Source organism: Myodes glareolus, chromosome 24 (assembly GCF_982192425.1).
Source record: "Myodes glareolus chromosome 24, mMyoGla1.1, whole genome shotgun sequence".
Lineage (NCBI taxonomy): Eukaryota > Metazoa > Chordata > Mammalia > Rodentia > Cricetidae > Myodes > Myodes glareolus.
Window position 1 is genome coordinate 41,276,580 of NC_142049.1, and position 60,948 is coordinate 41,337,527.

Genomic DNA, 60,948 nt, shown 5'->3' on the forward strand with positions numbered 1-60,948 from the left:
TCCACACCTTCTTTAACCATTCTTCTATTGAGGGGCACCTAGGCTGTTTCCAGGTTCTGGCTATTACAAATAGTGCAGCTATGAATATAGTTGAACAAATACTTTTGTAGTATTATAGGGCATCTCTTGGGTATATTCCCAGAGTGGAATTGCTGGGTCCTGAGGGAGGTTGACTCCCAGTTTCCTGAGAAACCACCACACTGATTTCCACAGTGGCTGCACAAGTTTGCATTCCCACCAACAATGGATGAGTGTTCCCCTCACTCCACATCCTCTCCAGCATAGGCTATCGTTGGTGTTTTTGACTTTAGCTATTGTGACAGGTGTAAGATGGTATCTCAAAGTGGTTTTGGTTTGCATTTCCCTGATCGCTAAGGAGGTTGAGCATGACCTTAAGTGTCTTCTGGCCGTTCGAAGTTCATCTGTTGTGAATTCTCTGTTCAGATCAGTACCCCATTTTTTAATTGGGTTATGTAGAGTTTTAGTGTCTAGTTTCTTGAGTTCTTTGTATAGTTTGGAAATCAGACCTTTGTCTGATGATCGGTTGGTAAAGATCTTCTCCCAGTCAGAAGGCAGCCTTTTTGTCTTACTGACAGTGTCCTTTGCTTTACAGAAGCTTCTCAGTTTCAGGAGGTCCCATTTATTCATTGTTTCTCGTATTGTCTGTGCTACTGGGGTCCTACTATGGAAGTGGCCTCCTGTGACTATATTTGGTAGACTATTTTCCACTTTCTCTTCTATCAGGTTCAAAGTGGACAGATTAATGTCGATGTCTTTAATCCATTTGGACTTGAGTTTTGTGCATGGTGATAGATATGGATCTACTTTCATTCTTCTACAGGTTGACATCCAGTTATGCCAGCACCATTTGCTGAAGATGCTTTCCTTCTTCCAGTGTATACCTTTAGCTCCCTTGTCGAAAATTAGGTGTTCTAACTTTAATCCATGGTGATCTGACAAGACACAGGTGGTTACTAATATTTTTTTGTATCTGTGGAAGTTTGCTTTGTTATCAAGTATGTGGTCAATTTTTGAGAAGGTTCCATGGGCTGCAGAGAAGAAGGTATATTCTTTCCTATATGGGTGGAATGTTCTATAGATATCTGTTAAGCCCATTTGATTCAATACCTCCAATAATTCTCTTATTTCTCTGTTGGGTTTCTATCTGATTGATCTGTCCATTGGTGAGAGAGGTGTGTTGAAGTCCTCTACTATTAGTGTGTGTGGTTTGATGACTGCCTTGAGTTCTAGAAGTGTTTCTTTTACATAAGTGGGTGCCTTTATATTAGGAGCATATATATTCAGGATTGAGACTTCTTCCTGATGAATTGTTCCTGTTATGAGTATGAAATGTCCATCTCTATCTCTTCTAATAGATTTTAGTTTGAAGTCAATTGTGTTAGATATTAGAATGGCCACACCTGCTTGTTTCTTAGGTCCGTTTGCTTGGAAAAGCTTTTTCCAGCCCTTTACTCTGAGTAGATGTCTGTCTTTGTGGTTGAGGTGTGTTTCTTGTAAACAGAATATTGGATCCTGTTTTCGTATCCAATCTCTAAGTCTGTGCCTTTTTATAGGTGAATTGAGTCCAATGATATTAAGTGATATTAATGACCAGTGGTTGTTGACTCCGGTTATTTTTATTGGGGGGGGTGTGTAGTGGAGTGTATGTTTTTCCCTTCTTTGAGTTTTGCTTGTGAAGGGTCGTTAGATGCCTGAGTTATTGTAAGCGGTGTTAGGAATGTTGGATTCCTTGGGTTGTGATTTGCCTTATAATACTTTCTGTAAGGCTGGATTTATAGCGACGTATTGTTTAAAATTGTTTTTATTCTGGAATATTTTGTTTTCTCCGCTGATAGTGAACGATAGCCTGGCTGGGTAAAGTAGTGTGGGCTTGCATCCATGGTCTCTTAGTTTCTGCAGTACCTCTATCCAGGACCTTCAGGCTTTCATGGTTTCCACAGAGAAGTCTGGTGTAAGTCTGATAGGTTTACCTTTATAAGTTACTGGATCTTTTTCCTTTTCAGCTCTTAATATTCTCTCTTTAATCTGAATGTTTTGTATTTTGATTATTATATGGTGAGGGGATTTTTTTTTTGATCCAGCCTATTCGGTGTTCTGTATGCTTCTTGAACCTTCATAGGGATATTGTTCTTTAGGTTGGGGAAGTTTTCTTCTATAATTTTGTTGAATATATTTTCTGGACCTTTGATCTGCAATTCTTCTCCTTCTTCTAACCCTGTTATTCTTAGATTTGGTTTTTTATTGTGTCCCACATTTCCTGAATGTTTTGTGATGAGAATTTGTTGGATTTGCCGTTTTCTTTGGTCAGAGCGTTTAATTTCTCTATGGTGTCCTCAGAGTCTGAGATTCTTTCTTCTATCTCTTGTATTCTGTTGGTTATGCTTGTTTCTGAAGTCTCTGTTCATTTTCCTAGATTTTCCATAGCCAGCCGGCCCTCGGCTTGTGATTTCTTCATTGACTCCATTTCAGTTTTCAAATCTTGAACTGTTTTCATTACCTGTTTGATTGCTTTTTCTTGGTTTCCCAGAATTTCATTTACAGATTTACTCATTTCTTCAAACTTTTTGGTATATTTCTCTTCCATTTCTTTACTCATTTCCTCAATCTTTTTGTTATACTTATCTTCCATTTCTTTTTTTATGAAAGTAAATTTCAATAAATTATAAAAGTTTCCATTTCCGCCCCTCTTTCCAACACCCTCCCACTCCCCCCACTCCCTCTCCTCCTCCCTCTTCATCCTTAGCGCAGTCAGGATTTCCTGCCCTGTGGGAAGTTCAAGTTCCTCCCCCCTCCCCCCAGGTCCAGGAAGGTGAGTATCCAAACAGACTGGATCCCAAAAATCCAGTATATGCAGAGGAAACAGGTCCCAGTATCATAGTCAATGGCTTTTCAGAAAGACTTCGGGCCAGCCACATTCAGAGAATCTGGCCAAATTCCGAGAATCTGGTTAGATCACGTCCTCGTTCAGTCCCAGTCCAACTGGCCTTGGTAAACTCTCATTAGATCCGTTCCCTTGTATCAGTGGGTGATAGCATCCCTCGCAGTCCTGATTTTGTTTTTCATGTTCTTCCTCCTTCTGCTCTTCATTTGGACCTTGGGGGGCTCAGTCCAGTGCTCCAATGTGGGTCTCCGTCTGTATCACCGTCCTTCGCCAGATGAAGGATCTATGGTGATAAGCAAAATATACATCAGTATGGTTATGGGCCACGGCCGATTCAGGCACCATCTCCTCTATCCAGAGAACAATCTGGGGGATCTCTCCTTGGACCTGGGATCCCATATATAATCAAGTCTCCTGTAAACCCTAAAATGACTCCCTTAGTTGAAATATATTCTTCCCTGATCCCATATTCATCCTTCCTCCCTCCCCCCCCATACCAGGCCACCGAGCTTCCACATTCCTTCCCTACTCCCTTCTCTCTAACCCTCTCCCCTTCCATCAACCCTCCCACCACCCCCATGCACCCGAGGTTACCTGGGACTCATGTCTATTTCCTACCTCCTGGCGGATAGCTAAATAATCTTCATCAGGTTCATCTTCTTATTTAGCTTCTCTAGGATCACGAATAATAGGCTCAAAGACCTTTAATTATGGCTAGAATCCACTTATGAGTGAATACATACCATGTTCCTCTTTTTGGGTCTGGCTTACCTCACTCAGTAAAGCGTTTTCTATTTCCATCCATTTGCATGCAAAATTCAAGATGTCATTGTTTTTTACCGCTGAGTAAAACTCTAATGTGTATATGTTCCACACCTTTTTTAACCATTCTTCTATTGAGGGGCACCTAGGTTGTTCCCATGTTCTGCCTATTACAAATAGTGCAGCTATGAACATAGTTGAACAAATACTTTTGTAGTATTATAGGGCATCTCTTGGGTATATTCCCAAGAGTGGAATTGCTGGGTCCTGAGGGAGGTTGACTCCCAGTTTCCTGAGAAACCGCCACACTGATTTCCACAGTGGCTGCACGAGTTTGCATTCCCAACAACAATGGATGAGTGCTTCCCTCATCCCACATCCTCTCCAGCATAGGCTGTCATTGGTGTTTTTAAATTTAGCTATTCTGACAGGTGTAAGATGGTATCTCAAAGTGGTTTTGATTTGCATTTCCCTGATCGCTAAGGAGGTTGAGCATGACCTTAAGTGTCTTCTGGCCATTCGAAGTTCATCTGTTGTGAATTCTCTGTTAAGTTTAGTACCCCATATTTTAATTGGGTTATGTAGAGTTTTAGTGTCTAGTTTCTTGAGTTCTTTGTATATTTTGGAGATCGGACCTTTGTCTGATGAGGGGTTGGTGAAGATCTTCTCCCAGTCAGAAGGCAGCCTTTTTGTCCTACTGACAGTGTCCTTTGCTTTACAGAAGCTTCTCAGTTTCAGGAGGTCCCATTTATTCATTGATTCTCTTATTGTCTGTGCTACTGGGGTCCTACTATGGAAGTGGCCTCCTGTGCCTATATCTTGTAGACTACTTCCCACTTTCTCTTCTATCAGGTTCAAAGTGGACAGATTAATGTTGATGTCTTTAATCCATTTGGACTTGAGTTTTGTGCAAGGTGATAGATATGGATCTACTTTCATTCTTCTACAGGTTGACATCCAGTTATGCCAGCACCATTTTTGAAAGATGCTTTCCTTCTTCCATTGAATACCTTTAGACCCCTTGTCAAAAATTAGGTGTTCATAGGTTTGTGGGCTAATATCCGGGTCTTCTATTCGATTCCATAGGTTGACTTCTCTGTTGTTATGCCAATACCATAACAGCTGTTTTCAATACTGTAGCTCTGTAAAGAGTTTGAAGTCAGGGATGGTAATGCCTCCAGAAGTTCCTTTATTGTATAAGATTGTTTTGGATATCCTGGGTTTTTTGTTTTGCCATATATACTTGATTATTGTTCTCTCAAGGTCTGTGAAGAAGTTTGATGGGATTTTGATGGGGATTGCACTGAATCTATAGATTACTTTTGGTAGAATTGTCATTTTTACTATTTGATTCTCCCAATCCAAGAGCAGGGAGGTCTTTCCATTTTCTGGTATCCTCCTCAATTTCTTTCTTCAAAGACTTAAAGTTCTTGTCAAATAGGTCTCTCACTTCCTTGGTTAGAGTAACCCCAAGATATGTTTTGCTATTTGTGGTTATCATGAAAGGTGATGTTTCTCTGATTTTCCTCCCTGCTTCTTTATCCTTTGTGTATAGGAGGACAACCGATTTTTTGGAGTTGATCTTGTATCTGGCCACATTATTAAAGGTGTTTATTAGCTGTAGGAGTTCTTTGGTAGAGTTTTTGGGGTCGCTTATGTACACTATCATATAGTCTGCAAATAACAAAAGTTTAACTTCATCCTTTCCAATTCGAATCCCCTTGATCTCCTTTTATTGTCTTATTGCTATTGCTAGAACTTCAAGCACTATATTGAAAAGGTATGGAGGGAGTGGACAGCCTTGTCATGTTCCTGATTTTAGTGGAAAGGCTTTGAGTTTCTATCCATTCAATTTGATGTTAGCTCTCGACTTGCTGTATATTGCTTTTATTATATTTAGGTATGATCCTTGTATCCCCAGTCTCTCCAACACCTTTATCATAAATGGGTGTTGAATTTTGTCAAATGCTTTTTCAGCATCCAATGAAATGATCTAATGGTTTTTTTTCTTTCAGTTTATTTATATGATGGATTACATTGATAGATTTGTGTATGTTGTACCAGCCCTGCATCTCTGGGATGAAGCCTACTTGATCATAATGGATAATTTTTCTAATGTGTTCTTTGATTCGGTTTGCCAGTATTTTGTTGAGAACTTTTGCGTCGATGTTCATGAGTGAGATCGGCCTATAATTCTCTTTCTTGGTTGTGTCTTTGTGTGGTTTTGGTATTAGGGTAACTGTAGCTTCATATAAGGAGTTTGGCAATGACTCTTCTGTTTCTATATTGTGGAGTACATTAAGGAGTATAGGTATTAGCTCTTCCTGGAAGTTCTGGTAGAATTCTGCATTGAAACCATCAGGTCCTGGGCTTTTTTTGGTAGGGAGATTTTTGATAACAGCTTCTAATTCTTTGCGACTAACAGGTCTATTTAGATTGTTCACCTGTTCTTGGTTAAACTTTGGTATATGGTACTTATCTAAAAAAAAAGTCCATTTCTTTTACATTTTCCAACTTTGTGTCATATAAACTTACGTAGTAAGATCTAATGATTCTCTGAATTTCCTCTGTGTCTGTGGTTGTGTCGCCCTTTTCATTTCTGATTCTATTAATTTGCATGTTCTCTCTCTACCGTTTGATTAGTTTGGCTAGGGGTTTGTCGATCTTGTTGATTTTCTCCAAGAACCAGCTTTTTGTTTCATTGATTATTTGGATTGTTTTCTGTGTTTCTATTTTGTTGATTTCAGCCCTCAGTTTGATTATTTCCAGTCTTCTACTCCTCCTGGGTAAATCAGCTTCTTTTTTTTTCTAGATCTTTCAAGTGTGCTGTTAAGTCTCCAATGTGTGCTTTCTCCGTTTTCTTTAATTGGGCACTTAGTGCTATGAACTTTCCTCTTAGCACTGCTTTCATAGTGTCCCATAGGTTTGAGTATGTTGTGTCTTTGTTTTCATTAAATTCAAGGAAGACTTTAATTTCTTTCTTTATTTTTTCCTTGACCCAGGGGTGATTTAGTAGTTGACTGTTCAACTTCTATGAGTTTGTTGGCTTCCTGGGGGTAGTATTGTTGTAGAATTCTAATTTTAATCCATGGTGATCTGACAAGACACAGGTGGTTACTAATATTTTTTTGTATCTGTGGAAGTTTGCTTTGTTTCCGAGTATGTGGTCAATTTTCGAGAAGGTTCCATGAGCTGCAGAGAAGAAGGTATATTCTTTCCTATTTGGGTGGAGTGTTCTTTAGATGTCTGTTAAGTCCATTTGATTCAATACCTCCAATAATTCTCTTATTTCTCTGTTAGGTTTCTGTCTGATAGACCTGTCCATTGGTGAGAGAGGAGTGTTGAAGTCTCCTACTATTAGTGCGTGTGGTTTGATGACTGCCTTGAGTTCTAGAAGAGTTTCTTTTACATATGTGGGTGCCTTTATATTAGGGGCATAGATATTCAAGATTAAGACTTCTTCCTGTAGAATTGTTCCTGTTATGAGTATGAAATGTCCATCTCCATCTCTTCTGATTGATTTTAGTTTGAAGTCGATTTTGTTAGATATTAGAATGGCCACACCCGCTTGTTTCTTAGGCCTATTTGCTTGGAAAACCTTTTCCCAACCCTTTACTCTGAGAAGGTGTCTGTCTTTGTGGTTGAGGTGTGTTTCTTGTAAACAGCAGAATGTTGGATCCTGTTTTCGTATCCAACCTCTAAGTCTGTGCCTCTTTATAGGTGAATTGAGTCCATTGATATTAAGTGATATTAATGACCAGTGGTTATTGACTCCGGTCATTTTTTGGGTAGTAGAGTGTATGTGTTTTCCTTCTTTGAGTTGTGCTTGCGAAGAGTCATTAGATGTTTGAGTTATTGTAGGTAGTGTTGGGAATGTTGGATTCCTTGGGTTGTGATTTTCCTTCTAATATTCTCTGTAAGGCTGGATTAGTAGCTGTGTATTGTTTAAATTTGTTTTTATCCTGGAATATTTTGTTTTCTCCGTTGATAGTGAACAATAGCTTGGCTGGGTATAGTAGTCTGGGCTTATATCCATGGTCTTTTAGTTTCTGCAGTACCTCTATCCAGGACCTTCTTGCTTTCATGGTTTCCATAGAGAAGTCTGGTGTAAGTCTGATAGGTTTACCTTTATAAGTTACTTGACCTTTTTCCTTTGCAGCTCTTAATATCCTTTCTTTAATCTGAATGCTTTGTGTTTTGATTATTATATGGCGAGGGGATGTTTCTTTCTGATCCAGTCTATTCGGTGTTTTGTGTGCTTCTTGAACCTTCATAGGAATATCGTTCTTTAGGTTGGGAAAGTTTTCTTCTATAATTTTGTTGAATATATTTTCTGGACCTTTGATCTGCAATTCTTCTCCTTCTTCTACTCCTATTATTCTTAGATTTGGTTTTTTTATTATGTCCCATATTTTCTGAATGTTTTGTGATGAGAATTTGTTGGATTTGCTGTTTTCTTTGGTCAGAGCGTTTATTTTTTCTGTAGTGTCTTCATAATCTGAGATTCGTTCTTCTATCTCTTGTATTCTATTGGTTATGCTTATTCCTGAAGTCTCTGTTTGTTTAACTAGATTTTCCATATCCAGCTGGCCCTCAGTTTGTGTTTTCTTCATTGCCTCCATTTCAATTTTCAATTCTTGATCTGATTCCATTACCTGTTTGATTGTTTTTTCTTGGTTTCCCAGGGTTTCATTTATTAATTTACTCATCTCTTCAAACTTTTTGTTATATTTCTCTTCCATTTCTTTACTCATTTCTTCCATCTTTTTGTTATATTTCTCTTCTATTTCTTTAAGTGAGTTATTCATACCCTGTTTAAGAGACTCGATTGTTTTCATAGTGACACTGTTTTCCACTTCTTCCAGAATAGGGTGTTCAAGTCCTTCTGTCGTAAGATCGCTGGGATCTGGTGTTTTTGTGTTGTTTTTCAGATTGTTGGAGGAATTCTTGCCTTGGCGCCTGCCCATCTCTTCCTTCAGATGCTCTCCAAAGGCTCTTCCCTCTGCTGGGTCTTCTGCTACTGGATTAGTGCCCCTTGCTATCCAGGAATCACTTTGCTTGCAGTCCTACCTTGCTGCAGGCAGGCTATTAAAACAAAGAAACTCCCTCCTGTTTGCACTCACTGCCCCATCCTTGCAGCACCCACACAGGCTGAGCTGAAGGATTTTAAGCCCCAAAAAAGGGAAAGAGGAAGGGTAGTGGTTCCAGGCAGAAAGGCGGCATGGGGTAGGAGGAGAGAGGGTTTAGCTGGAGGAAGCCACCCCTTTGGAGTAGCCAGGGAGATAAGGATGGTGGGAAGATTGTGTGTTCCCTTAGCAGACTTGTGTGGTGGTCAGGAACACACTTACCCCTCCATTGTATCTTCTGCTACTGGCGGGTATGGGCATTCTTTTACCCAAAGGCCAGTTCTGCCAAGAAGAAAGGCTCCAGGTGGAGTGTCTTTGGTACTCAACATTCTCTCGGGAATAGATTGGTGTAGCCAGGAGCGATTGTGTCTCACGACCACAGAACTCTGAGTTAGATTAAAGGCCATTTTCTACAGCTCTTTGATGAGGTTGAAGATTATCTATCTATACTGAATATAATCTCTATGTATCTAAAGAACCTGATTAGTCTAATTATAAATGACAAACTTAGATGACTATTGATCTATATAATTCTCAATACCTATCTAACTTAAAGACTAAGACAATAAACAACTGTGCAATAAATGAGGACAATATGACCTCCAAATATAAACAATGTACAAGTAGACATTACAATATGGTAAATATATATATATACATAAACAATATATAAGTATCTTAATCAGAGGTAGAAATGTACAATGCAGCATGGTAAGTATACATATATCAATACTATATATATATATATATATATATCAATACGTAAAAATGTTTTAAACAGAGGTAGAAGCATGCATGCAACCAATAGTCAACATAATTTAACTTTGTATTAATATACAAGAATCAATACCAATATATTTTTCTAAAAACAATAACTCATAAGTACAAATCTATTATCCCATCATCCAATTATCCCTCTTTTTTTCCAGAATGTTGTCCAAGATGTGCACAATTTCAGCTAACCAAGTTGGAACCGTCTTGTGCAGCTGGTACTCAAAACAGGTCTTGTAGTAGCACTATCAGTATCATGACATCATATCAACCAGGTGGAGTTGCTGTTATGGGGCCCCATCTTCTTCCTGGAAACTTCAAACTTTACTCCAGGAAAATCTCATTGTTCATTGTGGAAAACTTAAACATTAATCATATAAACATATTCATGGTGTAGGAGAATTGTCTGTATTCTGTCAATCATGTTTTAAATAAAATGCTGATTGGCCAGGCAGGAGGTGTAGGAGGGAAAACCAGACAGGAAGTGGAAATGATGCAAAAAGAGCAGGAGAATTTTGGGGAGGAGGAAGTTGATTCCTCCCACTCCTTCCCAGATCGCTGAAACAGCAGGATGTGATCTGCCCCACTGAAAAAGGTACTGAGCCACATGGCTAAAATAGATCAGAAAAATGGGTTAATCAAGATGTGAGAGTTAGCCAGTAAGAAGCTTGACCTAACGGGCCAATCAGCTTTATAACTTATAGAGATCTCCTGTGTGATTGATTTTTATTGGGGCTAAGCAGGCTGAGGGAACCGGGTGGGACAGAAAACACAAACAAGCAGGCCCCCTCATGTTGCATATACAGACATACATATATTCAATGAAAGACATGATAGATATATTTAATGAAAGGTATGATAGATATGAAGAAAAGCAAAGATGTTTTCTAAACTCATATTTTTTTCTGTCCCATATCATGGCTCTTGATATGAGATGGAAACTCCAGAAACTCTGGGTTTTTTCTTTTAACAACAGGCTTGGAATTAGAGAGGGACTGAGCCAGAGTCCAACTCCAAAACCAGCTCTATAAATTTAGAAATATGATATAGTATATTTTACTTACAGAACCTATTCAGTTTTCTTGATAGTTCCTATTGGGTAGTTATTTTTCCGTCTGTCAGTATTCAAACATCCAGGGTCCCTTGAATTTTTAGAGATGAGTGTTTTTCTGTGGAGATAAGAACAGAACCCTGCCCCCATTCTATATGTTTTTCTTACCACCTGTATGAATATCATTATTGTGGATGAGCTGTCATTTCTCCTTCCAAGAGGTTTCTCCTCTTCAAATCAAACCTTTATTAATTTTGATGGCATCCACAATTTTTCTTCTCCTGTGGAAACAAGAGCAAAACCCCTTCCCCAACATAGCACATCTCCTGGCTTCCATTGAGAAGTCAGCATATCTTTGAAATAAACAGGTTGGTTTAATTCAGATTTTTTTTTTTATTATCCAATGCCTCTCTACTGCTGTTTTTCCTTTCTCATTAGCATTAAGAAAATTCAAGGTTAATAAAGCGTTTTGCAATCTATTTCTGGGGGTATCTTTCATCTCTTTCTGTTCTGGGGGTATCTTTCATCTCTTTCTGTTTGTTCGGCATATCCTTTATAGTATGATTTGATCTTACTATAACTGCCTGACCTGTAAGATTATTTGGTATACCTATAATGTGTTTTATATTATAATAAGCAAAAAAGCGTTTCATTTTCTTAGATACATATGCTGGACCATTGTCTGTATTTGTGCAGGTATACCCATGATGGCCATAACTTCCAATAAATATGTGATTACTGAATCAGCCTTTTCTGAGCTCAGGGCAGTTGCCCATTGAAAACATGAATATGTGTCTATGGTGTGGTGTACATATTTTAATTTACCAAATTCCATAAAGTGGTACACATCCATCTGCCAAATTTCATTCCTTTGAGTACCCTTTGGGTTACTCCCTGCAGGCAACAGTGTTTGATTATAGAAAGAACAAGTAGGACATCTCTTTATAATGTCCTTAGCCTGTTGCCATGTAATGGAAAACTCTTTCTTTAAGCCTTTACTATTGATGTGATGTTTTTTATAAAATTCTGAGGCCTGCAACATGCTTCCAATCAATAATTTGTCAATTTCAGCATTACCGTGTGCTAGAGGACCAGGCAGACTGATATGGGACCGGATATGTATTATGTACATTGGACAAAGCCTATTCCTAATTATGTCCTGTACCTGGATAAAAAATGAAATCAACTCTGTATCATTTGGTATGAATTCAGCAGTTTCAATATACAAGACAACTCTTTCTGCATATTGTGAATCTGTAACTATATTAAGAGGTTCTTTAAAATCCCTTAGCACCATAAGAATGGCATATAATTCTGCCTTCTGGACAGAATTGTAAGGACTTTGTTCCACCTTACTCAATTCTTCCAATTTATAACCTGCTTTCCCTGATTTATTTGCATTGGTATAAAATGTCCGGGCTCCAGTTATTGGAGCATCACATACAATTCTAGGAAGAATCCAAGAAGTTCTCTTTATGAGGTTAAGTCTATCACTTTTGGGATAGTTGCTGTTACTGTCTCCCAAAAAATTAGCACAAGCTCTTTGCTACGGTTCATTATCTTCCCATAACTTTCTTATTTCCTTGGTAGTAAAAGGCACTATAATTTCTGCTGGGTCTATACCTGCTAGTTGACAAAGTCTCAGTTTACCTTTTATAATTAATTCAGAGACTTTTTCCATATAAGTTTTTAAGTTTTTACTTGTGTAACATGAGGGCCAGCTTGTTGGGGTATCTGTCCCACTGGGTACCCCAGAATTCTCCTGTTCTCATCTCCCCACCTCCACTTCCTGTCTGGTTGACCCTCCTATACTTCCTGCCTGGCCAATCAGTGTTTTATTAAAATACATGATTGACAAAATACAGATAATTCTCCTGCACCATTTCCCTCTTTTTTTTTAAGAAAGGAAAATACCCATAGTCCATTTGCTGAGAATGTGGGCATAGTATTTCAGGCTACTTCCTGCTGGTTGGGGGCGCTGAAAATCTTATGGGGACCTAAAGAAAATTTAGAGTTATAATAAAGTCCTGACTGGAGTATCCTGGGAGTCCTGATCATCTCAGGCTGTAGTCTTGAATCTGTTCTGGATGTAGAACTCTGTCATCTGGGCCATCTGTTCATATCGGAGATTTCTCAGGTGGTCTTCCTTTATCGAACCTGATTATTCTTAATTCAGAATGAATCCACAGCCTCTCATTTTCTGTGGAAACAAAAGCAAAATCTCTTCTCCAAAGTAACATACCTGTTGACTTCAGTTTTGAAGCCAAGGTATTTTCAAAATACCTATCTTGGGTTAGTTCAGCAGCATTTATAAACAAAAGTCTTTTAGCAGCTGTTGCTCCTTCCTCAGTATTCAAACAATTCAAAGAGAGCATAATAGCATACAGTATCAAGATTTTCTGTTTATTTTCCATCTTTATGTGGCTTTACTTTAACCTCTATTTCTTTTATTTTTACTTTTACTTTTGGCTTTTTGAGACAGGGTCTCTGTATATATCTTTGTCCTGGAATAACACTGTAGACCAGGCTGTCCTTGAACTCAGAGATCTCACTGTCTCAGCCTCCCCAGTGCTGGGAATAAAGGTGTATGCTACCACACCTTGAACTCACAGAAATCTGTCTCTGCCTCCCAGGCATTGGGATTAAAGGTGTGTGCTACCACACCTTGAAGTCACAGAGGTCAACCTACCTCTGCCTCCTAGGCACTGGGATTAAAGGTGTGTACTACCACACCCAACTACTCTCTTTCTTTCTTTTTTCTTTTAGAACTTTAACTTTGATCCTGCATATATTTTTAACACACTGAAAACCATTAAGTTTTCTTTGTCTTTGAATCTCTCTTTTCTGTATGTCTCTCTTCTTCTGACCACATGGGTCTTTAAGAAGAGGATGAAAGCCGTGGCTTTGATGGCTACATCCAGCCCATTCCTTAGCTTTCCAACCTCATGGCAGAGGTACCGCCAGAGCCATTTTTATCGTCACAACTCTGTGGCCTTTCAAGGGCCCTGCCAGCCAGCAAGCTGCAGCATTTTGCTCACAGACCACACTCAGTCAGACTGCCTGCCTGAAAGAGTCAGAGTTTGCCCTGGCAGCACAACCCAGAAAGCCAGCATTTTAAAACAGCGCAGCTTTTTTCCTGCTACGGCTGAAAACCGAAAAGCATGCGTTCAGCTTTTCATCAACACTGTTTAAGTGTTTAGTGGCAGGACCTCTTAAGGGAGTTGCAAAGTTTTGCAGCTAAAGCTGAGTCAGGAAGCCTCTCTTAGATGAAAGTATTTGCTTGCCTCTAGCAAGCAGAGCAGACCTGAGAAATTGCTGCTACCAAGAAAACATGCTTTACTCTATTCTTTTCCAAACTTTCTCAAGCTTTCTGTGGATTCAGTTATCCACGTGGGTGCCATATGTAACATGAGGGCTGGCTTGTTGGGGTATCTGTCCCACCCAGTACCCCACAACCGGCAAGGCCCAAAGAAAATCATTCACAAGACTCCATAAGATTATAAACTGATTGGCCCATTAGGTCAGGCTTCTTATTAGTCCTTGTAACTTATATTAATCCATTATCATTATCTATGTTAGCCATACAGCTCAGTACCTTTCTCAGTGTGACAGCTCACATGTTGCCTCTTTGGTGATCTGGGCAGGAATAGCGGAGGGAGCTTCCTGCTTCCCAGAATATTCCCAGTCTCTTTGCTCCACCTCTACTTCCTGTCTGGCTTTTCTGCCTATACTGCCTACCTGGCCAATCAGCATTTTATTAAAATATGATTGACAGAAGAAGGAAATTCTCCCGCATCATTTCCCTCTTTAATAAACAGAGGTAAGACTTACACCAGCTTACACCAGAATCCAAACGATCAGTCCATACACAGGAGCCAGGCGAGAGAGAGCTAGCGGGAGTGCACTTGCTAGGTTTATAGGCAAGCTTTAGCCTAAGGGCGACATGGCCCAAAAACAGAATGTGATTGGCTGAACTCCCCTATCATACTTGGTTTATGACGTATAAATATCCACTCTAAAATAATATCACCCCTCTGCATTAAAATCCCTGTAGGAGAAATTTTGGAAGGCAGAATGACTAGGATGGAACTAAGATTCGGGTTCACCTTATCCACATGTGCCTCCTGTAATTTTTCCTCAATCATTGTCAGTTCCTTTTCTGCTTCAGCTGTCAATTGTCTGGCACTATTCAAATCTTTATCACCATCTAAGGTTTTGTTTAAATGAACTATTAGATCAGGTGTTATCCCAACAGCTGGTCATAGACTGGAAATGTCTTCTAACAACCTATGGAAGTCATTAAAAGTCCATAACCAGTCTCTCCTAATTTGTGCCTTTTGCATTCAAATTTTCTCTAATCCTATTCTGTAACCTAGGTAATTAATAGAATCTCCTCTTTGAATCTTTTCAGGGGCAATTTGTAATCCCCACCTAGCAAGACTTTTTTTACTTCTTCAAACATACTTTCCAAAGTAACTTTATTTGGATCAGATAATAAAATGTCATTCATGTAATGATAAATTATGGACTTGAGAAATTGCTTACGAATTATTTCCAATGGCTTATTAACAAAATATTGGCACAATGTAGGACTATTGAGCATCCCCTGTGGGAGGACAGTCCATTGATATCTCCTAGTAGGCTGAAAATTATGATAAGTAGGCACTGTGATGGCAAATTTTTCTCTATCTTTTTCTTGTAAAGGTATAGTGAAAAAACAATCTTTCAAATCAATAACTATAAAAAGCCATCCTTTTGGTAATCAAGAAGGCAAAGGAATTTCAGATTGTAGAGGACCCATAGGTTGAATTACCTTGTTGACTGCTCTTAGATCTGTCACCATTCTCCATTTACCAGATTTCTTTTTTACAACAAACACAGGAGAATTCCAAGGGCTGGTTGATTCTTCAATATGGTGAGCATCTAGTTGCTCTTGTACCAGCTGTTCCAAAGTCTGTAATTTACCTTCAGCTAGAGACCACTGCTTGATCCATATTGGCTTCTCAGTTAGCCATTTTAATGGTAGGGCTGTTGGTTCCTCTAAAGGTTTGCTATTTGCTGTATGTTCTTGAACAGCCTGAGTGGCTGGTGACCTTTTTCCATAATACCTCATTATATCCTTCCTATAATTGTGAGTTCCTGGAACTACAGGAATGTTAATCTGGGTATTCCATTGCTGTAGCAGGTCACGGACCCATAAATTTATTGCAATATTGGCTATATATGGCCTTAGTCTTCCTATTTGCCCTTCAGGCCCTATGCATTCAACCCATCTCGTGCTTTGTTTTACACGAGATAGGGTTCCAATTCCCAGGAACTGAACATCTACCTCTTGAAGAGGCCAATTTGGATGCCAAGATTCTGGAGAAATGATACTTACATCCGCACCTGTGTCTAATAAGCTTTCAATAAAAATGTCGTTTATACAGACTCTTAGCTTTGGTCTTTAATCGTTAATAGAAATCTGCCAAAATATATGTTTACTCTGTCCTACTGAATTTTTTGACTCATTCTCCACATGTAATTCATCATTTAGACCAGTATTACTTTTTACAGCAGACATTGGAGTTTTCCATTTTCTTGGTGAGACACGTTTTCCACTATAACTGGGAATGACTGAGCCACTTTTGGCTTGGGGGCCTGCGAGAGGCCCCTCAAGGGGTTTCCCCATGGTATTGGGTTGCCTTGTCTGTCTGTTGTTGACCTGCATTTGTTGGATCAATGTCGGCCTTTACCGCATCTCCTGCTTATACCCAAAGGCTGAGGTCTCCTACTTTTGTCATTCCCAGAGGAGATATTATTCCTAGAACTTCTTTGCCTGTAATCCCTTTTTGGATGTCATAATTTACCACAATTAAAACACCTAGTAGTTTGGTGTCTCCTCATAGCTTTGGAAATTGCTTCTCCTACCCAAGATTCATCATTATAGCTAAACGTCTCAACATTCATTGTATGCTGAATCCATTCTTCCATAGATGCTGATCTAGACCTTAAAGGCCCAATTATCTTTTTGCATTCTGTGTTTGCATTTTCAAAAGCTAGAGATTCAAGAAATATTCATCTAGTTTCTGGGTCTCTTACCCCTATGTCCAGAGCCTTAATTAATCTTTGCACCAAGTCAGTAAAGGGTTCTCTCTGTCCCTGCCTAACCCTGGTATATGATTCAACCCTTTTTGCTGGATCTTGTATTCTATTCAAAGCAGTCAAGGCTGCTTTGTGATATAATGACAGTACTTCTTCATCATAAAGAGCTTGGACCTGTGGATCAGCATATGCTCCTACACCAAGAATTTGATCTTGAGAAACCTCCACACATTTTGCTCTTCCTTGCTGTTCCATATGTTTGGATTCTTCTCTGAAATAAATTCCATACATCAAGGAAGGTCTGTCATCTAAAACTGTAGACACTAACTGAGAGAAATCATGGAAGATAGCTCTGACATTAGAAGCCCAAGTTCTTATCATTTCCTTAACAAATGCTGAGTGCAAGCCATAATTAATGACAGTTTGCTTAATTTCTTTTAAATCATTCATTGCTATTGGTGTCTATCTAGCCTCTTTAACTCCCTTTGAGCCTTTAGAAGTTGATACTTTTTCAGAATAAATTACAGGATATGTCGTTAGAACCCTGGGTAAGCCAGTTCTAACAGCTGGTGGTGGCATTGTATCCTGTCCTTGTGCCTTCTTACTCTGTTCACGAGCTCAAATAATTTCTCCAATAATTTCAAATCTTTTTATCATTGTCTCTCTTAAATCTTGAATCTCCTGACCTACATGTGTTTCTAGGGATTTCACTGAGGTATCGGTTTTTTGGTTCCCATTCTGGAGGTACATTCTATCTGTTACCTTATCAAAACATTGTGATAATGTCTGAACGTCAAATTCAACAGCCTGAATTCTTTCAGGTAACTTCCTAGTACCCTTGAATATAGAGTCAATTTTGTCTATCATAGTATCCACTTGTTCAGATAACCCCTGATTTTCAATAATTTTAATCCTTTCAACTAGTCATTCATTATTAGTTCATAAAAATTGTATCTTCCTTAATGATAGAATATGGAAAAGAAAACTGAAACCTAGTAACAAGTAAATTAATGTACCCCCATAGTCATATAAACCTTGCTTGACATAATCCATTGTATTAGTAAAGAAAACAGTAAAATTTGTGTTGGAAACAAAAACTGCCATATTACCTATTATCTAGTAGGCTGTTGCCAAGTAGCGACTAGAACCACTGCAAAGGTGATGGAAACGGGGTCTTGCTTCAGTGTCCACTTTAGTATTTGTTAAAAACTAGGAAATATAAGTTGCTCAACAAAGAAAATGTAATTAAATCAATTCCACACACAGAACCAGAAACCCAGAATCCAGGGGTAGAGAAGAGCAACCCGGAAGCCGTGTATGCCTCCACGTGACGGAGTCGCCCCGAGGGGTTGCAGCATTTGGCAACCTCTTGTGTTCTGATTCATGCCACTCAAGCACCACACTTGCAAGGGAGTTTTAAAAACAACTCAGAAAAGAGTAACAAGGCAGGCAGAGACTGTCCCAAGCCTGTGGAGCTCGGGAGGTGTGGAGTTTAAATTCATGTGGGGTCTTGAAGCCAATCTGAGGCATGTAATGAGAAAATATAAAGAATTGAAGCAAGAGAAGCCACTGCATGATAGTTTATATTGAACTGCTGGCTCCACACACAGGGCACAGGCTGCAGCTGAGGGAGGGCTTGTGCCTAGTCGACCTGGCGGCAGGCAGCTGAGCGGGGGAAGGGGGGGCTCTACAACCAAACGTTGGATGCCAGATGAAGGTGTAAGTCACAAACAATCCCACACCAGTTTGAAATTATGATTAATAGAATGGTTATTTATTCAAAGGGGAAAAAACTTACAGATTACCGTCTCAGACAACAGCCCCTCTGTGCAATCAGGAAAGGAGTCTAGGAGCTGGAAGCAGAGCCAGAAGCCAGAGAGAGAATCGAGGACAGCTGCTGCTTTTTTAAAGAGAGAGAGACCATGCCCCAATGGGCTGGTATCTCCGCGGCTATTGGCTGAAGGAGCGGAAGGAGCTTCCGCAGCAATTGATGATATCAGAAAATGAAAAAAAAGTCCCATCCTCGAAGATTGGTAGATTCTGCATAGTAAAAATGGCAATCTTACCAAAAACAATCTATAGATTCAGTGCAATCCCCTTCAAAATCCCAACACAATTCTTCACAGACAGCAAAAGGACAATACTCAACTTAATATGGAAAAACAAAAATCCCAGGACAGTTAAAAACATTCCTTTACAATAAAGGAGCTTCCAGGGCTATCATCATATCTGATTTCAAGCTCTATTATAGAGCTATAGTAATAAAAAAACAGCTTGGTATTGGCATAAAAATAGACACATGGACTAATGGAATCAAGTTGAACACGCTGACATTAATCCACACATCTATGAACACCTAATTTTTGATAAACAAGCCAAAATTATACAATGAAACAAAAGCATCTTCAACAAATGGTGCTGGTTTAACTAAATGTCAACATGTAGAAGAATGCAAATAGATCCATATTTGTTGCCATGCACAAAACTCAAGTCCAAGTGTATCAAAGACTTCAATATAAATCAAGTCACACTGAACTCTCACAGAAGAGAAAGTGAGAAGTAGCCTTGAACACATTGGCACAGGAGACCACTTCCAAAATATAGTACTAGTTGCACAGACACTGAGAACAACAATCAATGAATGGGACCTCCTGAACCTGAAAAGCTTCTGGAAGGCAAAGGACGCGATCAATAAGACAAAATGACAGCCTACAGAATGAGAAAAGATCTTCACCAACTCCACATCAGACAGAGGGCTTATCTCCAAAATATATAAAGAACTCAAAAATACTAAATAATCCAAAGGGTAAAGATCTAAACAGAATCCTCAACAGAATAATCTCGAATGACCAAAAGAAATTTAAGGAGTTGCTCAACCTTCTTAGCTACCAGGGAAATGCAAGTCAAAATGACTCTGAGATACCATCTTATAACTGCCAGAATGACTAAGATCAAAACCACTGATATCCACTTCAGAAATCAGTATGATGGTTTCTCAGAAAATTGGGAATCAATCAACCTCAAGACCCAACTTTATCACTCTTGGGCATACAAACCCAAAGGATGCTCAATCATAATATAATGACACTTGCACAATTATGTTCATAGCTGCATTATTCATAAAAGCAGAACCTGGAACCAACCTAAATGCCCCTCAACCACAGAAAAGATAAACAGAATGTGGTACATTTACATGATGGAGTATTACTCAGCTGTAAAAATCACAGACAATGTGGAGTTTGCAAGTGAATGGATGAAACTAGGGGGAAAAACATCCTGAGTAATGTAACCCAGACCCAGAAAGACAAACACACTGTGTTTTCATTCATAAGTAGATACTAGGTGTAAAATAAAGATAACCAGCTTCAATCCACAGCCCCAGAGAAGCTAAATAACAGGGATAGCTCCAGGAGGAATGCATGAATCACCTTAGGAATGGGAAATAGATGAGATCTCCTGGGTAAACTGGAGGTGGGGAACAATAGAGGGGAGAGATTGGGAGATGAGTACATGAGGGACTGGGATGGTTGAGTTGGGTGAGGGACAGAGAGTGGGAGCAAGAAAAAAAGATCTATTGATAGAGGGAGCCATCATGGGGTTGTGGAGAAACCTGATGCTAGAGAAACTCCCAGCAATCCACAAGATGACCCCAGCTAAGACTCCTAGCAATAGTAAAAAAGGTACCTGAACTGGCCTTCTCCTGTAATCAGATGGGTGACTACCCTAAATGTCATCATAGAACCTAGATCCAGTAACTGATGGGAGCAGATGCAGAGATACACAGCCAAGCACTGGGCCCAGCTCCAGGAGTCCAGTCAAAGAGAGAGAAGAGGGATTACAGTAGCAAAGGGGATCAAGATCATGATAGGGAAACCCAGAGAGACAGCTCACCCAAGGTCACGGGAACTCAAGGACTCTGGACTGGCATCTGGGAAACCTGCACAGGACCGAACTTGGCCCTCTGCATGGAGATGACAATTGTGTAGCTTGGTCTGTTTGCAGGGCCCCTGTCAGTAAGACCAGAATCTATCCTGCGTGCTTGAGCTGTCTTTTTGGAGCCCATTCCCTATGGTGGAATACTTTGCTCAGCCTTGATGCAAGGACTTGGTCCTGACCCAACTGAATGTGCCAGGCTTTGTTGACTCCCCATGAGAAGCCTTACCCTTTCTGAGGAGGAATAAATAGGGGATAGGATGGGGGAAGGTGGGAAGGGAGTGGGAGGGGAGTGAGGAGCAACTGTGGTTGGTATGTAAAGTGAATAAAAAATTTAAATTTAAAAAAAACTAAGCCACAAGATGCCTTATTTTGGCAAAGGCACTTATGGTGCAAGCCACTTGCAGGTAGGAGAGTTGACTCAGTGGCTACGTGCACTGGCTGCTCTTGTAGAGAACTTTGATTCAGTTCTAAGCATCCACATGGCAACTCAACCATTTGTAATCCCTACCAGGGGATATGATGCCCTCTGCTGGTCTCTGCAGCCACCAGGCACACATGATGCATGGATGTACATGCAGGCAAAACCACTCGTTCACATAAAACAATAATTAAATATTAAGAGGGGAGGAGAGAACCAACTGCACAGAATTGTTCCCTGGTCTGAACATGTATGTGTAGTTATGCATCTACAGAGAGAGAGAGAGACAGAGACAGAGACAAAGAGAGAGAGACAGAGAGAGAGAGAGAGAGAGAGAGAGAGAGAGAGAGAGAGAGAATAAATAATAAATTGAAGAAATATCCAAACAAATGAAATTATAGCATATGTTCATGGACAGAAAAACATTCTGGAAATTAGAATTTCTCCTGTTTTTCATTGTATGTTCAATGTTGCTCCACTAATTCTCAACAGAATTTATGTACAAATTTGGCATGCTGTCTTTTAAATTTAAAAAGAATTGTCAGATAGAGAAAATATGATTCAAGAGAATCCTGGGGGGAAAATCCAGTGCTTTCCCATGAAACCATAGTTTTAAGAACAAGACCATTCATGGTGATGCATGCCTTAAACCCACTAGAGGAAGAGGAAGAAGGTTCTATGAGTTTGAAGTCAGTGAGGCCTGCATGGAGAATCCCAGACCAGAAAAGGATACATCAGGTCTAAAACATAAAAATAAGCTTAATTTCAAATTTTGAAAATAAATACATGGTACAGATCTGGGCTAAGGCATGATAACCAGCGCATCTGAGAGTAAAACGAACAGACCACCCACACACAGAGCTTCAGTGTGGGATAGAGCCAGGCTGGGATAAAGCCAAGAAAAATAATACACTGGGGAGATAGTTGGCTAGGAGCAAATCACAAAACGATTTCTTCAAGACCACACTTTCAACATCACAATACTCAGATTCAGACCCAAACCCCAGCAGCAGCTCTCTCGCAGTGTGCACTGGGTGACCTCATAGGAGCCGCTTCCCTCAGTCTCCTCTCATCTATACAATGGGCCTGACCTTCTCTGTGTCTCCCTTTTCTGGTATCCTCTTCAATGTCTTTCTTCAAAGACTTAAAGTTCTTGTCAAATAGGTCTTTTGTTTCTTTGGTTAGGGTTACCCCAAGATATTTTATGGTATTTGTGGCTATTGTGAAAGGTGATGTTTCTCTGATTTCTCTCTTAGCTTCTTTATCATTTGTGTATAGGAGGGCTACTGATTTTTTGAGTTGATCTTGTACCCTGCTACATTACTGAAGGTGTTTATCAGCTGTAGAAGCTCCCTAGTACAGTTTTGGGGGTTACTAATGTATACCATTATATCATCTGCAAATATTAAAAGTTTGACGTCTTTCTTTCCAACTTGAATCTCCTTGATCTCCTTATGTTGTCTTATTGCTCTACCTGTCCGGCTGGAGTTGGTGAGCTCGCATTAGCTCACCAACTTCAAGCTATGTTGACTAGATATAGAGAGAGTGGACAGCCTTGTCCTGTTCCTGATTTTAGTGGGATTGCTTTGAGTTTCTCCCCCCATTTAATTTGATGTTGTCTGTTGGCATGCTGTATATTGCTTTTCTTATATTTAGATATGATCCTTGTATCGCTGATCTCTCCAAGACCTTTATCATGAAGGGGTGTTGAATGTTGTCAAATGCTTTTTCAGCATCTAGTGAAATGATCATATGTTTTTTTCTTTCAGTTTATTTATATGATGGATTACATTGACAGATTTTTCATATATTGAACCATCCCTGCATCTCTGGAATGAAGATGCCCCTCAAATGAAAAATGAATAAAGAAAATGTGGCACCTTTACACATTTGAGTACTACTCAGCAATAAAAACAATGACATTTTGAATTTTGAAAAAAACATCCTGAGTGAGGTAACTCAGACCCAGAAAGATGAGCATGATATGTACTTACTCATAGGTGAATACTAGCTGTAAAAAAAGGATATTGAGCCTATAATTCATGATCCTAGAGAAGCTAAGTAACAAGGTGAACCCAAAGAAAAACATTCATAGATCCACCTGGAAAGTGGAAACAGACAGGATTGGGAGCATGGGGGTGGAGAGGGAGTAGGGACAGAGGTACAAGACAAGGGAAGAAGGGGAGTGGGGAGGAGAAGTTGAGGGAACAGGATAACTGAGATGGAGGAAGGATAGAGATAAGAGCAAAGAAAGAGATATCTTGATTGAGGGAGCCATTATAGGATTAGCAAGAAACCTGGCACTAGAGAAATTCCCAGGAATCCACAAGGATGACCCCAGTTAAGATCCTAAGCAAAAGAGGAGAGAGTGACCATACTGGCCTTGTCCTGTAGTCAGACTGATGAATATCTTAAATATCACCATAGAACCTTCATCCAGCAACTGATGGAAACAGAGGCAGAGACCTGCATCGGAGCACTGGACTGAGCTCTCAAAGTTCAGTTGAAGAGTGGAAGGAGTGAGAATATGAGCAAAGAGGACAAGACCATGATGGGTACACACACTAGAACAGCTTACCTGAGCTAATGGGAGCTCACCAACTCCAGCCGGACAGGGAAGTAAACAACCAACATAGGTCCAAACTAGTTCTTCTGAATGCGAGTGACAGTTGTATGGCTGGGGCAGACTGCGGGGCCACTGGCAGTGGCACCAGGATTTATCTCTACTGCTTGTACTGGCTTTTTTGAAACCTATTCTCTTTGGAAGGTATCTTGCTCAGCCTATATATAGTAGGAAAGGCCTTGGACCTCCCCCAAAGCAATGTGCCTTACCCTCTCTGATGAGAGGATGGGGTGGGGTGGCGTTTATGTGGAGGGAAGAGGAGGAGGGGAGGGAGTGGGAATTGGGATTGATTTGTAAAATGAAAAAGATTGTTTTCTTTTTAAAATATGTTTTTCAAAAAATAAATGTGAGTTGGGGGATCCTATGACCCCGTAGAAGGGAAGGGGTGCCTGGGAGCAAGCTGGGATGGGATAGAAAGAGAGAGGCAGTAGCCGGGGAGAGAAGCCCCTGCTGAATAGGGGAGTGGGAGGGTGGAGATGGAGGAAGGGTGGATATAGGAGCAGGGAAGAAGACACCTACAGTAAAGGATCTATTTTAGGGCTAGCAAGAGACTTTGCTCTAGAGGGGATCCCAGGTGTCCACGGGGATGTCCCCAGCTAGGTCCTTGGACAGCAGAGGAGAGGGTGCCTGAACTGTCCTTGCCCCACTATCACGCTGATGATTATCTCGAATATCACCATAGAATCTTCATCCGGCAACCGATGGAGATAGAGACAGAGACCTTCATTAGAGCAACGGACTGAGCTCCCAAGATCCAGTTGAAAGGCAGAAGGAGGGAGAAGATGATCAAGGAAGTCAGGACTGCGAGGGGATGGTCCACTAACTGAGGCAGTGTGCCTGTTCTAATGGGAGCTCACCAAATCCAGCTGGACCGGGTCTGAATGAGCATGTGATCAAACCGGACTCTCTGATTGTGGCTGACAATGGGGGCTGACTGCCCGGACTCTCTGATTGTGACTGACAATGGGGACTGACTGGGAAGCCATTGATAAAGGCACTGGAACTTGTTTTTACAGCATGTTCTGACTTTTTGGGACCCTAGTCTAAGTGGATGCACAGCTTCCTAGGCCTGGATGTAGGGGGGAGGGCCTTGGACTTCCCACAGAGCAGGATTCCCAGCCCTCTCTCAAGCAGGGCAGGAGAGAGAGGACGGGGTGTGGGGGGAGCGGGAGGGGATTGGGAGGAGGGAAGGAAGTGTAAATAATTGAATGGAAAAAAATAAAAATAAAAATATCCACAAAAGATGTGACGTTACAACATTTGAACACTAGATGGCAGTCAATGGTGCTAAAAATCAAGTTGTCCTTGACTGCAGGCAGGAGCAGCAAGAGCAGGCAGCCCTCTTCTTGGTCTTCTGAACTGTCCCAGTTCTACAAAACCTTGGAGAATGGTTTTGGGGTGCAAATCTCCAAGACAAAGTACGGATGAAGCCACTCCGCACACTGCTGATGATGTTAGTCTTTGGTTTGGAGTAGAGAGAGGGCTTACGGGATAGAAACAAAGTAAGCTAGGGATGGCCTGCCAACCTGCAACTGAGGGAAACCCCAGACGGCACCTCTGCTGCTGCTTCTCTGGTGGAGAAGATGCCTCTTGTGAACATTTTATTTGAATAAGAATTGATTGGTTGGAAATCTATCAAATCAGAGAGGATCAACACGGCTTTTCTAATTCTTTCTCCTCACAGGAATCAAAATATGGAGACTGGGTGCCCCACAGGTCTCAGCGGAGACCCTATAGGTCTCACCATACAATGTCTCTGAATTTCTGGGAGCCTCAGTGACCTCCACGTCACCCTCTTCTTCCCAGAAGCCTTCAGAAACGACTTCACCTCATGAGGCCTGCTAACCTAGTTTTTCCATCAGTGTGTGGCAAGGGTGGAGCAGAGAGACTGTTAGTGGCCCTTGGGTGGGTCTGGGAGAGGCCGCAGCGGTGGTGGTGGTGGCTGCCAGGGTGGATCAGGGTGTGGTTGAACTCTGTGGCTCAGGGCTGGGCAACAGAGCAGGAGGAGCAAGGTTCAGGCAACGCGTCTGAGTTCCTCTTAGGCTCATGGTTGAGGAAGTGAATAACTCCCAGGCGCTTCGTATATTCTGGACTTTAGTTGCTGGATAGAAGAGGCTCTGTATCACCACCAGCTCTTTGTGTCCAGCGTGAGTTTATGAAACCATTTTGGGGCAGGCAACTACACCCAGCTTACAGACAGCTAAGGGCTGGGCTATGCATCGGGAGGGTGGATAGCCAGAATCTATTGACTTTAAGGGTCTCTATAATTCTCTTCCCCGACAGATGGGCAACAGAAGCCTATTCCCGGAGAATGAAAGAGGGGAGCCTTGTAAAGATCCAAGAGCATCCTGGTATAGGGAGCCACGGGTTCAAAGACACTGAGACTGTACCAGAGCAAGTGATACATAGGATTTGAGAGTTCGGCTTATTCCAAGGGCAATGGCGTTGAAGGATGAGAACCAATCTGGTCCACAAGAATTGGACCACTTTCAGGCCGAGAAGAAAACACCACGTAAGGGTATAGAGGTGCCTTATGGAGCGGCTGCAGAAGGGGCTGGCAATCGGTCAGATATGGCTCTGGAAATAAGGAGAATGAATGACCTCAGATCAGAACTGGGTGCATTTCCTGATGAAACAGATGTGAAGGCACAGGGTAAGAAACAAAGGTAGAAAGAGTGTAAACTAGGCCTGATTACCTCTAGCATAATGTGGGTGGGGTATTACTAGGGACAACTCCTGGAACACCTCTATTGCTCCTGCCATCTGCCACGTGGGCTTCTCTGTGCCCAGATGCCCTGAGCTCTTTCCACCTCAGGACCTTAGGATGTTGGTCCCTGCTCTAGTTAGACTAGCGTGATCTATGGAGGAATGGGACTCGGAGGTTTGGCTTATCTAAGACCAAAGCTGTTGAAAGGCTCTCAGGATGAGAGTTCATAAGAACAGGCAGGGCAGGGACCGGCCCTGTGGTCGTGCAGTGCTAAATTTTCCCACAAGAGGGCGCCAATAGACTTCTTTCCTTAACTTCACTCTGCCCAGCTGTGTGTGCATTTGGTCGTGTTTGTAGGGCCTTTTGTGTTTGTTCTTGCAGTTTAAAAGAGTGGTTTTCTATCGCTTGAAGATGGGGATGGAAGAAGGTGACACTCACCGGGACCCTGTTTCTCCTGGTACCTGGCACCCGGTACCCTGCGGTGTTGGGCTGGCTTTTGTCTCCACTGACCTTTGAACTAAGGGAACACACATTAATATTTCCTTGATTGTGACACTGCACTTGGCAGTGACCCCAGAGACTTCTCAGCCAACTGGGTAAATTTAAGGGTGGAAGATTGAAAAAAACGGCAGGTCAGAGTTTAACACAATAAAAAGAAGGGCGGGTCGGTCAATAACTTGGCTCTAATTAGGGTAGCTGTGAAACAGTGGCGGGGGAAGGGCAGCTTCAGAAGGCAGGGTGTAATTCTAGCTGAGTGGTGTCTGCCTGTCTCCGCTAAGCTCACTGTGTTGACAGCAGGCAGGGCACACAGAAGACCGCGGTAAAATAGAGCGTGCTTCTAACTGTGGCCAGCGTGGTTGGTTTGAGACACACCCCCCCCCCGCCCCGCACACCCTTGCACTGAGCTCTTGAATGTGTCCCTTAAATAAGGAGGAGGACCAGAAGCCAATGCCGGGAGCTGGGGAAGGAGCCAGGGAACTAAGAGCAAGATGAGGCCCAGTAGATAGGAAAAGCAAGGCAAGTGGGGTGACTCCTCCCAGCTCCTCCCCTACCTCCCAACCCACTCAAGGTAATGTTCTCTATCTCCTTACCGATTCAACTTTATGCCCCTGCCCCTGTGTGGAGGCCAGGAATCAATCGCCAGTGTTATCTTTGGTGCAGTCAGCTTTATTTTCAGAGACAGGGTTTCTATCTTGGTCTGGAGCTCCCTCATTCAGTAGGGTTGGCTGGCCAGTGAGCCCTAGGCGTCTCCCTGGCTGCCTCTCCCCAGCACTAGGGTGAGAAAGGCATGCCACCACAGCCGGGTTCGAGATGGGTGCTAGGACTCCAACTCAGGTGTTCTACTTGCACAGTGGGCAACTCATCCAGCAGAGCTTTCGCCCTTCACACCAGATGCTGCTGCTCTCCTGGCTGGCTCATGGTAATGTTTCTTTATGTGCTGTGATTTTCACTGTGAGTCCCTAGAGAGGGGGATTATAGGGCTAGCTTAAAGGCACATTCCAACACAGAGATTGGAATCGCTTCTGCCAGACATCACAACAATACGGACAGCAGCCAGACCCGACTTCTTTTGTTTTGACTGGCCATCTTCAGGTTTTTGAGACGATGCTTTTTTTTTTAAGTTTATATAATTTCTTTCTTCTTTTTATCTTTTTTGGCTTTGTTTTTTATTTATTTATTTAAAAGAAAACAAACTATCTTTTCTCATCATACATCCCAATCCAAGTTCCCACTCCCTCCCCTCCTCCCATTCCCTCCACAAAACCCTCCCATCCCACCCTTATCTACTGCTCAAAGAGGGTAAGGCACACTGCTTTGGGGAAGGTCCAAGGCCCTTCCTACTATATTTAGACTGAGCAAGGTGTCCATCCAAAGAGAATAGGTTCCCCAAAAGCCAGTACATGCAGTGGGGATAAATCCTGGTACCACTGCCCGTGCCCCCCTGACCCTCATCTGCCCCAGCCATGCAAATGTCAACCACATTCAGAGCTTGTTTCTTCCTAGTCCAACTGGAGTTGGTGAGCTCCCATTAGCTCAGGTAGACTGTTTCATTGGGTGTCCTCATCATAGTCTTGACCTGTTTGTTCATATTCTCACTCCTCCCACTCTTTAACTGACTTTGGGAGCTCAGTCCAGTGTTCTGATGTGGGTCTCTGCCTCTGTTTCCAGCAGTTGCTGGATGATGGTTCTATGGTGATATTTAAGATACTCATCAGTCTGACTACAGGGCAAGTGAATACTGGGCCCCTTCTTCTCTATTGCTTAGGGTCTTAGCTGGGGTCATCCTTGTGGATTCCTGGGAATTTCTCTTGTGCCAGGTTTCTTGCTACCCCTATAATGGCTCCCTCAATCAAGATGTCTCTTTCCTTGCTCTCATCTCTGTCCTTCCTCCATCTCAACTATCCTGTTCCCTCAATTTCTCCTCACCCCTCTTCTTCTTCCCCTCCTATTGCCCTTCCACCCTTCCTTCTCTCCCCATCCCCATGTTCCCAATTTTGTCAAGAGAACTTGTATGTGTATGTTTCCACTTTCCAGATGGATCTATATATGTTTTTCTTAGGGTTCACCTTATTACTTAGCTTCTCTAGGATCATGAACTATAGGCTCAATATCCTTTGTTTATAGCTAGTATCCATTTATGAGTGAGTACCATACCATATTCATCTTTTTTACCTCACACAGGATAGTGTTTTCTAATTCCACCCATTTGAATGCAAAATTCAAGATGTCATTGTCTTTTTTTTGTTTTTTGTTTTTGTTTTTACCACTGAATAGTGCTCTAATATGTAAATGTTTGGATGATTTTTTGATGTGTTCGTAGATTTGGTTTGCCAGTATTTTATTGAGTATTTTTACATCCATCTTCATGTGTGAGATTGGTCTGTAATTCTCATTTTTGGGTGAGTCTTTGTATGTTTTGGTATCAGGGTAACCATAACCTTATAAAAAGAGTTTGACAATGTTCCTTCTATTTCTATTATGTGGAACACTTTTAGGAGTATAGGTTTAGCTATTCTTGGAAGTTCTAGTAGAATTCTGCACTAAAGCCATCCAACCCTGGGTGTTTTTGGCTAGGAAGTTTTTGATCACAGCTTCTATTTCCTTGCAGTTTATAGCTCTATTTAAATTGTTCACCTGGTCTTAATTTAATTTTGGCATATGGCATCTATCTAGAAAATAGTCCATTTCTTTTACGTTTTCCAGTTTTGTGGATTACAAGTTCTTGTAGTATGACCTAATGATTCTCTGGATTTCCTCAGTGTCTGTTGTTATGCCGCCTTTTCATTTCTGATTTTGTTAATTTGGACGTTCTCTCTCTGCCTTTTGATTGGTTTGGATAAGGGTTTGTCTGTCTTGTTGATTTTCTCAAAGAACCAGCTCTTTGTTTGATTCTTTGTATTGCTTTCTTTGCTTCTATTTTGTTAATTTTAGCCCACAATTTGATTATTTCTTGTTTTCTACTCCTCCTGGGTGAGTCTGCTTCTTTTTGTTCTAGAGCTTTCAGGTATGCTGTTAAGTACCTAATGTGAGCTTTCTCTATTTTCCTTATGTAGGCACTTAGTGCTATGAACTTTCCTCTTAGCACTGCTTTCATGGTGTCCCATAGGTTTGGATACATTGTGCCTTCATTTTCATTGAATTTAAGCAAGTCTTTAATTTCTTTCTTTATTTCTTCCTTGACCCAAGGGTGGTTCCATAGTTCATTGTTTAATTTCCATGAGTTTGTAGGCTTTCTAAGAGTAGTATTGTTGTTAAATTCTGACTTTACTCCATGGTGATCCAATAAGACACAGGGGCTTACTCCAAATTTTTTTGTTTATCTGTGGAGGTCTGCTTTGTTACCGAGTATGTGATCAATTTTAGAGGTTTCATGAGGTGCTGAGAAGAAGGTATATTCTTTCCTGTTTGGGTGGAATGTTCTGTAGATGTCTGTTAAGTCCATTTGAGTCATGACATCTGTTAACTCTCTTATTTCTCTATTAAGTTTCTATCTGGTTAATCTGTCCATTGGCAAGAGTGGAGTATTGAAGTCTCCTAGTATTAGTGTGGGGGGTTTGATATGTGATTTAAACTTTAGTAATATTTCCTTTACATATGTGGGTGGTCTTGCATTAGGGCCTTAGATATTCAGGATTGAGACTTCATCTTGATGTTCCTGTTATGAGTATAATGTGTGCTTCTCCATCTCTTCTGATTGATTTTAGTTTGAAATCTATTTTGTTACATATTAGGAAAGTTACACCCACTTGTTTCTTAGGTCCATTTGATTGGAAACCTTTTCCCAACCCTTTACTCTGAGGTCGTGTCTGTTTTTGAAGTTGAGGTGTGTTTCTTGTATATAGCAGAAGACTGAATCTTGTTTTCACATCCATTCTCTTAGCCTGTGTCTTTTTATAGGTGAATTGAATCCATTTATATTAAGAGATATTAATGGCCAGTGGTTGTTAATTCCAGTTATTTTTCAGTAGTAGTGTTTGTGTGTTTTCCTTCTTTGGGTTATGCTGGGGAGGGGGGGTATCAGCTGCCTGTGTTTTTGTGTGTACAGTTAGCTTCCTTGGGTTGGAGATTTCCTTCTAGTACTTTCTATAGGGCTGTGTTTGTGGATATGTATTGTTTAAATCTGGTTTTGTCATGGAATGTCTTGCTTTCTCCATCAACAGTGATTGATAGCTTTGCTGGGTACAGTAGTCTAGGCTTGCATCCGTGGTCTCTTAGTGTCTCCAACACATCTGTTCAGGACCTTCTGATTTTCATGATTTCCATTGAGAAGTCAGGTGCAGTTCTGATAGGTTTCTCTTTATATGTTACTTGATCTTTTTCCTTTGCAGCTCTTAATATTCTTTCTTAATTCTGTATGTTTTGCATTTTTGATTATTATATGGCAAGGGGACTTTTTGGATCCAGTCTATTTGGTGTTCTGTAAGCTTCTTGTACCTTCATAGGAATATCCTTCTTTAGGTTGGGAAAGTTTTCTTCAATAATTTTGGTGAATATATTTTCTGGGCCTTTGAGCTGTACATCTTTTCCTTCGTCTATCCCTATTATTCTTAGGTTTGGTCTTTCTTTTCATGGTGTCCCAGCTTTCCTGAATGCTTTGTGTTAAGAATTTGTTGAATTTAATGTTTTCTTTGGCCAATGAGTTTATTTCCTCTATAGTATCTTCAGCGCCTGAGATTCTTTCTTCTATCTCTTGTATTCTGTTGATTATACTTGTCTCTGTACTTCCTGTTTGTTTACCCAGACTTTCTATATCCAGAATTCCTTCAGTTTGTGTTTTCTTTATTGCCTCTATTTCAGTGTGCAAATCTTGAACTGTTTGCTTCACATGTTTGATTGTTTTTTCTTGGTTTTCTTTGTGGGATTTATTAATTTCTTCCATTTTTGTTTGTCTTTTCCTCCATTCCTTTAAGGGAGTTTTTTATTTCCTCTTTAAAGATCTCCATCATTTTCATAAAGCTACATTTAAAGTCATTTTCTTCTGCTTCTTCTGGGTTAGGATGATCAAGTTTTCCTGTTGTATGTCCGCTGAGTTCTGGTGTTACCATGTTGCTTTTTAGGTTGTTGGATGAATTCTTGCTTTGGCATTTACCCATATCTTCCTTCAAATAAGGACAACAGTGTCTTTGCGTCTTGGTCTAGTCCTTGTGGTGGCTGTCTGAGTGTTTGGGAATTTTTCTTGGTCTGCTCTATAATGTCAGTGTCTGTGTCTCTGGAAGCCTCTGAGTTCTCTCTAAGCCTGTTCTCTTGGTCTTCTCTCCTGGTTCACTCTCTTGGTCCCCTGAATGTTGTAGCAGACTCTTGATACCCTCAGTATTGTAGCAAACTCTTGGTCCCCTCAGTATTGTAGCAAGCTCTCAGCTCTTAGGTGGGGTGGGGCTAGTAGCTTGGAGGAACCAGTGATGGAGTAAGGGTTTGGGGGAGCTTACCTGCAAAAAACTCTCCTGTGGCTGGCTAGAAAAGCTGAGGGAGTTGGGGCCCGGGGCTTTGTCCCACTGTGTAGGTCCTAGAGAGTGGGATGTCCCCCAGTGTGGCTGATCACTCACCTCTTAAGTCCCCGCAGTATTAGGGCAAGCTGTGTTTCAGAGTTCCGCCGAGGTAGCAGGATAGGCGAGTTTCCGGAGATCCATGCTTAAGGTAGTGTTAGGTCACAGTCCCTAACCATGAGTGCTTGACCAGTAGCTCTGAAACCTCATGGAACTTTCTTCCCCACCAAACCCAAATCAAAACAGACATGGACTTTATTTTCTTTTTCTTGACCACTCTTTTCCAGGAGCATAGCTACTCCTGAGGACTGTTTTCTACAGAGACATCGCCAGCACAATTCTGTACCCTGCCTGGGTAAGGGGATCAGTGGAGAGTGTCAGCATTCCCCCTTTTCCTAGCAAATCCTGTGGCTTAATAGACACATGCCAAGCAATGGCAGCAAACGCCCAGTGTACGCCAGTTTCCTCACACATGTGTGTTTGGATCTGTCTTCATGCTGCCAGGACTTTCCTGCCTTTAAGTCTGTCCTGTTTCAAAAGATGCCCTTCTTGTGTGTCTATGTTTCATCGGCTGAGAGTTTGGAGCATCACTAAAGAGCTCATAACACATTTGAATCTCACATCCCTCCCACACCCACTGAATCAGAACCTGTAGCTTCCCCAGTGTCCTGGGACTTACCCACGTTGCAAAGCAGAGCTCTGTCTTTCCATATGACGCAGAGCAGGAATGGGGTAAGAGTCTGTGTGATGTGTGAGCGTGGGACCAAACAAGACTGGTCTCCCTTCCACCTGCTTCTTTTCCAGTCCAGTTGCTCAAAGAGAAAGATGAGGATCCATTCTGACATCTCTGTCAACTCTTGCCTTTCAGTCCATCAGACAGCACTATTGACAGTCAGCTGTAGGCAATTCCTGACTCAGGCATAGTCACCAGGAAGTGGGCTCGGAGGCCCTAGTGCTGTTCTGCCTGGAGCTTTCAAAGTACCCTTGTACCTTCTGAGCCTTCTCCTGGCTCTAGTTTTCTTTACCCCCTTCCCCAAGTCTGTGTGATTGCCTTACCTTAGACTCATGCTAAGAACAGAAGATGCACCAACCCTGAGCCCCATCACTGCCCATCTTAACTCTCAAGAAGGTAAGATACACCCCCTGTTCCCCAACCACAGGCTGAGTGTCTGCACTCTCAAAACCTTCAGCTTCTCGCCATCGTGGACCTAAAGAAACTTCCTTAGAGCCAGATGCAGAACTAGACTTTCTTTGTCTGCATGGAAGGATTTCTCACTGGTCCTGTCTTCATTCTTAATGTAGAAGACATCCATAAGTGTTCACAGGGTCTCTAAAGAGACAGGACTTTGTCCTTCTGTACACAAAGTTTCTGGGGAGAAGGCGAATGAAGGATGCCATCTGGAGTCCAGCATCAAGAACTATAAAATTAAGATTGCTTTACATCCCCATGTAAAATGCCCCACCCTCCTGCTCCTCACTTGAGGTTCATTTTGTGCTCAGAATCTCTGGCCCCTGAAGGGTGTCTTGGAGCTGATGCATTGCCAGTGGCTCTGAGAACAGACCCCTTAGCAGTGGATGAAAATTACTCAGAAATGGATGGTGGCTGGAGACAGAGGCTGGAGCAAATGACGACGTTGTGAAGACGTGAACTCCTCCTTACCTGTGCTGACACCTCACCAGAAAAGCCCAAAGAAATGCCCACCTAGGCTAGTTGCCACAGCAACCTCTGAGTCACCTTTAGCCTCTATTGTGTTGCCCCCATTCTCTTGGTCAGTTCTGGACATGTCCTCAGGAATGGCTTGACCATCCATCTAAGCAGAGTGGTTCGGAAGTCCAGGCCCCTCCCTCTCCAGGTTCCTAGAGAGTATGTGTCAAAGTCTGGCTGCAGAGGAGGTCTGTGGGGAGTGCTTAGTGACTCCCCAGCCAGCTTACCTCCTGTTCCAGCCCCCAAGAGTGACGCTTAAGGGGTACACAAATGTGGTCTAAGTGGTAGGTTCTAATCTCCGCTTTCATCTGGGGAGAGGACCCTGGAATAAATGGAGCCCACTGAGACTTACAGCTGAATGTCAAACGTCTGCTCCTCTAAAACCCCATCTTCTCATCAGGCAGCCTGAGCTGGGAGCCATGAATGCTCCAACCTGTACTTGGATAGGAAATGATGTGTTTGGCCTTGGCTCTACATGGTGAGTTGAGCCAAGGTTCACCAGCCTGAAGCTCAGCCGCCTGGTTTTCATGCTACAACCTTCTCAAGCTGGAATGTCATAAGTAATGATCTGTGCTGGTATCGAGTCACAGCTGACAAGATGTTTCCAGTGTGGCTCCTGGGAGCCTGGGGGGCGGGTCCCACCTGGAAGAAGATCTAGATGCCCCTCACCCACTAACCACAGATCATGGAGGCCCCAGACCCACCATCCACACACCATGCAACTCATTTTGTGTGTGTGTGTGTGTGTGTGTGTGTGTGTGTGTGTGTGTGTATACATGCATGTCCATGTGCAAATGCACCTCTGTGCATTTGGAGGCCAGAAGTCAATCTTGAGTGTGAATGTCGCTCCTCAGAATTCATCTAGTGACTAGATATCCCTTGGAACTTGCCAATTATGTAGGCTGGCTGGCTGATGTGCCCCAGGGAGCCACCTCCACACTGCTGTATTACAGACAGGCACCACCACTCCTGGATTTTTATGAGGGCTCCAGGAATTGGATTTAGTTCCCTATGCTCATACAGCAAGAACTTTAGCAACTAAGCTATCTAGTCATTCCTGAGCTAGATTTCTTTTTTAAAGGATTTTCTAAAAATTTTTTATGTAGGAGTGTTTTGCTTGTGTGTCTACTGTATGTGTGCCTGGTGCCTCCAGAGATCAGATGAGGACATCAGATACCCTGGACTTGGGGTTACAGATGTTTTTGAGCTCCCATGGGAACTGGTGGTTAAACCTGGGTCCTCCAAAAGAGCAGCAAGTGCTCTTTGCCAGTAAACCCTTTCTCCAGCCCCTGATCTAGAATTCTTGACTCTAAAGCTAATGATGGGAATTCACTGAGTTTCGTGGGGAAGTCTTGTAAGTTCTTTCATCCAAACAGACTCTCAGAATAATTTAATAATCATGAGGTTATTATAGGTCAATACCACACCTCGGCCCCCAGTTTTACCCAGCAGGTTAATCCTTGTAAGGTTCTCTTGGGGTGACATGATATGTCTGCCTCCTTTCACAAGAGAGGGCAGTGTGGCAGGTGGCCCAAGTTTAAGGCCCACCTCCCTCTCAACTACATTGCCTTGGACAAGTTCATTAATTAACCTGAACCTGAGTTTGAACCGTTGGCCTTTGGGGGATATGGTGTTGGCTGAATGAAATCACAGTCTTAGAGAACCTAGAACAATGTTTGACACATGACAGATACCCACAAAACATGGGCCAGCCAAAGACTGTGTGTGTGTGTGTGTGTGTGTGTGTGCGTGTGCGTGTGCGTGTGTGTGTGGAGAGGTCCACACTCCGACCAGCACAGACTGAGCGGGTGGTCCCAGGTGGTCTTTCCTCTCCATCTTTCCTCCGCTCCTCATGGCAGAGATTGGTATGGCTATCATCATGGAGCGTCTGAAGGTGACTTGCCAGCTACCATCTTTCACACATAGCAGAGCTGGGATATGGGCTCTACCCTGTGTGCCTCTCCTGCAAGAGTCTTCTGTGCCTCTGAAGGTCAACCTGCAAGGACTGAACAAGTTGTGTCACTTGTTTGTGGTGACACAAACCCCGAACTGAGTTAACCCAGGCCTGAACCTCCAGAGATACAGCTCTGCAATGCTTGTTGTACAACTTGAAGCCATCACATCTCTCTGAGCCCCAGTGCTTCCGACTGTCATCCACATATGTTGCTGAGACAGTCTCTAAGGCCTGTTCCAGCTCTGATCTGCCACCTTGCTCCTCAGATTTAGGCAAGGACTCAGGGATGCCACCCTTGAAGCCAGCGGACTCCAAAATCTCAAATCGGCCTTCTTCCTTGAACCCATGTTTTTGTGCAGGAATTCAAGATTTGCCAGGCAAAATCTCTGTAATTATCCTACGGGGACTAGCTTGGCTAATAATTACCCCTATTATTTTTAATTGTATTTTACAAGGTACCTTTCATCCAAGATCTCAAAGGACTTCTCAAACATTCATTAGCCAGGCCCCACCCTTCCCCGTTGGTATGAAAGTCAGAGGCTGATTTTTAGTGTCAGAAACAAGAGGTGGGAAGAGGGAGGGCTCTGCCATCCCTGGAGTGATATTACCCTGGCATTCAAAGGAGAGGAGGGTAGACCTATACATGGAAATGCACGCACGCCTTCTGAGCTAGCTCGTGGGACTTCCAGGAGAAGTGGCTGTATGGGGGGACAGCTGCCTTCTTTGTATTCAGTTACTTAGGAGAGAGTAGTTTGGCCTGGCTCAACCCACTCACCAGTTTCACTTTACCTTGGGCCTCAGCTGGGCTCTGAGCTGCTCTCCAGCAGACAGACCTGTGGTGGGTGACCCCAAAGACACAAGTGAGCAAAACAGGCTACCCTCCCCATCACAGGACTTCAAATCCCAGAGGGCTGTGCAGTGAACACGGGGAGGGACCTGTGAGCGTGCAAAGGGACAGCAGAAGAAAAGTTGGCCAAAGAAAGGGCATGTAAGGGTCATTCTGCCCTGCATCCAGTCCTTTCTTTTCTACCAGTGCTACCCTGTGCTCATGTTCAGTCCCTGAGCTTCACTGTACTCGACATCATCTCTGTGCTTTGTGGGGACATTCATGACAAGACCAACCCAACAGCATCTAACCTGTCCTAGACATAAGATCTTTTACACATGACTCAGGCTGGGCCAGTGAGAAGCCTCTTGAAGACTTTTCTAGAACTCCTAGGGGGAAGACAACCTTTTCTTTGAGGTCACCAGGCTAGAATGGTACAGACATGGTCTGGATGGGAAGGACTAAGGATGCCAAAAGGATGCAGAGCTTCAGGATAAAAGGGCACTGACTGCAAACTCCTGACAATGTTTTAGCAGTTACTTGATTCAATGCATTCCCTTTTCACACACACACACCCATAAGCCACTTTAAGCTTGTTTCATTTAGAGCTGAAACACTTTGCTCGTACACCTACCAGATGAATAATGTTGTGGAAGGGATCCTGGGTCTGCTGGAGCATTACCTGACGCTGTCTTAGTGATCCTCCTCGTACATCATTCCGTTCAACCATGCATCCCTTCACTAGAACACATTGGAAGTACTAAAAAGTTGTTTGATGCACATTGCTGAGTGAAGAGATGGATGACTAATTTGCCGTGACAGATTTGGTGATAAAGATTACTCACCCCCTGTAATCCTATGTGGACATGGGTTGATGAATTGCAAGGCAAATTATGAACTGAGACCTTAGAGGTGAGTCAGGAACTCCCCTCCCCAGAACAGCCAGGCTTCATTCATTCCACCTGCTCGCAGTCTGACACAAGCCACTCTTTACCGAACATGATTCTGTCATACTACAGCCCAAATGGGAGGGTCTGGATGTCATTGGCAAGCTTGTGGAGTTTCCTGTTGGAGCTGGTGCCGATACTGTGACTCCCTGGTGACATGAGTGAGACTTGCCAAGGAAAACCTTCATAAGGCCTGTCTTGTTCCTTATACTGGGGAGATCACTTGAAGCATGGAGCTACCCAGGCATTGCAGAGGCCAGGCGAGTGCTCATTCCTCCAGGATGCTGCTGCAGCATCCCAGGACCGTAGTGTGTGGACATAGACCAATCACTCTCTTCATTCTCTTGTTGCTCCAAGGAAATCTGTAACTCACAGAGAAGAAGCGTTGTACCTAGGGTCACATAAGAATTACAAGAAGAGAATGCTCTGAAGCCTCATGCCCCCAGCCAAGGCACTCCAGGTCTATCATTCTTTCCTAGGGCTACCACACAAAACAAGTTGTCTTGTCCCCAGTGGTTCATTTTCTCTGACAATTTACTAGTAAGTCCATTAGTACGTGCTAATGGTACTAGACTGCCTCACTATGTATGTTGTCTATTTTCATTTGCTTGTGAACTGTGAACCTCCTTGGCAAGGCTGTCACAGAATTTGTGGTGAAAAAAAAACTTAAAAACTACAAGGTTCAACTCCTGCCTGATGTTTGTGTCCCCTCTTTGTGTCACTGCACACATTCATCAGATGTTCAGGTGAAGGCCTGGCAGGGACTAGGAGCTGTGTTCTTGGCTCCCTTGCCTTCCTGACCCCTGTAAGACATAAACATATCAGATGCTTCCTCCCTCCCTCTATAAAATCTTCAGCCTTCTCCTCCATACCCCCTCCTTCTTAGCTAATAAATATAGTAATTCCATAGAGCAATTATGTTAATAGTCTTCTTTTATTCTACCACATGTCTAGTGAGCTTCTGATATTACATCCTGACCCAGAATTTCTTGAAAGGTTCATTTATACAGCTGCCCACTCTTCATCACGATATACTCACCTTCAGTAGGATAACTTCTCCCACTGGTCACTAATGAATTAATAATTAAGCCTGGGGTATTTTCTTAGTCAGTAACTTTCTTATTCTTCGGTTTAGAGGCATTTTATTTGCTTTCATTTCCATTTGCTTTTAGTTCCCCCCGCCCCGCACCCTGCACCTGAAACTATGTGCATTGATGGTTCTGTTCATTCAGTTCTTAATTAAGCATAGGTACTGTGCCAGGAGCTGGAGATGCAGACATTGGCCATATGTCATTGTTGAGCTAAGGTGGGTTTATAATTGGTTGATGTGGACAGTTAAGTTCATCCCTCCACCATGCGACACTAAGCACTGGACCACAGATGCAAACAAACAGAAGTGAGAGACAAAAACAACCTTGGCAATCTTCAGGTCTAGTTCTCACATTGTGTGTAAGAAGGAACTGAGGCACACAGAGAGAAAAGTCAGGTGCTCATGGGATTACAGAGAGCTAGCAGAAAAATTAAGAATGGATGTGTGCTCTTCAAATATATTCTTCTGAGAATGGCCAAATATGACATTTTGTGTAATAAAAAAACCTTTAGAGGTGGTGCTCTGGTGGTGAATTTCACTCAGCTCATTCTGTAACTGAGCGCCTGTCTTCCTGCAGACAGCCCAATAACATGCCTGCTGTGGTATCTGGAACCGCCCTTCCTTATAGAAGTGACGGGGCGGGGAACCACTGAACCTTTGCAATGAGACAGAAAACCAAGACATAAAAGTTAAATGACTCATAAAGGTAGAAGCTAAGCCAGGATTAGATTTCAGGTTTACTGCCCCCTTGCCTATTATTATTTTTTTGGACTATGGGAGACGGAATGCTGAGCTCGGACCTGCCCAGAGCAGAACTAAAACTCTTGTTGTAATCTACCAATGCCAGACCCTGCTCTGAACCTATCATAAACGTTTAGATAGCAACCTGTGTTCCACCTTTTTCCAAGTCAGGACCAGGACCACAGGCATGTGATGGGAGCTTTGCTTTGTGCTGCCAACTTAAAATTCTTAAGAATCAACGTGGAACCCTGTTCTGTTACCAAATCCAAGGTTTCAAGGTTTCATTGTCCTACTCAAAATGTCCCAGTTTCATGCATTTGACTAGTTTGCCTGTCTCTGTTTGTGTCACTCTGCAAAGACTATGGAAAAGATTACCCAAGAAGGAGCCAAAGCAAGGTCATCCAGAGGCCTCTCTGGGGTCCTTGGACTATTCCTTGGAAGGGTTTTGACTTTTCCAGACATCATGAAGTACTATTTTCCTGGAAATGACAGAGTGTATCAGACCCAGACACCAAAGCAGTCACCATTGTACCAGTCTCCTACTCTGGTTCATGAGCCCTTGGTGGCTCGCAAGCTCTTAGTGACTCTCTCAGCCACACAGAAGAATTCAGTACCTAGAGCTAGCATCCTCCATCTTTATCATGCAGCCTTGTTTTTTTCAGCTTTTCACGTATACAGTCTCTGCCATGACCAGTGTCTTCTCTTCCTCTTCTGGATTCTCCTTAGCTGCTCTGCCCAGCATCACTACCCCTTCCCCAGCCTTCCGATCAACTGATAGGTCCTCACGCTTTGAGGGCTGTCTGGCTCGGGCCCCAACTTCTCTGTGAACAGCTTTCCCTGACTGCTTCTCCTTCCAGACTCCCAGCCCGCAAGGCTGCACACCTCTTGAAGACAACCAGCCTCCCACGCTGTGTTCTCCACGCCCCACTCACAGCCACACAGCCAGCAACGATCCGTGATGAGTTACTGATGCCTTGATTCTCTCTGGAGGAGAAAAGGCAGGAAACCAACTTCCTGGTGTGACTGGGTCACAGGTTCCCAGATCCAGCTTGCCTGGTGTTGGAAGGTGAGTCAGACAGAGCCTTGTGCAACCTGTTTCTCTGGTTGAGGCTCTTAGCCCAGGCCTGTTCCTGATGTCCATGCTGACCAGAGATCTCACTGGAGGGATAACATTGCATTGGTGGCCCGGATGCTTTCAGGAGGAGGGACCTTTGTGTAAGACCCACATTGTGTCTGAATAGGAGGCAGAGCTCTAGGCTCTGGAAGTGGGTCTTTCTACAACTAGTCAGAGTTATCTAATGTTTGCTTGTGATTAAATCAACAGAGGGGGATGAAAGGTGACAAGGGACTGGGCGGTGGTGGCACAGGCCTTTAACCCCAGCACTCGGGAGGCAGAGGCAGGCGGATCTCTGTGAGTTCAAGGCCAGCCTGGTCGACAAGACCTAGTTCCAGGACAGGCTCTAAAACTACAGAGAAACCCTGTCTCAAAAAAACAAAAAAGAAAGAAAGAAAGAAAGAAAGAAAGAAAGAAAGAAAGAAAGAAAGAAAGAAAAGAAAGAAAGAGAAATGCAACAGGGAAGGACAGCACAGAAAATCATCTCTTCTAGGAAGAAGCTGTAGGAACTAGAGGAAAGGGACTGCTAATGGGTTGCTGTGGACAAGAGGAGGGGGACTGTCCTGTGTGGTCAGGCTGTGAAGTCACAGGAAGTAAAGTTCTGTGCAGCAGGGCCTTTGGACAGTGATGGATGGGCTGACTTTTCCTCATTGGGAATATCCAGTCAGAGGTTCCAATCTCAAGTTCTAGTTCTCAGCACGACTCCTGCTTCTCAGAACCCTGACTGAATCTTCCTCCTCCAAGAACCTGGTTCTACCTCGGTGTAAATGTATTAGCTCAGCTCCATCCCTGGTGCCCCATCTGGTTCCACTCTCTCTGGCAATGGTCTCCTAAGCACTTCCCACAATCCCATCAGTCTGCCTCCATGTTTCCAAAGTAAGATCTCTGAAATAAAGATCTTGATAACCATCCAGTGGACGGTTGGTATCCCAAGTAATGGGATACCATGACCTCTAAGAATCTGTGTTTCTGGCCCCGCCTCCCTCGTACTGCATAAGCCAGCAACACTGGCTAATTAAGATCCCAGGCCCACCACCCTCGCTCTGACCTCTGAGCCTTCGTTTGTGCTGCTTTCGCCACCCTGGAAGACTCTTATTACTACTGCCTCAACTTCTCCTCTAGTCAACCTTGCTTTCCGCTACCTGTCCCTCTGGGTCTCAGATTCTGTGTCGCTTCTCCAGGAAGCTACATCTGGATGAGGCATCCCTATCACATTTCTCTTAGCATCCTACCACAGGTCACAGACTTCTGCCAGTCAGTAATGCATGTGTCTGTGATGACCTGGAGAGTCACCCTTTCCTAACCTTAAGTGATAGGCTGTCATGTAGAACAGGAATCCCCGGTGTTTGTTCTCTGATTCTGACAGTTTTTCTGAGCCTACACCATGATACACCAGGAAGCCGGAGTTTCCGGAGCACCCAGGACTGACCGGATTTGGTTGCACAACGTGATGACAGAAGAAGGACTCACCCGTTTGTTTGGTTTCTATAGCATCTAGTTTCTTCTAGAACATGGGAGGGCAATTAATTTCTTGTGAGGGGCTATTTACACATTCTGCCTCTGTGCACAGCATCTTACTTCTGCAGCTCTTGTAGAAACGGGTGTTGCCACCGCTCAGCAGAAACAAAGGGCAGAAAGTCAGCCATCAATAGGATGAGCCTTGGGTAGCCTTCTCTCGCACCTTATACAGGGACTCAGGAAGAGCATAGTCTTCAACGGAAAAAGTAAAGTCATAAAGCTTTTTTTAAATGACAACACGAGAGATAATGTTTGTCATCTTTAGTCAGGAAAAGAGTTCTTAGAGGTGTCCCAAAATAAATCTCAGTACAAAACAGGGGGAAATCAATTGGATTTCCTTAAATCTAGATTCTTACACTTCTGTGAAAGTCACTAAATTAAGAAGACTGAATGGAAAACACTAACCGAAGAAAAATATTTTCAGCAGGAGTATGTGACAAAGGGCCCACTTCCAAGACCAAGGACTTCCAAACTCAAGAAACGATATGTTTAAAACTGAGAGCACACAGACGCTGCTCTGCACAAGGTATGTGGATGGCCGGCGCTGCTAGCTATTGGAGAAATGCAAATTAGAGGTGCCTCATTCTAAAGCTTCTTAGAATGCCAATGGCAGAAACACAGAGGAAGTCAAGAGATCCTGCATCTTGAAGATTACTGGTGAGCATGCAGCATGGTAGATCCGCTCTGGAAGTGGGTGGCAATTTCTTCAAGTGTTAACGATGTTTGTGCCCTATGACTGGCCAATCACCATATTGGGCATTCATCTCAGAGAAATTAATAGTCACTTAAAATCTGATAAACAACACTCGCCACAGCATCGTTTCGAACAGGGAAACATTCCAGACAACCCAGTTGTCTTTCAGTGGGTAGAGTTTAACAGACCGTGGTATAGCTGCACCATGACTATGACCCAACAATAAGAAGGATTGGATTGTTGACAAACAAAACAATTTAGATGGACCCTAAAAGTACTGTAACAAAGGGGAAAAGCCAGTCTCAGCAAGTGAGAAACTATATGAATCCACTTACAAAACAACAATGTATAGAGAAGGGGAATTGCCAAGCAGTGGGGGCGAGAGAAACAGTGATGAGGGTAAGTCTACAGGGTATCATCGGAGAAGTCCTTTGTGGTGATGGACAGATAGCTCTGTGTTGGTTGTGCAAAGGCACAAACAAGTAAACACACGCAATAGCTGGTGATATCACTGTCACAGGTAACTGGGTAATAGGTGTAAGGGACTTCCTTATGTTGTTTTTCAAATTTTCTGTGAGTACACAATTATTTCAGCATAATGTGTTAAATAGTGCATTAAAAGCAGACTGAGGAGGAGGAGGAAGTAAAGCAGCCTTGTACCCATTAGACATCTAACTTACAACAAGTTAGCTTGTTCGTTTATTCAACTTACTTCCTGCCTTGTCTGCGCAAAGCACTGTGCTTGGGAACACAATGCCTACGGCCTTTTTGCTATCACAGCCTAGCTGTCAAAGGTTAAGCAGACGGGATGCAAAGCTGTGGCCCTGCCCTCGGAAAGACAATGGTGTCACTAGAACTTTTCAACTATAGTATAACCCCATAGCTCTCCTTTCCGGCTTCTCATTGAGCTGCCACAATTCAGAGCCCCAAAATGTTCTTGAATAATTAGCAATCTTACTGCCAAGGGGAGGTCTTCTACCTTATTAGGATTCTGTTTTGTTTGTTTTATCTTTGTCAGATGGAGTCAGCCTCTCCAGAACTGAAGCAGTGTGTGTCATGAAAAGACTGGAATAATTGGTTTACTTTACCTTTACCTTTAGTTGGGAGGGGGATGCAGGGTGCCTGTACGTTCCTGTGTGTGCACCTCTGTGTGTATATGCACACATGTATATGTACACAGGTGCTAGCCAAGGTTATCACTGGCTGTCTTCCCCTATTGTTCTCTGCCTTGATTGTGAGACCCGGTTTCCCACTGATCTGGGAGCTCACCAGGTTGTTAAACTAGCTCTCCAGCGAGCCCCGGGTCCTCTTGTCTTTACCTCCCCAGTACTGGGATTACGGGCATGTACTTTCATGCCCGACTTTTATGGGTGCTGGGGATCTGAACTCAGGTCCTCATACCTGCAAGCTAGTACCTTACCCATCACGTCATTTCCCAACTCTGATTTTTTTTTTTGTAACACTTTGAACAGTGTTACACTTTGAACTTTTTTTGTAACAATTAAACTTTTTAAATTGCTGATTATAGTTGAAAGTGAGTTTTCAGTAAGTATTTTTACATCAAGAAGGGATTGTATTTAAACTTTCCAAGGAAAGAAAGCAATCTCTGGTTTTTTTTTTTAAATAAATACAACCTTTTGACACCTGACACCAACCTATGAGAAAGGAGGATAATTTGAGTCCCTTAAATGGTTCCTCTCCATTGTCTACCCTGGCTGTGACCTCACTGACTCCCTTAGTATGCTGTTACCCAGGAATGCCCATCCCTCTGGTACCCTCTTCCCATATAATTAAGAGTGCTGAGATGTCTGAGTGTTGACATCACCTGGCCCTCAGGAGAGGGCAGAGCCAAGTAGTCAAGCTTATTATGGTGGCTTGAATGCATCATGAAATAATCCCAACACTACCAGTGACGATGGGCAGAGTCTTCCCAGAGAACCCTGGGACTAAATATGCCGTCCTTTAACCCTGGAGTTTTTTCTGCTTTCCCTATCCTCGGTGATGGTATTTTCTGATCTTCAAAGTACATGACAGTCTTATCCTTTTAAAAAGCATAAAAGACATAAAAAAACAAACATTGGCTGTTACCCGTTTCTCTCAGTGTGTCGCTTTTCTTGTCTGTTCTAGACCTACACAAATTAGGTCTGTACTGAGGTCTGCATTCAGTTAGCCAGGCAAAGGAGTTAGTTGGAAACATTAACAACGCAAACAATTAATTGGAATAAAAAATAAAAATGTATTTGTGTATTTCGTCTGTTAATTTAGCATGCTAATGATTCAGTGTTGACGCTTGAGTGGCTGTCAAAGTCTGTCTTTCTTATAGACATGATAATACCAAAGCAATAGCAGGAGAACCTAAAGCTGTCAGTGAAGCACTCGAAAAAGATGATCCGGGCCCTGCAGGACAGCCCCTGCTTCCTTCACAGTTACCTTCCTACCCACAAGGGCACCGCCTTTGAGCTCTCTGGATCATTTATCTTCATTCTGTAGATTACCTTTTTGGGTCCTTCTATTTACATAATATTTAATTATGGAATCACAACAACAGTGAACGGGCACATGGGTCACCACACAGACAGCTGCACAAGGGGCTCCCGCTAAGCCCACAAGCTGTCCCCCGGTAGCAAAGGTGGGGTGGGTGGGTCAGAAGCCTTAGATCCTTCCACCCTGGACTCTCAGGCAGCCAGAGCATCAGCCCTGAGGTTTTCCATGTGGAAGGGGGAGAACTGACTCACTTGTCAGTTAGCTAAGTGGTTGACAGCTGGGTAAGAGAGTTCACGCAGCTTATAAAGACATTGACGCCCCAGTTGACAAAAGACAGGACCATACCATAGAGATTCGGTTTTAGCTTATCATGTGACTTATCTCCACACCGTAAATGTAGGCTGGCATCACTGCTCTGAATGACAGCCCAGTGTCCTGTCCTTTGGCTGCACTGTCTTTACAGAGTCCTTTCCAAGACCTCTCGGATTTTGTTACATTTGGTGGTTGTTTGTAATTCTTAGAATGTTTGTGTGATTGTTCCATAGAATAACACTCTGGTCCCGAATCCCTGCGTTGCAGGACACCTATGCTGTTAACTCATTTGATGTATATAACCAACTCTCTGGAAGACATGTAGCAATGTATATAACCTACTGACCCCTGCTATTCTCAGCCAGCCTCCTGCTAAGCCTGAGAACTCCAGGATGAAAAGGCTTGGCCAGGAAGGTAAGACTTCTCCATAGAGACAGTGAATGGGTTGAACTGTAAATGGTGACGGTGCATTCACTCCCAGCCACCCAGACCCAAATGATCACACAGAAGCTATATACATTACAACACTGTTTGGCCTGTTAGCTCAGGCTGGGTCCAGGAACACAGCTTGTGTGTGGCCAGGGTGAACAGACACAGAATTGTTTCCCTGGATGGCGTTTAAATCCATGGCGGTAAGGGTGGAAGGGATTATTTAAAGCAAGGCTCTAGAGCACATGGGGGGTTATTCGGAGCCTTTTACATGTCTTTATCTGCAGTGTCAGTCTATAGGGCTACTTCATCAGAGATCATCATTTCAGTCTCTTGACACCCAATCTTATTTATCCTTTTTGGTTCCTAACTCAGAGATACCCAGACATTGACAGTCTGGAACCTGAAGAAGTGGTCTCTAATCTCCCACTGGGCCCTTCCCAGCACTGGGCCCAATGATCCTTCTGCTCTTCCCCCAGGAGCAGAGAATTCCACAGCACTGAATACTCACTCTGTGGCCAGCACATGGCGTGGACTTCTATGCTTACCTTAGCCTTGCAGTTAAGAGAAGAGGCTTTAGACAACACTCAGGCCTGGTTTCAAAGCCCTCATCTTCTTCCTGGCTTCCCTGTATGATTCCAGTTCCTGCCCTGCCTAGTTATGCCTCCTGCCTGACATTATCATCTGTTTTGATTGAAGTAATCCTTTTAAAGTAATAGTTCTTACAAGCCTGAGCCTCATTCATTAGGAGGTATTATGCTAAGCATTTGACATGTGCTACTTCCACTAACCATTTTAGAACCCAGGCATTAACATTCTAATGTCACAGGCAAAAAAAAGAGCAACAACTGAGCCAGCAAGTTTCAACCACTTTCTCGTGATTGTTCAACTAGACGGTGAACGCACCAGCATTTGAAACAGTTTCTCACGTGACAAGTTTGCCTTCTTGGTGTTTGCCAAAATCCCTAGAAGCCAGGAAGGACAGGTGTTCTATCCACTTCTTGTTTTATAGCAAAAAAGAAGAAGAAGAAGAAGAAGAAGAAGAAGAAGAAGAAGAAGAAGAAGAAGAAGAAGAAGAAGAAGAAGCAGCAGCAGCAGCAGCAGCAGCAGCAGCAGCAGCAGCAGCTTAATGTCAGTGCACGTCAGGATCACATAGCAAGTTGGGTCGAGCTATAAGCCAGTTCTCTGCAAAAGCCCCATCAAAGCCATTTAGAGACACCAAATGGTGAGGGGCAGTTTTCTGACTCCGGCAGAAGGAAAGAAAAAAAAAATGAGACACTTAGAGAGGAGTTTACAGTATTCATCTGCAGAGACAGAGAAGGGCTTGTCCCTGGGTCTATCCAATGGAAACTTGAAGTAGATATGCAAAGTGATGCTAGAGTCCAGAAAGAACTTGCTGTCACACCTAGGAAGACTGCAGAGTAGGCTGAATAGCTACTATCCTTGAAGGATTCATACTATTTGAGTAGACAGAGTTGGTGGTGGCTGGATGCCCGGCAAGTGTACAGCCCTGTCTTCAAATTAACATACACCAGATGGCTACTGTGATCCAGGCAAGACATTAGCACACATTCCCAGTGATGTTATTTTGGTGATATTATTTTTAAGTTAGCATTGCTAAATGCTTTGTCTGTTTATGTAATGTCTAGCATTCATAAACTGTTTCCCCAACTTACTATATTTTTGAGCCTTACACTGTATGTTGAGGTAGATATGCATGGACTGTTCCCATTTTATAGATGAGGAAACAGAGTTCAAAAGAGAGGTGTCAAATAGGCCTCAGACTGACGTCCTAGAAGACCCTGTTGAGAGTTCTGAGTTTAATACCTGAGGGTTGGAAAAATTTGTCACTGTGATCAATTACCAATATCTTCAAGAGGCCCAGAAAAGGGAGAGCACTGGTATCCATGCCGGTGACCTAAAGACTCAGGGTTCCTGATGTCCGGTCCAGGGTCTATTCCTACTGTGCATTGCTCACAGAGAGCTGTGCTTGTGGGAGGAACTGGAGGCCAGCAGAGCAAGGGCTGGAGTAAAATGTGACCTCTGACCGATATTCCAGTCCTGACCCTGAGACCTGTGAACATTATCTGATAGGGGAAAGGAAGGAGATACGCCTTTGTGCTGTGCTTAAACTGGAGCAGCTGTGGTGGGATATTATTCTGGATCATAGAGAGTGGTCCCTACCTCAGTCATGGACATACCTGTAAAAGGCAGGCAAAGAGATTCTAACACACAGGAGAAGACAGTTTGGGTAAGGAACAGAGATCAGTGTGCACTGAGCCAAGGAACAGACAAAGAATGTTGGAAACTCAGATTTTCAAAGCCTTCGGAAGGCATGTGCCTTGTTCATACCTAGATTTTGACACATGGATGTGGGCAGCCCTCTAGGTTACAAAAGAAGAAGAAGAAATTTCTGTTATTTTCAATTATTTAATCAGCTATGGTGATTAATTTCCTCTGTCAACTTGACTGGATCTGAAATCCCCTTGGCGATCCCTGGGCACATCTATGAAGGCATTTTCAGAGACACTTAACTGAGGGAGACCCAACCTGAATGTCAGTGGCACCATCCCCGCAGGCAGGGGCCCAGGTCTGCACAAGAAGCCAGACAGGAGCCAGCCAACCAAACACCAGCATTCATCTCACATCTCGCTCTGACCTCCATGCTTTCCCACCATGATGGACTGTGTCCTCAATCTGCAAGCTCAGACAAACATTTGCGGCTTTTTGTCAGATATTTGGTCATAGTAATGAGACACAGTAAATATAAAAGCCATCCATATATCAAGTGTGTGGTAACTGTTACAGAGACCACGGAACTAACACACGCATTAAGTGGTTACTTCCTGTCTCTTCCCAACCTTCCAAAGCAAAATACACACACAAGCAAACCTATACACACATGCATACACATACATGATACAACAATAATATATTTTTATGCACATTCTAATGCCAACGAGAAAGGTCCCTATTATGAGCAGATATGCTAAACTTATTCTAGAGCATATGAATACCGTACCATACAAAGTGTGTCTGTGCCTAGATACTAAATAATAATTGACCCACTTGGTCCCCCTCCTGTCAGTCCACTGTTTTGCCTGGCACTTCTTTCAGCTCATAAATACAATGATAACATTTTGAGCTGATAGCACTTTCCTACGAGAAAGCTTTGTCACTGCATCAAAGCAGAGACTTTCTTTGCTTGTTTATTTTGGTTTTGGAAGGTGCTGGGGCTTCAGGGTTTTTCCCTTCCAGGAAGAAAAAAACTGGCAAGGAATTGCACGTTTGGGATGGTATAAAGTCAGTACACAGACAGAGTCCAAGGCCACCAAACCAGCGATAAAAAACCATCCCAATATCAGTTCCTTGGTTTTGAAGTCCAAGTTAGAACAGAAAACCATTATGAGAAGTGAAACTCCTCACAAAAAGATCTCCCCGGATGCATGTGTTCTGGTGAGACCCTGGAACATAATTTGGAAAAGTTTCGAGTGCCTAATACCAGGTTCCAGAAGATGCCCATCACCGGTAACCATGGTACAAATATTAAATCTCAAGTCGTGTATCACTGTGCTTTGCTAATATTCTTCATAAGCCACACTCAGAATACAACATCTGCTGCAGGAAGACACGGAGGACATGGAATCCTATACAAAATCACTTCACCCAATGGAGTGTCCACCAGGGTAGAGGTGCCTGGTGTCTGATGATTTGTGGAGGGAGAGGTTCAGGTAGGGGTTTAACCCTCTTCACCTTATTGCACAGATGAAGAGCCCAAGACTCAGAAGACCTACGTTAGATGGAGTATAAGGAACTAACGCAAGATCAAATTTTCTATTAAGCCATGTAGTGGTGACACCTACAACTCAAGTACTCAGGCAGATCCCAAGCTCATCCGAGGTCAGTCTAGGCCACACAGAGTGACCTGCCTCAGATAACAAGTAAATACCCCCTCCTCTTGGCCTTTATCTTTACTTACTCTAGGCTGATGAACCACACTCCTCATCAGAGACAGGCTGTATCTCATGTCTAGGCTTCCTGAAACACCTGCCGGATCAAGTTAATCTAAAGCCTGTAATTATGAGAGCCTGGCTTCTTTACCCCTCCCTGTCCTGCTGATCACTGATGGGAAAACAAGGTTCCTCTTGAGCTGGGTACCTGAATGCAGAAAAGAAAGCAGGGCAGCTACAGTCCTCAGTGAAGGCAATTCTCTGGCCTCCAATAACCTCAGATCACCGTTGTCTACGCAGGAGAAACCCCCAGGAAACTCAATCGAGGCAAAACTTTATGCACCTTTACTCACCACCCCAACAAGACCAAACCCCTCCAGCCTCAGCTAACACAATTTTTGAAATTGAACAATTTATTTCAGTATCTGCAAAGTCCTGACAAACAACAACAGTGACTTTCTCAGTGTGGCACTGGGACAGCGATGGAAGGCCATGCCAGGCGGGACAGAGCAAGTGGCTGCTGCTGTCCCATTTGGAGACACGCAAATGATGATGGGTACAGCGGGCAGTCTCCAGTCTGCCCAGCAGATGGTCGCTGCAGGGTTGGTGTTGTTGACCGATGCATTCATTCACTCCAGCCATTCTGGTAAGGCTCCCCTCCTTGGCTTCATACTTTCTTGGGAAAAAAGCCTGGAGTGACACTCCTCCCTAATTTCTGTCTCTTTCTCCTGCATCCTTTCTCTCGCCTCATCTCAAATGTAAAAGTGGCTCACCCAATGAGAGAGTTTAGGAGGCAAGTGTTGCATACCTCATCCAGGCTCTCCCTCTTGCATTTCGGATTTGTCTGTCTCCATGGAGCATCTCTTTCTCTGCATTCCAGGAAGGTGATGGGACGCTGACAGCAGTCCAGAAGCAGCAAGAACTGCAATGGGCTAAACTTGGCATTGAAGAGGTGAGATATTAAGTCGTTGACAAGAAGACCCAAGCCCCTTTTCTAACTTTATCAGCTTTTGTCGGGAGTAAAGCCAGAACGTCTAGCTCTGTCCACATGACTTCTTAGGCATCTGTCTTTTTGAATTTGAATGGAGACACCATTTTCTGACTTCCGCAACTCCAAAGACAATTAAGCTTATATCTGTGCATGAACTGGGAAAGCACAAATGCCAGGTTGAGTAGGGCAGGAGCCCATCTCCCCAGTGACTGTCAGGACAGGACAAAGAAACAGAAGATGAGTCGTCCTAGTTTTAGCAGTGGATGTCCTGTTGTGCTGGTCTGTCCTTTGTCAACTTGACCGAACTGGGAATAATCTAGGAAAGAGGGACCTCAATAGAGAAAAAAAAATCCCTTTATCATTGGCCTCTACAGATTAGCCTGTTGTCAAATCTATATGGCATTTTCTTTTTTACTGATGATTGATGTGTGAGGGCCCAGCCCACTGTGGGTGGTCATTCCTGGTCTGCTGGTCATGGGTTGTGTAAAGAAGTCTGAGTATGCCCTGGGAAGCATGCCAGTAAGCAGCATTCCTCCATGGTGTCTGCTTTAGTCCTTGTCTCTTGCTCCCACTCAGACTTCTCTTCATGATGAACTATAAGTTATAAGACAAAATAAAACCTTTTATTTCCCAAGTTGCTTTACGTTCACAGTGCTTACTGCAACAACAGAGCAGCAAACTAACATGCTAGCCCACCAGGAAGATTCTTGGTCCTGAAGGAAGTGGGTGGGTATTCTCCTCAAAGTGAAGGCTCTTGTGCAATGACACAATACTAAAGAGGTACACCGAATCCAAAGGGGCGCATAAAGAAAGCAGTGACCCCCCCTGGGATGCACAGGTAACTTGGAGAGGAAGTGCACTCACTTGGTAGTGAAGGACAGGGATGGGGGGACGGAAGTGGGAGAAGTAGGATGAACGGAGTACGTGACTTCCTTGACTCTAGATTATCCAGGAAATAAAGATCAACATAGGCATACACCTTTTTTTTTTCCAAAACAGGGTTTCTCTGTGTAGCTTTGAAGTCTGTCCTGGACCAGGTGGGCCTCAAAGTCACAGAGATCCGCCCGTCTCTGCCTCCAAGTGCTGGGATTAAAGGTGTATGCCACCACCGCCTGGCTTGGCATACACATTTTTTTAAGGTCACCTGATGTGTTAGCCAGCCCAGAACCTGAAATTACACCCCATGTCCTCAAGGACATGTTTTCTAAGAAATGCCTTCCAATTTGTCAATAGATAATGAAGGCATTCTATGTTATTCTGGTTTGCTTTTCTTGATGAAGAAACATTCCAGTAACATTCTGGAATAAAAAATACCACAGTTTAAAAATATAGAGAACAGGCTATGAAGATAGATCAGTTGGCTCAATGCTTGTTGTGTAAGTCGGAAGACCTTTCGATCTCCAGACCCTACATTAAAATGCCAGGCGTGACTGATCATGCTTGTAACATCGGTGCTGGGAAGCTGGGGACACTGGGGCTCATACCAGCCAGCTCAGCCTAATCTGTGACAGGCAAGCCAATGAAGAGACTTGACTCAGAAGAGAAGGTGGAAGCCGGGCAGTGGGGGCGCATGCCTTTAACCCCTGCACTTGGGAGGCAGAGGCAGGCAGGTCTCTGTGAGTTCAAGGCCAGCCTGGTCTACAAGAGCTAGTTCCAGGATAGGCTCTAAAGCTACAGAGAAACCTTGTCTCGAAAAACCAGAGAGAGAGAAAGAAAGAGAGAGAGAGAGAGAGAGATCAAATGACAAGCTTTTTTAAAGCATAATTCTTCTGAAAAGTAATAATTTCAACTAACGTATCTATGATTCTGGCACCATCTATCCCCCAAATCACTCATCCCCAGGTACCATACGATGCTATATGGTTCTCTCATTCAAAAACCTTAGAGAACTGGAGCAGACCTGTGAAAGCTTGTGTGACTTGGCTAAGAGGACTCAGCTATTGGGAAAGAGTCCACGAAGAAGAGCTAGCTCCATCTGTTTCCCAGATCAGCAGTCCCCATCACTTTCCTCTGTAGCAACTGAAGAATGGCTGGAAGGACGAAAGGTGTGTAACCAGGAAGACAACACGCTGGAAAGCGGTGGTATGTCCCATCGTTCATTCGGGTATCAGTGGTCTTCATTGTAAGACAGAAGCTTCCCTGACAATGTGTGTGGAGACAAGCAGAACCAACGGGGATTCAGAGTTCTACTTACAATAACTGAAAGTACAGATGATAGAGAACGGACACACGTTTCTGTAGGTGTTCTGGAGATAATGCCAACAGCTTTTACAGGCTGTGACAGAGAGAAATAACCCTGGCTCAGAGAATGCACAGAGTAGAGAACTTTTAGAATATTTTTAGATGTATTATTAACAAACAGGTGTGTGTGTGTGTGTGTGTGTGTGTGTGTGTGTGTGTGTGTGCTGCCGCACCTGTGTAGAGGTCAGAGTGCAACTTCGTGGAGTTGCTTCCTTTTTTCTGCATCTACATGGACTCAGGATTGAACTCAAGATGTCAGTCTTGCACAGTAAGCTCCCTTACCTGTTCAACCATCTTGTAGGCTCTGGGTACAAGACTTTTAATGACCATATGACTATGAAATTATTTCATTTTTTAGATTTACTTTAACATTCCTTGATTGATTAACTTGGGGGAGCAGGGGGCATGAATGTGCCACAGCACCCATTTGGAAACCAGAGAGCAACTTTCAGGAATCATTTCTTTCATTGAACTCAAGGTTTTAGGCTTGGCATTAAGGACTGCACACTGAGGGATCACATTGACTCAGAAATTACTTCTTGTGTTCTGTCTACTCCATTCCCTGAAGTTAAGAATCTTTTGGAGTTTGGTTTATAATCTGGATCAATCCCAACTGGTAAATTGCTCCCCAATTAATTAATTAATTAATCAAACATGTAAATAAATAAAAATTATCCATTTTGTGTCGATGATTTTTGTAAACATCTATGTGCCTGTAACTGTTCTAATCTACCCCAGACTTCCCAGAATTCTTAGTTTCATGTTTATTACTTAAAATACTCCATTTTTAAACATTTTAAGATAACTCTGCTTATGCTTATTTGGGAATATTTTTTACCAATTTTAACATTCTTCCTCATCAGATAAGTGAGTTACCTACAGGAAGTGAAGGGAGAATGCCCAGGCTTCAGGGGGTGTCGTGTGAGTACTTGCTTCTGTCTCCCTCTGCCTTGTTCGTGGGTATCTGGCCCCAGGTTTTGCACAGAGTAGCATCATGGAAGGACTTCCCTTCTTCAGAGGCAGGACTCCAGCTTGTCCTTCACAGAGGACAATCCCACATAGGTCTCCACAGGTGTTTGGGGCTGAGATCATCTTGGCCTTGTAGCGGATAATCCCTTTTTATTTATTTATTTAATTTTTTTGTCTGCCCCTAAAGATGAGCAACACAGGCAGATTTCCCATGGTCCCACACTCCAACGTGTGCCCAGATGTGCTGTGTCCACAGATTCATTTTACAGGACAGGAAACCAAGACTAGAGACTGACTCTCTTGTCTGAGACTGTGTGTCACTAATGGCTGTGTATACTTAAAGGACATCAGGCATCTTGCCCAGTGTTCCTTCACCTGCCTCACACACCTCCATCACCGGGCATAATTGCTGCATCTTGCTGCATCTCTAATTGAGAAGGAAATGACCTAAGAAAAGGCACTCTGTGGTTCTGTGAGGTGGCCCAGCTCTGATAACAGCTTGAAGACTGGCCTCTAGTACCCTCTGTTCAGGTAACCCTGTGACACAACCTTTCTGTTCTACCCTGGAAACATACTAGTCATGTGACCTCTTCATGGTTCTGCCGTGTGACGCTTCCAGACATTTGAGTTCTTCACGTGACTGGTGCTGGCACCTGAACAGTGGGCTTCCACCAGAAGTCTGCAGCTCCCTGAAGAAAGGGGAAGGTGGACTATTCTTCTCCTGACTCAGCCCCGAGTGGGCAAGGACCTACGCCAAATTTGAAAGTGAGTCATGTGACTATCTGAGTTGGGAGTTCTGGGTTAACTCCTAGCTTCTCTTTGCCCACTGTGCCTCTTCAACCATGTCTTTAGGATAGAGTTCCTGACCAGTTTTATCCGCTTCACCCAGCAAACATTTATAAGACCTAGGCTTTCCCAGTCATGCATTGGAGGCAATGACAGACATAATACAGTGGGATAAGCACATTGCCAGAGTGCCGAGCTATGGGGCAGAGGCAATGGCCATCCAGGCCCCAGCTTACTCTTCCTCCCTTTCAGTCTTTCTTTCCCTCTCCGTGACTTGCTCATTCTTCCCTTCTCATTTTGCTCTCTTCCCTGAGTACTTACTATTTCTCCATTCTCCGGCACAGGGTGAGATAGTTACTCTGGGTTCTTGTGACTCATATAGTATATACTTGATCAATAATCCATTTTCTCTCAATTTCCTAACATTTTTGTTTCGTCCCCCTCCAACCCCCACCACCAGGATCCCAGTGGTCTTTACTGACTCTCAGGTCTCCAGAGCCCCTCATGATCTCATTCTCTCGGCCTCTGTCTCTAGAAAGCGATTCTCATCCCAGTCTGACTTCCAGCTCATTTCTCTCTACTTCATCCTCAAACATGATGCTCTTTCAGAACCTCTCAGATGGGTATGAATTGGGTGAGATCTCACTTCCTTTCCTCACTTTCTGATGTGGGTTGAATTGTGCCCTTCAAACACAGATGTTCAAGGCTTAAGTCCTGGCACCTGTGACTATATTTGGAAATGGGGTTTTATAGAAATAATCAAGTAAAGACGAGTTCACATTGGGTAAGTGTGGAATTTACACCCGTGACCCCTGCCCTTGCCAGAAGGGAAGAAGAGTGCAGAGACAGGAACCCTGGGTAAATGACATGGGAGAAGTAGCAATTGAAAGGATACACCTACAGACATAGTATGCAAGGATTGCTAGTGACCACCAGACAGGAGCAAGGACCAAGGGGGCTCCTGCCCTAGAGCTTCAGGAGACCATAGCCCTTTTCACATTTTAGTTTAGGGCTTCGAGCCTATAGAACTATGAGGAAATGATTATATTTTCTTTTAAGTCACCTGTTGTATTTTTTTTTCCTCTGGTGGCCCTAGTACATTGATAAATGATCCTGAATGTGTTTAGATATGAGTGGGGGGTGACTTTTTAAGACTTGGAATTTCTTATGCTGTAGGTTCCTTTTTATGGAAATTGTTCCTACCTAAAGCCCTGGGAGATCCTAGCAGAAACAAGCTACCCGAGCACAGCTGTGTAGACAAGATGGCTAAGTAACTGGAGAACTCGGAAGCCACTGAATGAATAACTACAAAGTCCCTTCTCTCTTTGAAGAGTCTGAATAAAGATACATAGTAGATTCAGGGATGGGCAAGCAGTGTGTCATGGCTTATGAGATGCTACAAAGCCAGAGCTGCTCCCCGTGTTCTAAGAGAAAGTATATTGTCTTCATTTTATCCTCTGTGAAGTGGGTCCTATTGACATTCCCACCTTACAAATTAGAACATAGAAACCCAGAGTTGTATGGCTTTTCAAGAGTGAAGCCAAGAGTAGGCTCAGTCACCCATGTCTCACCTTCCTTCTCCAGAGAAACTGGAAGCTTGAGAATGTCGCTCAAAGCACCTGGATAAAGTTCTGAAAGGCTCTGAACTTGGAGCTAATTCCTGGATTCTGAATTTAATTCTCCCCAGTGATTGTGCTGCCAAAGCCACAAGCGGGAAACTGTGCTGCTCAAGACGTTGGGTATTCTGTCGGAGACCAGCTCTGACAGAAATACCACTTATCAGGGTAGGGGCATGGGGACCAGAAAAATTGTAAAGAGGATGAAGATGCGAATGAAAATAATAAAGCAGAAAACATAGGATAGTATCTAGAGGGAGTTCCAGTGAATACTGAAATCCACTGCGGTTAATTTTCCATAAAATACCCCAATACCACAGGGGGAAAAAGACAAAAGACTGCTTTAACATGATACAAAGGACAATTAGAACAGTTACTTCAGTACTTTGAGGTATCAACTCATTAGCATTCTGTCGTTTAGGCAGTGAACCCACCCTAGACTAAATCCTGAAGCCAGCCACTCCCAAGGTCAAAACTCCTTTTTCAAAAAAAGGAGCAGAAGTGTGCTTGCACAGCCTGACCATCTGTCAGGGTGGAGTGGATCTACCTGTACGGGCCATCTTAAAGTCAAAAGAACCAAGTAACCACATCCTGGGTCAGGATGGATAGCCCTGGTTGTTGTCAACAATTTTGAGCAACCTCAAACTCTGACCTTCAGACAAGGTGGAAATAGGCTCGCATTTTTGGGCCTCCACAGTATTTTTGGCCTTAGCTTTTTGATATTATCTTGCTTGATGCTCTTGGATAACTGATTATCCTTCTGAGGCATAACAACTCTAAGTCTATGGGGGGAAGGCTGATCTCTGCTCTGCCTGTTCCACAGTCTTGTTGGAGCCTAAACCCAAGTGGCAGTCAAGTAGTTTACAAACTGAACAAAGGGTTCTTTAATGTAGATCAATGATTTTGAGTACTTGGTAATTGTGCTAGCTGCCAGAGATATAAATGAAAATGACTGCTATCTGATTTTGCACTCAACAGCTGAAGGTTGAGCAGCTCCCATGGGCCCTGTAATGTGATGTATATTGGGAATAAGTTTATATTGAGACAACTCAGGTCCTTTTTTCACGAAACTGCTCATGCTGTGTAGGAAATGTTAGGTTCAGGGGGGTCGCGTAAAAATGGGACAGACCACCAAAGTCTAATAAACCAGAAGCAAACTTTATTCCAGAAACCAGATTCCAGGAAAAAAAATTTAAAAAATTTTAAAAAAACTCTCCATGGGGCACAAAAAGCTTATCAGCTAGCTGAGACTACAGCTAGAGATGGATTTTGTAAGGCTATGGCAAAGACTGGTTTTTGAAACCACCTTTTTATACTAGGAGAAGCAGGCATTAGGTCTGAACAAAGGATGTTTTACAATCTCGAAGTAAAACTCAGATACAGATTGCCTTACTTTACAATCTCCTTGAACAGAGTTTTTCAGTTAAACTAGTGTTTGTACTTAATCTATTGTCTTCCTTAGTACTTCCAGCTAGTGTTTACCGAAGCCATGTGCTCTCCCCTTTGACGCTGCCAGTTTCACATAGCAGGGAAAATATGTAACCCTGTCTCCTAAAAGTTAACTCAGCTCATATCTGTTGTTAATCAAGGATGGCCAGGGGTGTTAGGCTCTCAGTTTGCAGAGAGATGCTTCAGCCTTGTAAATAGAGCTATGGGCTGTAAAGCGGAGTAACCCACTGTTAATAGTTAATCCTTAAGCTGTTGAGAAAGCTGCCAACAGTCTGTTCTCATTCTCCGAGGCTTACAACTTTATATTTTTTATTTCTACATTCTTATTTTTGGAATCTACATTTTCATGTTCCTCTTCTTCAGGAAAGATGGGATGTTCTAAATGTGAACTCAATGTAGCCATAATGTTCCATGGATGCTGTAAAAGAAGTATTAGAGGGTGCTATAGAAGTACTAGAGGGTGCTATTGGTATATTTGATGGGGCATCCTATCCTCTTGATCCAAGATTCCAGGATCTCTAAGAAAGCGACAATGACAAAAAAGCAAGTTGGGGAGGGAACAGTTTATTTGGCTTACACTTCCACATTGCTGTTCATCACCAAAGGAAGTCAGGACAGAAACTCAAGTAGGGCAGAAGCCTGGAGGCAGGAGCTGATGCCGAGGCCATGAAAGAGTGTTTCTTACTGGTTTGCTTTGCCTGCATTTTTATAGAACCAAGACCACCTGTCCAGGGCTGGCACCACCCCCTATTGACTGGGCCTTCCCCCATTGATCACTAATTGACTCTGGCTTGTCAAGTTGGCACACAAAATCAGCCAGTACAAAATCCTAATATGAATTCTTAATTCAAATAATTTCTCAACATTGTGAAATCAGCACTTAGTATGATTTGTGGATCTGAGCCACCTTTGATGTCACCCTTACAGACCACTTTTTACATGTGGTTGTTTGTTTATATGTTTGAACACTTCTTGTTATCTTCCAACGCTTGTCAGATGTACAAGGCATGATAGAGGGAGGGGGGAAACATGGATGTTCACCAATAGCCCATGGCCATGAAGAAAAGTAATGATCTACTCAGCAACTACACCAACTGTAATTGGGGAGTCCTGGTGAGTTGGTTATAGAGTCTTTCTCTTTGTGCTAGACAGTAAGCCATGGGGATCAAGAGAGCAGGCCTTTCCTTGCTCAAATGCTCTTTCCCAATGCTGAGCAACGCCTGGTATGTAGGAGAAAGTTAACGCGCACTTGTGCACTTGGAGGGTGAGGATAGTGCTATCTATGTAAGGGTGTTAGAGAGACAAAATGTATACTCTTGCTTAGGAAAGTTACATGGTCAAAACTAAGAGGAACCATTAAAAACCTCAGCTTCCAAGCAATCAACATTTAACAGAAAGGGGAAATGGTTTGCTCAGAATCACACAGGGTTGTGGGCAGAAGAATGCCCTGCCTCTATCCCTCCGTATACTGAAATCTTAAACTCCAGTGTTTCAAAATGGAACTGTATTTGTTTATATGGTTTCTTTTACATAAGAATAGTAAAATATGGTCAGGGTGGGCTCTAATTCAATTTCACTCCTGACCATACAAGAAGAGTGAATTAGGATACAATATATGCAAAGGCAATCACATGAAGGCACATGGAAAACATGACCATCTCCAAGCTAATAAGACCAACCTCAGAAGAAACCAAGCTTGCTAAGACCTTGACCTTAGGCTCCAGACTTCAGATCTATGTGACAATAATTCCCTGGCACTTTAGCCACTCAGACAGTACTATCTTTTTCTATGGCAATGCTGGGAATCTAATACACACAGAAAGTGTAAACAAGAAGCCAGGCTTGTTGGGTCTCTATCCTTTCCCCTTTACAGAACAGCTGGTCCCATTCAATTCTCTCCCCGTTCATTCCTGAGGAAGAGCATGGCAATTATAATAAGCAGTCCATTTACAAAGTCTAGAATGTACTGAGCTGTCCTTAAGCACTACACACATCGGTCCACTTAATTCTCTCAGTAGTACTGTGAAGTAAGCATCATTTGGTTTCCTATGTCTCGATGAGAAAACCAAAGGATGAAGACAGCAGCCTCTTGAAGATCATAGAACTACTAAAGGCGGAAGCCGGGATCCAGACCAAAGCAGCTTTGGAAGCAAGCACATGCATGCATTCACGCTTTTCTAAGGAGCTATGTCTACAGAGGTCATTTCAAAGGTGAGAGACTCAGCATCCCTGGGCTCGCTGTCACAGAGAAATTAGACACGAATATGCTTATCTTAACCTGAAGTAGCTTGTTGGGGGGAGGGGTTTGAAACTAATGGCAGAGTAGAATCAGGAGCCTGGCTAAGAAGTGGGGCATTAAAATGTATTTGGTACAGACTCTTCCAGTATTGTAGATCATCAAAACAAAAGCATGGAATGGAAGATTTCAAGGCTCCCTCAATTTCAACAGCACCTTGTTAACTACTTAAAGATGAAAGAACCAAACTACATTGCTCATAACACTAACTAATAAAAGAAATGGGATTGAAACTTCTTTCTGCCACTCACTAGCCAAATGACTTGGAATGTATGGAATCAGTCAGAAGTAACTCATGGATTAGATATAATGTATGCAGAACACTGGCACAGTTGCCAACACACACTAAGCAATCAATCCATAAATAAATCATTACCTGATCAGGTAATGAGTGGGAAGGACCACACCAAAAGGTTCTCTCCTCTTTAGAACCCTCCCCAAGGTTCCTCCTACGCAGGTCTGAAGGAAGTCT

The 60,948-nt window shown here is 43.0% G+C and overlaps 1 long non-coding RNA gene across 2 annotated transcripts; it reads left to right on the top strand.

Annotated features, from left to right (window-relative positions):
- Positions 1–25,670: 25,670 nt before the first annotated feature.
- LOC125397743 (uncharacterized) lies at positions 25,671–45,192 on the top strand. 2 transcript variants are annotated; one of them, XR_014999467.2, is made up of 4 exons: positions 25,671–25,820; positions 25,957–26,326; positions 40,485–40,693; positions 42,684–45,192. It is a non-coding gene; the product is annotated as an uncharacterized LOC125397743 (long non-coding RNA). The 2 variants fall into 2 exon arrangements; XR_014999468.2 differs by having other exon boundaries at positions 42,687–45,192.
- Positions 45,193–60,948: the final 15,756 nt, after the last annotated feature.